General features: G+C 37.4%; 1 protein-coding gene across 2 annotated transcripts; it reads left to right on the plus strand.

Moving 5' to 3' along the window:
• Nucleotides 1–24568: 24568 nt before the first annotated feature.
• Nucleotides 24569–60041, plus strand: foxn2a (forkhead box N2a). 2 transcript variants are annotated; one of them, XM_079854964.1, is made up of 6 exons: nucleotides 24569–24675; nucleotides 44775–45322; nucleotides 52541–52665; nucleotides 55765–55814; nucleotides 56271–56339; nucleotides 58546–60041. In XM_079854964.1, exons 2-6 carry the CDS (start codon nucleotides 44789–44791, stop codon nucleotides 58971–58973), a joined length of 1206 nt encoding a protein of 401 aa, XP_079711090.1. In that variant the 5' UTR covers nucleotides 24569–24675; nucleotides 44775–44788; the 3' UTR covers nucleotides 58974–60041. The 2 variants fall into 2 exon arrangements, with proteins under 2 accessions (XP_079711090.1, XP_079711091.1); XM_079854965.1 differs by lacking the exon at nucleotides 24569–24675 and adding an exon at nucleotides 43018–43069.
• The last annotated feature ends 6373 nt before the right edge of the window (nucleotides 60042–66414 follow it).

Here is a 66414-nt window from a genome sequence, read left to right on the forward strand (position 1 = left end):
GGTCCTGATGAATATAATGAACATCATACCTGCATGCAAAGTGCAAATCCTTCCCAACTAACACACAAAGTAGAAGTTACGTAGTGTATAGGTAATTTCATGACAACGTAACTGCTCGTAATATATTTTGCTCTTTATATAAGGAAGTCACCGATTACGACAGGACAGGAAAAGTTCGTTTTTCTGAGGTGAGAGGCTTTTTATTTCGTAATATGTTAATTACACAGATAATAGCCTGACAACATCTCATCTGACCGCATGAATCATGACAACGCATATTTCTCAAGCACGCGTCTGACAGAAGAGTCAACGAACCGGTTTCACGCACGTCTTTCAAAATAAAAGTCTCGATTCAGAAAAAAAACACGACTCTGAAATCCCGTACTTACTTTCTGAGAAGATACTACATTTGATTGTTCCGGAGCCGCGTTCGAAGCCGTTGTAAATTACTCAACAAAATTACATTATATTAGTGTTACTGCGCTGCGCAACTGAGTTTGTGATGCTTTGTTGCTGCATGTGTTGCTTGGCAACCTCTTTGGAACTACATTGCTTGGCGGAGGAATAAATGTGTTATAATAACGTTATATTTTTTTGTTGCTAGTGTTTATATTTGATTAACAACGCCCCTTAGTTGTTCTAAATTCACTGTAAATCACGGCCTCAAGGGGCTTATTGCTTTAATTTACTTCGCACCATTAAAAGGTGTGCTCTATAGACACACCTTTTATGTAGCCCCGCCCCTTCCCAGCGCTGCGCTTGTTGTCTTTTGTCTTCCATTTTGTATTTCCACAGCGATCTTACATTATGAATGAACTGCTCATTTTAAAATCTTCCTGGTCCACTGACATTCGTTATGACATCCGCTTCAAACATTACAATGCTCATGATAACTTTCGTTAACTCTACAATAGGTAAATAAATCCACTTCAACAGCCAATTACTCTTGGACAGCGATGCCATAGAAATATGGAGCTACCGCAAAACCGGAAGTTCAAAGACAATATTATAAAGATGGCTGCGCACATGTTTCTCTTGCGCATAAGGTCTATATTGAAATTCGGACATAGGCCTACTACCTCCGCCATGTTGTTACCGTCACTTGACTTACCAGCATCAGTTGCATCCTTCACTTCCATTCATAAATCTCCTGTTGCTCCAGCACACTTAAGAATCTTGATGGAAGTAGTAAGTCATCAAGGGACCTATGCATATACATAGGGAAGTATTCAATTTTTGGGGGCAGCCATGTTGTTATTGCTTCTTTGACTACACAAAATGGTCTTGCGACCCGACTCACCAGTTGAGAAACTGTTCTAAACCATATCAGATTTATATGTTTTTCCCCCAGGAGATGATCAAATGGGTGAAAAAACCCAAGAATATCACTTGGCCTCTATTGACTTTGACGCTTACTGCCCGCCTAGCAACTGCATAGCAACGTACCAACAACTTATCAGAATGCCTAGCAACGTCCTGGCATTGTAACTTTCGCACAGGCACATCCCACTCAATTTTTAATCAGATGTTTTATCTGTTATACAATATGCTGTCAGTGGTCAGAATGTATTTTTTCTTGGTCTTAATCGTCTTTTTTCATCTAGCTCGCCACTCCGCTCTCTTAGTGTGATCTAGGCCGCTACCATGACAACCGTATCATGTAAAAATCACATGCCCTTGTGATGCTATCTGTCTGGCCATTGCTCTCAAACCAGCACTGACACAGTTATCGACTTCTTCCGGACAGCGTGTTTTTACTCGGCTTAATCTAATGTTTTTACCCCAAACATGACTTTATGTAACCATAAACAGCTCGTCTTTGTCCTTGCAGAACCTCCACCTTCACTGTCTTCCTCGGTGAACATCTGAGACTTCATTTTACACACATCTTGTATGTCGAGTCTGCGGTTATTGATCCGCCTGCTCTGAGAGGTCGTTCCCCTCTTAAAAACAACACAGTGAAGGCAAAAAAGTCTTTGGACTGTATTTTAAACATGTATAACAACATATCAAACCTTTTATTTTACAGAAATGTATGTTTCACAAAACAGAACATGTGGGTGGGCTCACCACGACTACATTTATTTGATAAAAAAAATGCAGTAAAAACAGTAATATTGTGAAATATTATTGCAATTTAAAAAATAGCTGTTTTCTATGTGAATATAGTAAAATGTAATTTATTCCTGTGATCAAAGCTGAATTTTCAGCATCATTACTCCAGTCTTCAGTGTCACATGATCCTTCAGAAATCACTCTAATATGATGATTTGATGCTCAAGAAACATTTATGATTATTATCATTGTTGAAAACAGTTGTGCTGCTTCATATTTTTGTGGAAGTTTATTTGATGGAAAGTTCAAAAGAACAGCATTTATTTGAAATAAAAATCTTTCTTAGCATTATAAATGAGTATTTTTGTAAGGAATAATTGACTCCAATCCATTTAATTATTAAAAAATAATGCACACCCGAGGCGGTAATCGCAGAGTGGCTGTTACACCTCGGGGGTGCATTATTTTCTAATAATTCAACGCACCTAAAAACATTGTTCAGATGATGTATTTCAAGACATTTGTCAGGTTCAGGTTTTGTCCTTAAAACGCTCTTGTAGGACTCATTTCTTACGCATCTCATCCCACTAATTCCAAAATGTTATTTTAGAGCAAGTAACAGATCCTTCAGCCACTGATAGTAAACTAATGCAGTTATTAATGCAGTTATGAGAGAGAGAGAGAGAGAGAGAGAGAGAGAGAGAGAGAGAGAGAGAGAGAGAGAGAGAGAGATTAAGCGTGTGTGAATGACCTCAGTCTGTGTGTCTCTCAACTGTTCGCCAGTAGCATCTAATAGTGAAACTGTAAGTTTATCTGCTTCAAGAACAGCGCCGTTATTGCATTGCTAGTGAGAAATGTCTTGTAGCTTTTAAGTTGCTAAACTATTTTACTGATAAAATCGTCAGAGCAGCGCTGACAACACCTTTCTGTGAGTGTGTGTCCGTGTGTGTTTGAGTGGGAGAAGGAGTATGTGCTTTCCGTACATAATAAAACTTTATTTTGTGGCAAAAAAAAAAAAAAAGGAAATAATTTGTTGTTTTTACCCTATTATTTACTATATTTATTTGTAAAAAGTGAACAGTTGGATCAACTTAAAAAAATTACTTCAATTGGTAACACCTAAAGAAATTAAGTTTTCTCAACTTAAATTATCACGTTTTTCATGATAAAACATGATAATTTAAGTTGAGAAAACTTAATTTCTTTAGGTGTTACCATTTGAAGTAATTGTTTTAAGTTGATCCAACTATTCACTTTTTACAGTGTTCAGTGTCACTGTGGGGTTTTGTTCTTCTGCTATTGTCGGCTGTAAGGACCTTTAAAAATAACTGAGATCATTTGGCGTAGTGATATGGAACTGTAATGCGGTCAAGATCTGCCTGGAACTACTTTACCCATGCGTTTCCCTGAAAATAATTGCAGATGTTTGTCAACTAATCAGATTCAAGCATTAATATCAGTTTAATGCATCCTTACTGAATAAAAGTATTAATTTCTTTCGAAAGAAACTTGCTCATTCTAAGCTAAAATGTATCTATTTATGACATTCAGAGTAGGTCAGTATAGTTTTGCATGTTGTGAAATAGCTTTTAAAACATAAGGAACAAGATGTTTTAGCAAACGGCATGCAGATGTCACTGGGATTGGGATATTTATAGCTGAAATTGTATTCGTAATGTTCATCCATTAGATGAGCATCGTTCACTTCGCTTAGTGGCGACACAGACACAATGGTGCTTTTCACTCACAGGGAAGCCATTTTGTTTAATGTGATTTAATGTGTGTTCTTAGTTTTACTATTATGATAGACGTCTCAGCTTAGGATGTTTTTTTTGCAGGACTGATGTTTGCTAATTTGATTGTATTTCAGAAAACAATCAGTAATGTGTGCGCAGCTGCTCACAGACGTGTTCGGTCTTGTCTGATTGTTGGATCCAAATGACGTAGTGACTGACAACTTGTGACAATAATGCAAAGCTGGGTGATATACTGAACGCAATGCCATTCGACACTTCTTTTTGAGTTTAAGACTGTCTGTCCGTGTAGTTGTTATTTTGCTAGTGATGTAATCTGATCCATTTTTTCACTATAGCCAACATCCCATGCATCTACATCAGTTGCCATAGTAATGAGTTCAGCGTCAGCACGACGCCAAGAGACTTTCTCAGACAACATCTGAGAGGAGCCGTTAGTGAGGAGAGAAATCAGGACATCTTGCCTCTGCTCACGTCTGAATTCATTAGACATCATTAGTTAAAGAATATATCATGTAATAAAATATGCAGATAATAAAAACAATAAATAAATAAATAAAATAATTATAATAATTTAAAATAGCCTAATAATAAATACATTTTCCCCTTCACAATCTTAGACTTCATTATTTGTCATTTACCCATAAACTGAACTGTTAATAATTTTGCTAATTGTTGGGCCTGTACAATTCATGGTATTTGTATATATTTATATAGTTTTTTATATTTATTTTAATTTATATTAGGGCTGTGAAATGATTAATCACGATTAATTGCATCCACAATAAAAGTTTGTGTTCACATAATATATGTGTTTGTACTGTGCATAATTATTTTGTATATATACACACACATACATGTATATATTTAAGAAATATTTGCTTAAATATACTATATATATATATAAATATATATATATAATTTGTATTATATATAAATATAAATATTTTATGTATAAATAACACATTTTTCTTAAATACATGCATGTGTGTGTATTTATATATACAAAATAATTATGCACAGTACACACACATATGTGAACACAAACTTTTATTTTGGATGCAATTAAACGTGATTAATCGTTTCACAGCCCTAATTTATATATTTTTTTGTTTTAATTAATTAATTAATTAATTAATTAATTTTGTTTATTTAAATTGATATTTAATCGATTATTCACGATCTAACATAAAAGTTTGTTTATATATATATATATATATATATATATATATATATATATATATATATATATATATATATATATATATATGAAGAGTTCAGATGCAAAAGCCTCTGTGCCATCTGAAATTTTCTTCTAGAATGATCATTTTCATCAAGCTTGTATATTTAAATTCAGTAATTTCACTTAAATGACAATGACAATTACCTATTAGTTGCCATTTAAGTGAAATTACTGAACTTAAATATACGAGCTTGATAAAAATGATCATTCAAGAAGAAAATTTCAGATGGCACTTTTGCATCTGAACTCTTCATACACACACACACACACACACACACACACACACACACACACACACACACATATACACACACACACACACATATAATTTTCTTGCCTTTTCATTTTGCATAGCTATTCTGTGCTCAACTCTAAAATATTTCATCAGCTAAAAAAAGCTTTTTGCAAGTATAATCTCTAAAAAATGACTTTACTTTTGTACTGGTTCTGCGTTGGGTCATTTGATGTCCAATGTAACAATCTGGTACTGAAGAATCCACTGTTCTAGATAACAGGTATACTTCATTGATAATGGGGTTCATACACACTTATTTACCACAAATAACCATCACAGCCACACACTGAGATTATACACTCGAGCACGTACAACAGTTCTCACAGTTTACCTTCACACCTCCCCGTCACACACTGCGAGTGTGTCATACTGCAGCCCACACACATGCCAACGCTCTAGCCAGGGTGCATGCTGGGAGTCAGAGGCTGTCGCTTCTGTATTTGAGGAAATTACAAATAAGGAAGTCTTAGATGATAACAAGGACAAAAGGTGTGTTCACGCCATATCATAATTACTGCAATTATGTGATTTCAACTTGTAAACGGGTTAACATCCTCGTAGTGCTCGTAATTACAGCTTGTAAAGTGGGAATTTTCTGAACCACCTGTCTGCTGCAGATTCATTTAGGAGTTGATAGAAACACATAATTCCCAGTCCGACAACTTGTCACATCTTGAGACTACGGTATAATTACGACATGGCGTGAATGCAGCATAACTTTACCTAAAATATCCAAAATTACTTTTATACAGATATTTAAAACATCCTTTATAAAAGAGGTGTTTTCAAGTAATATGGTTTTAAAGCATGACATCTTCGACCCTAAAATAAAAATGCTTAGTACTTTTTTTTTTTTTTTTAAGGAAAATAATCTTTGTCACGGTAAAAAAATTAGTTATGACTTTTAAAAACAAATAAAAAAATTTAGAGAAAAAATATTTATAATGATAAAAATGTCATATATATTATAATTGTTACTCATATACTGTAATAATAAACATTTATCATTAAATAATAATATACGCACATAATTATTACCACTATCAGATTTATAGAGTTCCGACTAAACGACACATAAAAACAAATTTGATTGTTAAAAAACACAGTAAATGCACTTTTAGCTGTGCTCAGCTGTATATTTCATCAGCTAAAAATAGCCTTTTGTAATTAAAATCCCTATAAAATGCTGGGTTACACTTTATTTTAAGGTGTCATTGTTACAGTGTAATTATATATTTAAGTAGTACTGTGTAATATTCAACAACATGTACTTACTATAAGGTTAGGGTATGATTAGGATTTAGTTGAGGGTTAGTTGCATGTAATTATGCATAATTTACTGTTATTACTATGATACAAACATGTAACAAGGACACTGTAAAATAAAGTGTTACCAAATGCTTTTTAAAACCCTTTATCTCATCCTCACAAAAAAAAAAAAGAAAAGAAACAAAACAATGGAAAATTCAGAGTGGGAAAATCCTTTAAGCCATTGTCTGTCTGAATTGCATTTTTAATGTTTCCAGTTAAATAAATGAATAGGTCTGGACACAACGAGCGCGGCGTCATGGCCCATTTACCTCCAATGAATCAACAAGTCCGTCCGCTAAGTGCTAAGAGACAGATATCAGCACTATCGAACCCCCCCACCCCTGGCCTGTCCCGTCACAGATACACCAGCCTCAGAGAAAGGGCAGATGGCTCATTACCATAAATAGGACAGTGAGAGCGAGTTAGGCCCCGCCATAAGGACACCGAACCCCCTCAAAAACATGTAAAAGAAGGGGCGGTTGCTAGGAGAAGAGAACGCGCCTCCCTCCGTCCAGCGCTCGTGTTCGCGGGCCGTCGCTGGAGCTCTCGGGGCCGGGGATCGGGGACAGATGGTGGATGGGTCGGCTTGATCCAGCGCTGTAGGATCTGGCAGCGGGTTCTCCTCGCACCTTCTCCTGCCCGGCCAGCGCCTCACCGTACACTAAGAATAGATCAGCACTGCGACATTTTGTCCTTTAACCGGGATCCGCAGTTGCATCGCGAGAAATGTTATTGCTCTTTCTGAAGCCTGTAAAGCTCGACATGCAAACAATTAAGCTTATTGAAACTTTAGACAAAAAAAAAACAAAAAAAATAGTGCTGGGCAACGATTAATCGCGCTTTTCCAAAATAAAAGTTTGGGTTTACATAATATATGTGTGTGTGCTGTGTATAATTATTTTGTATATACACACACATGCATGTATATATTTAAGAAAAATGTGTTATTTATGTATATACAGTATACATGCAAATATTAATCGCGCTTAATCGCATCCAAAATAAAGTTTGTTTAATATAAGTGTGTATATAATAATTGTATATATATATATATATATATATATATATATATATACTGTATATATATATATATATATATACTGTATATATATATATACATATATATATATATATATATATATATATATATATATATATATATTATACACAGTATACACACTTATATGTGAACTGAAAGTGAGCCAGTTGTGAATTTTGCACAGCCGTGGTCTGAAAAGATGTGAGACTAAAGAGATCTCATTTGGGATTTATGTTTCTAATATATATTTTTTTTTTTATTGTTTCATAATAAGGGCGTTTTTTAAGAGTGTCAACTGGAAAAATAAGTTTAAAATGTGCATATTACTATGTGTTGGTTCAAACTGTGCAAAATATTTCGCTCAATAGACCTTAATCAGGGTAGCGGCATTTAATTTTGACAGGAATGAAAACGAGGCTGTGAGGGATAGAAGTACAGTGTGTTCAATACTGAATTGTTCATTGTTCAGCTGAAGAAACATCTCTCTGAAAACAAGACAAAAACTGCATAAAACAGTTTTAAAAGTTGTGAGTTGTGAAAATGACATGATCTATTGGAGGAGCTATACAGTGCTTGCCATTGTAAAGACTGTAAGTCTATCCCTCACAGCCTCGTTTTCACTATGGTGTCTAAACTTAAGGCCGGATCGTGATGCAACAGACTGGCCATTAGGCACTTCTTGACCTTCTCAGACTCTAGCAGAGCGTTTGGAGAGAGACACACATATGCTGATCTAAAGCCCTTGAGACTCGAGCGTGAAGTCAAGGCACATGGGAGACTATCATTTGATAAGTCATTGAATACTGTTAAAAACACCAGCTGACTAATACTCCACATTTGTCCTTTTTTTTCAATGTGTTCTTTTTTCTATGAGGAAACTCAAACATTGTTATTCATAATCATTGGAGTGAATTTGAATTGGCCACAACATACAGGAAGATGCATTAAGAGTCCGGATACCTGAACTGTAGGCTATAAATCAACTTGTCATGATACTACTAGCAAATATTATTTATGATTGTTAAACTATTATTAAACAAAAGTAATATTGTTCTGAATGTGCTAATGTATTCACTTCCACACATCACTGCAACACATACCGATTAAACTTATTAATTGTTGGTCTTGTGCATCAGAAGGATGTTTAAGCTGTTGAATCAATTTTTGAGTTTTTAGCATCTCATTCTGTGCTTTGCTTTATTACATATTGTCAAATTAAAATAAGTATGAGCATCATGGTATTACCTTTTGGAAAATTTTGTGACATGCTGGTATTTTGAGGCTTGACAACATTGCATTTTGGGAGCAATTTTGCAAGTGTTTTCTTTCACGCCGGCAATGTCATTTTAGTTGCTAATATTTATATGCTAATATAGAATTCATTCATATTTAGAATTAGATTTTATTTTTATATTTTAACTTTTTATTTTAATTTTATTTTAAGTTTTAGTAACTTTTGTATATGTAGGCCTACTTGTGACCTTTTTTTGCCTTTGCATTTTTTTTATTTTAGTATATTAAATTTTTTAGGTTTAATTTAATTGGTTATAAGTTATATATTTATTAATTTATTAGTTAGTTACGTATTTAGTTAGTTATGTATTTAATTTATTAGTTAGTTATGTATTTAGTATATATATATATATATATATATATATATATAGGCCTATATATATATATATATGAAACACTATATTTTATATTTTTATTTATATATATACAAAATATTAAAATGATTTAATTAAATGAAATAATCTATTTATTAATGTCCTCTTAAACCATTAGGAGAGATGAAACACAATATTTTTATTTTATCTTTTATCTTTATTTCTATTAACAAAAGCAATAGTTTTAGTTATGCTTAACAATGTCAACACTGCACCCTGGTCAATAAACAGTAAATTATTAAATGTGATAGTTTTTGACAACAATTTTGTTTTGACAAGAAAATATGATTGATGTTCACCCCAAATAAACTCCCACCACAATGCCAGTAAGTTGTTAGTGGTTGCCAGGGCGTTGCTAACTGTTCACTAGGGTGTTCTGAGTGTGTTTTCAGGTCATTGCTGCAGTTATGTGTGTAATACAGTTGCTATAGGGCATTGTTAGGTGCTTGCAAGATATCATAACTTACAGTTAGAAGTTTGTTCAAATTAAGTGTCTGAGAAAATATGTAAATGACTGAGAGACATTAACAAGAAAAAGAGGGAAACTGGACTAATAAACACAAGAAATAAAGAATGCTAATAATGACAATAGAGGTCTGGCGTTAGCAGAAGTGTGTGTGTAATTATGTAAAGCGAGAAAGGAGAAGCTGCAGCCGTAGCCCCATTTCGCTGTCTCACCACCTCCCCATGACTCCTGGTTGCGTAGGAACACGAGGCCCATTCTGCCCTACGGACACACTCCTCGCTTCATTAGGCCCTGCTCACTGAGGCAGGGAGAGCGAGCCAGCACGCGTTCTTCACACACACACACACACACGGTTCCCCAAAATCCACCGAGCCTGCAGGCAAGGGTCACACACACACACACACACACACACACACACACACCCACTCATGAGGAAAACACACTCATCAACACATCTGCGGCCTCATTCGTTGTGTGTGTGTGTGTTTACTCTACTGTACATTTTCGCACTTACATTTGCACTTCACCTTAAAACACACACATAAATGCATAGTTCTGCTATGCGTTTGGATTGGTTCATTCAAATGTAATCTTCGTCGATTTCACGTATTCATTACTATGTCCCTCCGCCTCCCCAGCTCCACTTGCCTAGATCTGCTTCGAGGGGTTTCCCTCTCTCTAGCAGCAGCAACATGTTTCCTTTCAATTATGTTTCAAGGATTTAGCAGAACTGACTAACTGACTCGAGTCAGACCTTCAGACTGTTCCGACTTGCGATTTTCGTTAAATAGATGATCAAATCTACGGAAAGTCCCATTAACGTCCATTGATGGGGTCAAAACGTTTATACTATAACTCTAATAGAGTATTTAAGCTTCACCCACCAAGTATCTATCACTTGCAAAGCCTAGCAACTACCTTAGGACATGCTAGCAATGTGTTTAAACATGCTAGCAACATGTTAAAGCTAGAAAAGTGCTAATTCGTGTTAGCTGTGTGTTAAAACATCCTCTCAACATGCTAATTCATGTAAGCTGTGTGTTAAAACATGCTATTAATGCACTAATTCATGCTAGCAACATGCTAATTCTAGTTAGCAATGTGCTTAAACTGTCTGTCTGTCTGTCTGTCTGTCTGTTTTTCTTTTTTCACTGTTCCTTCAAAACCTTAAAGCTTCTTCAGACTTGCAAAGCTTTCTAAGCCATCGTCCAAGTTTGCCTTGACAAACTGTTTTTTTTTTTTTTATCTAGTTGAAGTGTTAACTTAAGTATAAACTGTCTCTGCCTTATTATTTTCTTTCTTCGGTTAAACTTCAAACTTTTTGGACAGTCTTAAAAATAAAGGTGTTTTTGCAGCGATGCAATTAAAAAAAAAAAAGTATGGTTCCCCAAAGAACCTTTCAGTGAACAGCAGTTCTTCAAATAACCATTTTTATTCTTGCACACTGAGTCCGAAATTCGCGTCCTAAATTTTTGCACGTTAAAAAAATAAATATAGGCTACGACCGCTACGACCTCATGTTAGGTCAATCACGCTTGCACACTGCCTCCGAAAATTTTAGTCCGTCATAAAAAAATTCGGTTCAGGTTCGATTTTCTGCGTTTTTCGCATAGCAAGCATTTTGAATGGTGTTTTGACAATTCAGAGCCACCGAATCACGAATACGAAAAAACGCATGCGAACTCGGTGTGCAAGGACCTGTGCCACACAACGCGAGGTCGTATTTATTTTTTTAACGTGCGACAATTTCGGACGCGAATTTCGGACTCAGTGTGCAATGACCTGTGAAATATCATAAATCTAAAGAAACTTTTTCCACTATAAACAACCTTTTGTGGAATGGAACGATTCCATGGATATTGAAGGTTCTTCATGGAACCATCAAAGCCAATAAAGTCTCTTTATTCTTAAGAGTGCAGAAAAACTCAAAGACTGAGTGTCTTTTTCAACTCTGCCATTTTTAATAAAACCAGGTTTCATAAAAGGTTTCCAAGTTTGGAGAAATAAAAAAGGAGACTCAGATTGGTCAGTTGCTGTCATACAAGAGTAGCCTAAGTGTTTTTAAAGTATTGTTTTATATGTTTTGCATAATCATTTGGTCTTTAAAGAACTGTTTCTTTATTGAATAAAAGTATTACAAACAACTTTAACATTGAATTAAAGTAAACAACTTTAGCATTGAATTAAAGAATTACTAACAACTTTAAATTTGATATAAAGTATTACAAATTAAATTACATTCAATAAGGAGAAACAATTGTGAAATCAAAGACTTCTCACTAGTGATTTTTCTTTGCACATTCCCATGTACAAGATACAAACACAGGCACATGTGATATGTAGACGTATCAGTCCCGCGTGATGATGTTGTCTGGGGTGTGAAGTTCTCCGTTAGAACAACGATGGCAGCTTTAGCATGTGCTTCGGCCCACGCTGGGGCTGATGGTGCCAGTGACAGCGGCAGACACAGCATCACAATTGTCCCACAAGACAAAAGTGCACTTGTGCCTGAGGCTGTGGGTGAGGGGCTCTTCCCTGCACTGCGTTCCTCTACCAAACACTACTATAGCTAGGGCTGGGTGAAAAATATTGATTTCTTGATTTTAATTCATTTTTAAGAACCGATATCATTTCCTAAATCCCAAGATTTAGGAATGTTTTAGGGTATGTTTACAACGATGTTATAAAAACAGAAAAGTGTTTACTTTGCATTTTTCCTGTGCAGATGAAACGATCCCCGTTCACAAAGTCTGTGTTCGAAATCCCTCATTCACTATTCCCCTCCACTAATATAGTGAATGAAAATGAGTGAGTGAATTCGGACACTGCACATACTTTTGCACACACACACACACACACATGCATGACGTCACCGTTTTCACAAATTCGTGTTTTTGTGAGGCGATAACAGTATCTTTTTCAAAAATGTGCACTTTGAAACCCGTTTTCAAAAGTTTGTGTTTTCAGGCCCTCAAAACACGTTGTCGTGTAAATGAACGGCTGAAACGCATTAAAAGTTTTCTGTTTTTAGTTGAAAATGGTGTCGTGTAAACGGCCCCTCTGTATTAGTAAAGTTCGGATCATACTGACCCTGATCTTTGAATCCCATTCAGCAAAATGAACATCAAAGTCATTTCGCTGATTTCAGCAGAATATTAAAATGTTGGTAACAATTTAGTTTAGGGTCCAGTTCTCATTATGAACTAGTTGCTTATTAGCATGCATATTACTAAGATATTGGCTGATAATTAGAACTTATTAAGCACATATTATTCTGCATGACCTTAATCCACCCAAACAACTACCTTACTAACTATTAATAAGCAGTAATTAGGAGTTTATTAAGGCAAAAGTGATAGTAAATAGTGAGAACTGGACCCTAATCTAAAGTGACCATCTGGTCTGAAGATCATAATACTTAAATGTAAGCTTATTTTCACCTGTTTTACCGCATTGAATAGAAATGATGGCTGTGAAACTATTACCCCTGAGATCATCAAGATGAGAAACGACTCGATGAAAAAGAAAGGATTCATATAATCACAATAATTTGTGTGTCTGTTTAAAAGCTTGAGTTGATCTTTTGTTTTGGTGTCTCACTTGAACAGCCGCCAGTTCATCTAACAAAAGCCTTTCTAAACAGGCTTGAAACACAATACACTAGTTTGAGGTGCAAATCAGATTATCCTATTGATCCTGTGTTGTTTTATTGCCTCTGTAAATTTTGTTTTTCTTCAGTAATAGTTGTTTTATACAGGCCAATGAACACCTTTGGCAGTTAATTAAGTGAAAAGTGAACAAGTCTGAGTCGTAAAGTCTTAAAGGAACGAATCAAGTCACAATGTGCAGGATGTATTTGTAATTTTCTTTTTTCACTGTTGGATTGTCGCAGGTTTACTTGCCCTCCATGCATATCTTTCATATGTGTGTTTACACTTCATCTTATTATATTGCTTTTCTGATATCTTTTTTAAAGCCAGTCGATATGGCACTAAACCCCATCAATATGACAAAAAAAGTGTTTATTTATTCTGTATATCTAGGCCAAATCAGACTGAGACTGTGGGTTAATTTCACTGCAGTTTCTGCGTCTTTGCACTGCATGTCGAGTGTTTTATTAGCATCATGTGTCTATCAGCACAGATAAGAGTCGAGCAGGAGCTGTTGACACATTTCATAAAGGCCTGACACACACAAAGGCCTGTCAAACACGGGGCTTCTGTAAGCAAACACACTCCACTGTCACAGTGTTTAATAAGGCTCTCTGTGTCAGCCAAACGCCACCCGTGGAGATCATCCACACTTCACATCTGGAGAAGCAGAGAGTCTGTCCAAACGCCGCCTGCTTGTGTTTAAAGTCCCCATGAAATCAAAATTGAAGTTCTTTGTCTTTTAGTATGAATTTGTCAGCCTTATAGTTATGCTAGTGTGCTCCAAAACAATTATAAAATTCACATTTAGAAGATATAAGCATTGAAAACAGTTTCTCACTACCGCCAAATATGGATCAATGATTTTGATGACATAACTCTGCACTTCAGCTTCTCATCAGATTTTCTGTCCAATCAAATGCTCTCTAGAATCTGAAGCTCCGCCCCCTACACTATAAAAAGACGCTGATGCTGCGGCTGAAATCATGTCACTTGTTCACACATTTACTATTTTCTACATGGTGAACGGCACATAGTGCACTATATAGGGGATAGGGAACGATTCAGACAGTGTAAATATGCTTTCCATTGCGAATGAAGTCTGATTTCACGTCAGAGTCACGTGAACCGCCACAGCTCCGGTCCAGAGACACGATACACAGAGCGGATCATATGATCGAGTCGCTCAGACCAGAAAACATATCGGACCCGTTTGATATTCTGCACAGAATGCTGTATTTTAAAGCGATATGGAGGAGATCAGGAGGAGAAACGGTTAGAGATTAGGAGGAAACTGAGGCTTTACCGAGTTCAACGGCTCTGGCGGAGCTGTGATATAAACCAAACGCTATTGGCTATTTTTAAAAAGGGGAGGAGCTGTTCGATATGCCCCACCCCGTTTTCCTGTTTCAGTGGAAATTACATCAACACATGAAATTATGCTTCGCATTTCAAGGCACTCCAGTGGGCCTTTAATAGTATTATCTTCTATGACTCATGTGCATCTTTGTTGTGTATGTGTGTGTGTGTGTGTGTGCGTGTATTTCTTGAAAAGATCATTTTTAGGAATTATATTTTTTGCACAAGTCATCCAACCAGAATCATTATTTTAATTGTTATATTACACACTATTTCAAGCCCTAATCATAGCACCGCAAAGGGACAAAATGGTGAAAACTGTCAATATGGTTTTTATTTTTTAGAAAGAAAAGAAACACAAGGCAGATGGCCAATGGGAGTGCCACAGTTAGTCGGCACTTGCCCTCAGGTGAATGCAAATAGTTCTTGTTAACCCGGTTTGGCGGCCCTTACGCCTTTATCTATGTAAATGCTAAACTGCCAGAAAGTGAAGGCGGTGACTTGTGTGTTCAGGATATGCCTTCAGGATTTTGTGAGACATTGTACATTGTATTTTGACATACAGTTGACAAACATTGAATCTGAATCCCAAATAGGGAGTTGAGAGATGTTTTAACACCATAGCAACTTCATAGTAAGACTCTGGCAACCACCTAAAACACCCAAGCAACTGCAGTAACACTTGGGTAACAACCCAAAACACCCAAGCAACTGCATAGTAACAACCCAAAACACCCTAGCAGCTGCATAGCAACACTCTGGCAACCACCCAAAACGCCCAAGCAGCTGCATAGTAACAACCCAAAACACCCTAGCAGCTGCATAGCAACACTCTAGTAACCACCCAGGAAACTGCATAGCAACACTCTAGCAACCACCCAAAACACCCAAGAAATTACATAGCAACACTCTGGCAACAACCCAAAATACCCAAGCAACTGCATTGCAACACTCTGGCAAAAACCCAAAACACCCTAGCAGCTGCATGGCAACACTCTAGCAACCACCCAATACACCCTAGCAGCTGCATGGCAACACTCTAGCAACCACCCAAAACATCCTAGCAGCTGCATAGCAACACTATTGCAACCACCCAAAACACCCAAGCAGCTGCATAGCAACATGCTAGTAACCACCCAAAACATCCTGGCAGCTGCATAGCAACACTCTGGCAACCACCCTAGCAGCTGCATAGCAACACTCTGGCAACCACCCAAAACACCCAAGCAGCTGCATAGCAACACTCTAGCAACCACCCAAAACACCCAAGCAGCTGCATAGCAACACGCTAGCAACCACCCAAAACATCCTGGCAGTTGCATAGCAACACTATTGCAACCACCCTAGCAGCTGCATAGCAACACTCTGGCAACCACCCAAAACACCCAAGCAGCTGCATAGCAACACTCTGGTAACCACCCAAAACACCCAAGCAGCTGCATAGCAACACTCTTGCAACCACCCAAGACATCCTGGCAGCTGCATAGCAACACTCTGGCAACCACCCAAAACACCCAAGCAGCTGCATAGCAACACGCTAGCAACCACCCAAAACATCCTGGCAGCTGCATAGCAACACTCTGGCAACCACCCAAAACACCCAAGCAGCTGCATAGCAACATGCTAGCAACCACACAAAACATCCTGGCAGCTGCATAGCAACACTCTGGCAACCAGAGATGAAGGTGATTGTATTCAGTATTGTGGATGCAGAAAGAGGAAAAGCCTAAATGTTGGCAATTTCTTCAGGATGGAGTGGAGGTCAAGCAAGTTTGCATGTGAGATGATAGAATAACAGAAATGAGTCTGGCTCTAATGCGATACTGAAGACTGCAGAGATGGGTTTGCAGACTAGAGTACATTAAAGAGCTGCTTTAATTCAATAACCCTCCACTTCCAGATACCATGTCACGGCTCGTTTTGATGAAGTACAGCAACAAGCGTATCCATGCTTGCATGAGAGCAAGAGGATAGCACAGCAAATTATCTGGTGAACAAACCGTCCTGGTCATTAATGGAGTGTTTTATTAGCTTAAAGCCACCTGGAATGGAGTGGAGGGCCTGTGAGTTGGCTGGGCAGAAATGCAGTGTGTGTGCGGCGTGAAGCGAGGCATTTGCGCCTACTTTCCAATGGTCTGATTCATTTTCTGCATGAAAGGCTTTCAGTGAGCTGACTACAGCAGCCGCTAGCCTGCTCAGATTTATGGGCTATTAAAACAGCAGGGTATCTGACCACTACACCAGCAGCACACACACATATGAACACCATCCACTCCCAGACAGCATGGACACACCCTTACACACCATCAACCCCGGCTCACTTCATCTCTCCATCCTTTCCTTTCACTTTCAGTTCCAAGATTTAACATTTTTATTCGTCATGAATAATGTTGGCTCCTTGATGAATTGCTTTTTTTTCGCTTCGGATAAAAGTATCTGCTAAATGCATAAATGTAAATAAGTAATAATAATATAATTAATACTAAACAAATATCAATAAGGCAATGAGTAGCCAAACATACAGAGAACATTTCCTTTGTTGTTTTTTTATTCTAATCCTTCTTACTTGTCCAACCGCTCAAACACACGACACCCTTTTCAACTAAAAACGTAAAACTTTTATGCATTTTGGCCGTTTATTTACACGGCAACAGCATTTTGGACGCCTGAAAAATTAAAACTTTTGAAAACGGGTTCAAAAACAGTGACGTCATGCACACTGGCCTGGCATGAATAATACAGTGTTTTTAGCCGTTTTTCGTGGATCCGTGTGAACTGGGATCATTTTGACAATGGTGTCTCTCGTACGCAATCGTCTCTGTACGCAAAAAATGCAGAGGAAAATTTTTCAGTTTTTACATCGTTGTCGTGTAAATATACCCTGAATTAACACACAACCTATTTTACTTAAATTATTTGGTGTATTTCTGGATGAAATTGGAAATTCAATGAAAAAATAGTAAAGGTGGGACTCTATTTTTGAAAAATTGGGAAAGACATGAAAAATCTGTGATGTCTGGCATAAAGGAAAGACATGAGATGCAGAGCAAGTTATTCAGTTTTCATAAATAATTATAAACTTTTTTTTTATTTGGAATAACTGATGAATTATGTACACTAAGATCAGTAATGAATATTTAGAAATTGTCAGTCTTTATTTCATGTTGACTTTAACGTATGATCCTTTCTTAGAACAACACACTTGTTGGTCTTGGAACAATATTCTAATCGACCATTAAAGTTTCAGGGTTAGTCTAAGGATGTGTTCATACTTGGCAGGTTTAGTTTGATTAAAACGAAACCTAATGCGATTGCTCTGTTAATGCGGTTCATAAGTGTGAACGCTGCCATCCGAACCCTGGTGTGCACCAAAAAAGCGAACCGAGAGCGCTGTCGACAAGTAGCGGACACTTTAGTAAAGTGCACAAGAAAAGGTGCAGTTCGACTGAAATATGAATGCAACACGGACCAAAGACATCTTAACGAACCAAAAACAGGAAGTGATGTCACAAGATGCAACCCTAATAAGGACAGATTGCTTTAGCATACCTGTTTTTTCTCGTCATATTTGCGATGTTGCCCATCACAGTTCTGTACCATAGACGGTAAAAGAAATGGACACAGCGATCCCATTGATTCAACGGAGAAAAGTGAAGTCAATTAGAAGCACTCACTTCCTGATGGCCGAGCGTACTGCGCAGACTCAAACTGAGCTTGACGGCGTAGATGTGACGTCTGTCTTCTAGTAGCTGTGCCAAGAGAAATCTGAATCATTCCCTTACGAAACTTGCAGAGACGGAGAGCGTGATTATTAGCTGTCCATGAGCGAGGAGCAGGAGCAACTTTTGCTAAGTATTCTGATTAATTATTGTGTCATTTTGCCTCCACGTCCCCACGATTGCGCGCGAGCTTCTCCTCCTGTCCATACGGTAATCTCTCTACTGTGCGACAGAGAGTCGCGTGGTTATGACGCAATCGTTAGCCTATTTTTACAAAAACTGCTTCTACGGGGCCATAACGTAAGATACAAGGTAATGGAGCCTTTTATACATTTTCGTGTTTCTTTAGAAATAAATAATGGACAAATGGAGTCTTTAAATGCCTCAGATGTAAAGTTATTTACACCAAAATGAATGGGAGTCAATGGAATGCTAACAGCAGGTGATGTCTGCTAATCAATGACGGCGCCCGGGGAAGCTTCAGTTTTTTCTGAAAGATTACCCCCTTGTTCGGTACAGGATCAGAACCGTGTCAGATCTTCATTTGTGTGTGTGACAGAGGGATTCCTGCCACTGTTTTGACTTCTTCGTACATTTTATAAGCTCTTCACGAGTTCATATACAGCGAGCGCATTTAGCCCAGAAAATATTCGTCATAAAAGCCATAAAAGTTTTGTGTCTTTAGGTTCAGTGTTTATAATGACGTGTAAGCGGACCAGGACTAAATGTATATTTTCTTTTTTGCTCCGGACCAAAAGAACCAAGAGTATTATACGAGCTTATCAACCAATGATTTGCTTCTGATTCTAAGTGTATAGGGTAAGTGAAAACGTTAAGGATGTTGCATAGAAATGTTATTCAAGATCCATGTCTATTTGTGGTGGAACATGTCCTGCTTGGCAAATGCTGCTCAAACACCAACCCCAATGGCAAACATGTGGCTCCTTAACACACTCTTTGTCCTCAGAAGCATCTATTTACATGATTGCTCAAAAGCTTCCTTCAAAATCAGGCCAAAACATGTCGTAACTCAATTGCTCCGAGCCGGTCTCTTTCAATTCTTTTAGTTCCTCAATCTGATTAGATTGGACCAGCACAGAGTAAGTCTTTTTAAAGGCTGATCTCCAATCAGCTCTATTGGCAAGTTGATTGTTATATCTTGTCTCCCAACCATACTGCAACTTCATTATCTCTGGGAATTATGGGAGGGCTTGTGGGAGAACGGGGAATCTGACAAAGTGCCCCTTAGCATGAATAGCTCTGATCAAGATCATAATGCTACAGTGGTCACTGTGATTTTGCCAAGTAAGACATGATCCTGGATCAACATATTTTGTTGATCCTGGAATAACATTCCTGTCCCAAAATGTTGTCCTTACCCTATCCTTACCCCTAAACCTAACCCTACCCATAACTTTTCCCTAAAATCAGAGGGAAATGATAGGTGAATAACACTGATGTTGAAGGCACCTCACCATGGTTCTAAGCCTAAACTTCATAAACTGTAAACTTGTCCCTCAAATCTGATTGGTTGATTGGAAAGTTGTTCCAGGATCAACAAAGATGTTGATCCAGGAACATGTGGTACTTGGTGAAATCACGTTCACCTGCTACGGTCAGGACTGAACGGACATGAACGTCCTCTGACACTTGATATCATGTTCACAATAATCCTTCTCAGTGACTTTGATTTTGCTTAGAAGAGCGAGTTCCTGGATCAATCCCTTTTTCCCTTGTTCAATATTGTATTATGTTATTTTTATTTTTTTTATTTCTACAGTCAATTCTGATCATCAAGGGCCTGTTTCACAGACATCTTATTTGGATTTGCATTGAAAAAAGGTGTGAAGCAGTAAAGGTAACTGATGCTAAAACCATTGGAAACCAATTGCATTACTTGAAATAAAATAAACAGTAACTGAAATATAATATAAAAAACTTCAAACTTATTTTATTTCAGCTAGTCGCCATAGCAACATTTATCATTTTCATTTCGTTTAACTTGATGTTCCATCTCTATGACTGATAGATCTGTGAAATCCCTAGAAATACAGGAAAAAAGAAGCTAAGATTTTTGTGAAAGCCCAATCCGGAACACTAAGCCTAAACCAAACACTACAATCTGATTGGCTGACAGGTATGTTGTTCCAGGACCAACAAGGATGTCCAGGAACGTGTCCTATAAAACAAAAGGTCTTTTATTTTCAGCATGTAAGCAAAGCTTTGAAAAACAATAACTCATCTGCAACACATCAAAGAATCGATGCTTGAATATGCACTTTCAATTTACCGCATTTAATTTACAAGTGACAATGTGTTGTTGACATTGTCTAGACACATACTGAATCACATGTGCAGTCCTATCACGCAAGACTGTGAGAGAAAATGGTCTTGTGTTTAGTCGATTAACAGGGAGAGTGGGGTAAGATGAGCCAGTTTTTACTTATGTGGATCTCAAGGCAAGGGAAATTGAGACAGAAGTACAATGAAGACATCCACTGTTAATTTGGGATGTTGCCTATAAACTGAAAATTAAAAAATGCACCTATGACAAAGAGCCTTGAAAATATGACCTCAGAAAAAAAAGTGTTCATGTGACTCAACTTACCCCAGGCTAGGGGTAAGTTGATCCCAGTCAGTGGGTAAATTGAGCCATATGGGGGTAAATTGACCATCCTATCTTTCACTTTTTTATGCAAGCATAATAATAAAAAAAAACTTGCCTCTTTAAAATAATAATTTAATAACACTCTTACCTTTCTAAACAATGTTAACCCTCTGGGGTCTGAGGTGTTTTTGGGGCCATCATATTGTCCGTCATATTTCGGCCGAATGTATCGTTTTTATGAAATATTAGGGCATATAAATGTTAATTGCAGTTTAATATGTTGCTTATACAAAGACATTTTATTTCAACACAATTTAGTCGATTTTCTCCATTTCAAAAAGGTTGAACCACTGGTTCAATTTACCCCACATCATCTGGCTCACTTTGCCCCATAGCCACCATTTTGGTAAAAACTTAGCAATTCAGGATAACCTTTAGCTTAATGATTCACATGGTTTTAAATGTTGACAAATCACCAACATGTACCATACACAACTTTAGACCTAGATCAATTTGCTTTGACAAAACGGCTAATATACCTGAAATGCAGAAAATTTACTTTAACAAGCAAAAAAGGTGTTTTTGTGGAAAAGACAACTTCCCTCTTGTCCCATGTGCTTCTCCTCTTCACAGCAATATATAAATGATGGAGTCCTTCAAAATGTATGGTCCCATGACACCAAATGTGCATAGTTGCCTAGAAACAGGGGGTGGGTCAACTTACCCACTGGCTCATTTTACCCCACTCTCCCCTAATGCAAATAATAAAACATTGTACAGAGTCAAAGACGGCGTGTTTGATATCCCTGTGGTTCAGGATACCAGCGGCAACAGAAAGGGGTTCGTTTCCATTGCAAAAGACTCAAGAAATCCTGTTCGTCCAGTTAAACGACTAGATAAGTGTCGTATTTCATAAGGACAGACTGTTACAATGACCTGAATTCCTCTTGGTATAAATCCCCCGGTATTATCACTAAACTATGGGTTTCACAGCACGTAAGTACTAGGCTAGTGGTGCTTGAAACCTCCTTATCGTCAATCATCCAATCAACAATACAGTGGTTTTCTTTGCCTGTAGCTCAAATAGAGGAAATCCAGGCGCCTTGCCTCCATTTCAGGCGATGCTAGTGTTCTCGCTGCATGCCGTAGGTGAGAAGTCTTGTGCGACTGCCTTTGCAACCATGTGTGAGAACAGCACTTTGGTGAGACGGAGCAGATGCACACAAGCAACGAGGTCATACAGTTGTGACTGTCTCCTCCAGCCCTGTTGCTTAATCCTCTTGTACTCGTTTACAGGTCACAGGCAGTCTGTGCAATCATTTCCCCTGTTTACCCTTGAAAACACTTGCCTGTTTTATAAAGTCATTTACTGTTGATTAAACAAGCACTTTAGGCGTTAACAGCGCTTTTAACCTTTCACACTGGGCTTTTTACACTGCATTTCACCCTGGGTTATTGTCCTGTTAAACCCGGGGCTAAGCTTGAGTAAAGCAACGTTTCACACTTGTAATGTGCGCCGGCGAATTGCGACTCTAAAGAAATGTTATTTTTAAGAACAGACAAACAATCATAAACTCAAAGTCACCATGCATTCAAAATGGACAATTCTTATTTTTTATGCAATATTGCAGTATTTATTATAAATGATTTATCTGTGCACGTCATTATTTTTTTTTTAATTCATGTGCCTCGTAATCTTGGATCAAAATAACTTCCCCTCCCTCTTGAGCGACATCTCTTCTCTGATGATGTGTTTACTGGCGTGAAGGCGGGGCAACCTGTCACTCACATGATCGACCAATAGCAAACCACAACCATCCAATCAATTCCCCAAGGACAAAATCGAGCCCTGGCCTACATTTGTTCTTGTTTGAGAAGCCATTTCATTTAAACGCCCACTGAAGTGCCTTGAAATGCGCAACATAATTTAATGTGTTGACGTAATTTCCACTGAAACAGGAAGACAGGGCGGGACATATCGAACAGCTCCTCCCCTTTTTTTAAATAACCAATAGCGTTTGGTTGATATTACAGCTCCGCCTCAGCCGTTGACCTCGGTAAAGCCTCAGTTTCCTCCTAATCTCTAACCGTTTCTCCTCCTGATCTCCTCCATATCGCTTTAAAATACAGCATTCTGTGCAGAATATCAAACGGGTCCGATATGTTTTCTGGTCTGAGCAACTCGATCATATGATCCGCTCTGTGTATCGTGTCTCTGGACCGGAGCTGTGGCGGTTCACGTGACTCTGATGTGAAATCAGACTTCATTTACCACAATGGAAAGTACCCTATCCCCTATATAGTGCACTATGTGCCATTCACCAATAGTAAATGTGTGAAGAGTGACCGAGTTTTAGCATCTATTATAGTGTAGGGGGCGGAGCCTCAGATTCTAGAGAGCATTTGATTGGACAGAAAATCTGACGAGAAACTGAAGTGCAGAGTGATGTCACCAAAATCATTGATCCATATTGGCGGAAGTGATAAACTGTAAGTTTTCAATGCTTATATCTTCTAAATGTGAATTTTGTCATGGTTTTGGAGCACACTAGCTTATAAATAACAGTAAGGCTAACATATTCATACAAAAATCCAAAGAAATTATATTTGGATTTCATCACAACACAAGAAAAGACTATCACAACTAGCGTTTCATGCCGACTTTAACAGTGCTTACCTCGTTAAAAATGCACATGCTCTGTATATGTCACAGACACTTTCACACGCTGTGATTAGTTTCACCATCTGAGTGAAAATTACTTACCCATAACTCAGTTTAAAACATGGAAGAAGATAATGCAGGGTTACTTTAACACATGTGTTTACAAAATGCACTCTTAAAAAAGTTTCCAAAAGGGTGTTTTTGCAGTGATGCCATAGAAGAACAATGTTTGGTTCCCCAAAGAATCTCTCAGTCAACAGCAGTTCATTTTTTCTTAGTATGAAGAACATTTGAACAATCTGAAGAACCTTTTTGCACTATAAAGAAGCTTTTGTGCAATGGAAATATTAAATGTGCGTCAATGAAAGGTTCTTCATGCAAACAGTGATGCCAAAAAATAACCTTTATTTTTATTTAAGAGTGTGTGAAAAGCCCAAATTATTTTATATCAAACTCAGTACTAAGTTTGTAAATATTTAGGTTTAACTGCAAATTAAATGGAAAAGATCAGAAAACAATCAGCAAACGTTGAGATTAAACAGAGAATTTGAGGAGAATTCGTATTAAAGAAGGGGGGGGTGAAAACACATTAAATAGAGTGGAATGGCGCGCGCCAAGAAGCTTCACCACTAGCGCTCGCGCGCGCTGCTGCAGTTGCCAGGGGATCGCGAAGGGGAGGGGTTATGATTGGCTGAAGTGGGTCTGTTGCCTTGGCAACGAGAAAGGGGTTTGGTAGCGTTGCTGTGCGGCGTGATCTGTGCGCAGCGCGGATGGAGGAAACAGTTTGAGGCTGAAACACTCCGACTACTGACGCGCTTCAGCGGAAAACGGGTCCGCGCGCTTGCATGTGAGTAACCAAACCCAGTTCGGAGCTTTCTGTGGTGTCGATGGAGTTTATATGTGTGTGACTAGCGCAGAAAGTTAACATTCTACCAGCAAGTTCACGTGAAAAAGCATGGGCGGTTATCAGGCTGAGCTTCGGTTCCTGTATTGTTTCTCAAGTGCTGTTGTTTGTTGTCGTTCACATGTCGAATTTCACGGCATTCTAAAACGGAATCATTTAAACGCGCGAACATTCCTTCGCTTCTGCCATGTGCTCGAATCCAGCAAACAACTTCTTTTGTGATCGAGGACACTTGCTCAAGTGTTCTCACGCACTTCTGAGTGGAATACCGATATGTGCAATTATTCTGAGCGTCAGTCTTTGTCTTTGCTTCTGAAATCGAATTCGCGCGAAACAAATCAATTTCAAAAATGTTTCAACGTTCCATTCGTTTGTGACGAGATTCTATTGTCTTTTCATATTTGTATATGTGAGTAGCTGATTAATAACCTGAATGTGAACTTTTTTAAACATGCTTTTTTTATTATTATTAATCAGTGTATGTCATACTAAAAGACCATAATATGTGATATATTTGGTTCTAAAATGATTCTAGTTCACATCATAATGTTACATTTTATATTTATTTGAATTAATAAGGGAAAGTGTATGTTTTAGATGCTGTAACCAGTCACCATTTAGTTTATTTTAACTAGTTTAATCAACTTATTGCAGTTCACTTAAATAGTGCTTTGGTGAGACACTTTTTAAAACCCCAATTAATAGTAAAAAAAATGCATAATACTTCCGGAAAATGTTTAAAAATAGTTTTGGATGGAGCATATCACATTACTTAATGTCAGTAACCCACATTTCTGACTGATTTGCCATCATGTAAATATTTTTTATTGGAATAAAGTGATTTTATTTATGTGGTTTTCATTGGTTTGTAGATGTTAGTAACACAACAGCAAGACTTCTAGGGTGCTTTATTAGTGATGGATGGATTAAGGTTATTATTTAGCTATTTTTTTTAGATTATCACCATTGGGCAATAATTGTGATTGAATAACACTGGTTTTGCTGCCTGTCTTGTTGATGAATTGTGCACATTTTCAAGTGTCAAATATTGTTTTGTGAATTAGATGAGTCAATAAGTGTTCATATAAATCAGCAGTGGCGTTCCTCCTTATTAGATATTGCTATTGGCATTAGTTATAAAACAAAAACGTATTGTTTGATGAGCACTGTTGTTTTAGTCTAAATGAAACTATAACATGTTACAAACGTTGTACTGGAAGTCACAGTCATGGGTTATCTGAGTCATAACACCTACACTCAGTGTCAGGGATGTTTTTAACAGGAAACATTTGAGTTAGGCCTAACTTTACTCAGTAAATAACTTAGTTCCTCTCAGGTCTCGGTAGAAACATCGAGCCAGTCTTGCAGGGTTTTGAAAAGAAGCCAGTGCGTTGCCATATGAGCTCCATTCACTGGAAGCTTGACCTCATTGACATGATGCAATCTGTTCACCGGATAATCGCTTTCAGATCAAGTCTGCTCATTGATTGAATATCCTTTGCTACTTTTCCCCAAGGCTCAAGTCACAACAACTTATTATGCCAATGATCACATCTCCAATTCATAGCCCGTTTTCCTCACATCATTCTAAAGTGATTTTGAATCCCTTAAATGCTGAAGGTCTTGGCATGGCATTACTTCACAAGAAAGTTAACAGCTGTGGGAATTCTCTTCTAATCTTATCAAGATGTTTTTATGACACTGTGGTCGCATGTATTGTGTTTAGGTTAATGTCTGAGACACCAGTAATTGCAGCTGGAAAAGTAAGAAACCGAAAAATATTGAGATTTACCACAAATTAAATTCCTTTAAATGGGACTTTGGTGAACAATAATGTGTAGATGGGATTGGTTGTGTATGTGTATTGGTTTCTCATTGAACGGTATTATTATAGCCTAATGCTCAGCCCCGATTAAGAAGTGGTACCTCATAAATGTCAAATAGGTTAATTGAGTTAAAGACATACTTTTTAATTGTGTGGTTGATGGGGTTGTGGGTTGGTAAGTTCTCCAATTTCAACAGATGTTGTTTATTAACCGCAAGACCCAAGATAAACAGCACACAAAGACGACAAGATAAAAGAATCAACTGCTCAACCTGTTGTTTAACTGCCAGCTGAACAGACTCCCAGTAGAAGTGAGTCTTTGGTGCGCTTTGGAAAGTTAAAAGGTTATAGTCTTCCAGAAAGAACTTTTTAATTGTGTAGTTCTTTAGGAAACGAGTATAGCGCTTTAAAGAGCCCAGAAACCCAATGCACTGATCTGAAGAGCCTTTAATGAAACATCAAGAAGTCATTTACTCTCCAAAGAGCCGTGAAGCTCAAAACGAGAACCGTATGAAAATGTATGGAGAAAGTGCAACAAAAAAAAAAACATCTTTATTTTTAAGAGTGTAAGTGTTTTTGGTCATATTAGCCGTCAGTTCAACATGAAATCAAAATGGACACTTTTTTTAACTTTCATAAAACATGTTTTTTTGGTCTTGTTGGAAAAAGATTCCAAGTGCACATCATAAAATGTGTTAAAATATCAATTTGCTTTATAAAGCCTCTGAAACGGCCTCTGACATCCTCAAGCCTTTTAATTTCTGACCCCCTCCCCTCCAACCACCTGTCATAGAGATTAAACACCATCCAATCAATTCTTTATGCATACATTTAAGATGCATATTTTTTTTTCTGCATTCAATAACATATTTCACTCAAAACGTCATATTATGGAAGTACATTTTTTTATGTTCATGAAAGGTGAATGTTTGTATCAAATGAAAGTGTGATAGTATTCATTCATTTCATTCAATACATTCTTCTATAACGATTGTTTTGATTGTAAATACCTCTGCAGAAATGTAGAGATAAGATTATATGTAAGATGACCTGGCGGTAGAAGTCTGCCCTCGGGTTGATCTGTGAATTCTGGGAAGTTACTGTCCCAGTGAGAGCCTCTTACTCAAGTGAATGGTGAATGAAACCCCTCACTGGTGTGTTTTAATGGACTACTCAAGTTAGTTCTGCTTTCATTTCTTTGTCGCCTACATGACTAAGGCAAAACACTTTTTGAGATGCATTGGAAGCATTCGGGAATGCCTGTAGAGAACGGAAGTGTTCACTGATGAGGATGTGAATTGGCTGAATGGATATTTCTCCGGATGGGTGTTGCAGACATTATGGGATGTCCTGTCTTAGAAGTGGAACTAAACACACAAGGGAAACTCTGGGTCTGTCATGTTCCACAACAAGCAAAATATGTCATGCATGTTGAGAACTAACTCTGAAACAATGGCGAATATGCCGGAAGATGATTGAAAACTAGAATTTGCGGTTGCATGTTTAGTCAGTGACGAAGAAAAGCTTACGTGTGGCTCACTTGCTCAGCTTTAGAAGTGATGGACGTTGAATCATTGATGTGCATTTATTGAGCTTATTCAATTTTCCTGGTTTAAATTAGATCTCGTTGACCTTGAGACCTTGCGTGCGCACGTGTCCCGACTAGGGTTGGGAATCTAATTAAGAACCAGTTCTTAAAGTGAACTGGAATTTTAAACTGAGCTTTTCTATGATTCACTCCATCAGAAGCATTAAAAGAAATCACAATCGGAGTCATTATATTGCGTGTGTAATTCTCATCACTAGTCACGCCTCATCCGCCCAGTTTCTGGAATCAGTCACCGGCCGCGTTGACGCTCATGTCTGTTGATAGTATCTGGCCTTTGTTTGCAGGTGACTGTGTAACGCCTGCAGCTGCTCGTCACTTATCAGCTAGACGTCTCCTCCTCCTCGTCCTCCGCCTCCCTATTATCCGTTTTCTTCTTTCCACCCGACCAGGAGGAGGGAAATACCCCAAGATCTCCAAAGGCCGCAGTTGTCTTGGTTACATGTGGCACTAATCCAATAGGTGGATGCTCCAAAACTGGGTTGCAAATGTAAAAATAGTGCTTTCCTCTTGAGCTCAACCTTCCTTGCGCTCCACCAGAAAGGCAGTTTCTTACTTTGAAGTTTGGAAATATTAATCACGATGTGTTTTTAGTCAGAATGCATTGGTCACTTTGGGTAGTTCCATATTTCTTTCACTCTTTTGTCACTTCCCGACAAAGACGGGAAGCTTTTTAACAGTACAGCAAATTATATGTGCTGACACCTCATATGTATCATGTTGGCTATTTCATACGGCTGGCTGTCAATCATTAAAAAAAAATTTGGAGTGAATTTCATATGCCGATTAGCCTATTTATTCAGATTTTTAAGAAAATTTTGTGATTACATTGTGGCGTTTGAGTAAATCGTTGAATAGACAAAAAGTCTGATTGTCCATAATCCACAGCAATCCATTTTACCATTGAGATTTAGTTAAGTCATTCACACCAAATGCGTTTTTGCATTCTGGCTGTACGGTGGCCGAGAGGTGCAAAACAAATCACAATTACAAAAACAAAATAACAATTCAGAAAACAAAATAACAATTCAGAAAACACAACGACAATTTAGAAAACAAAATAACAATTCAGAAAACACAACGACAATTTAGAAAACAAAATAACAATTCAGAAAACACAATAACAATTCAGAAAACACAACGACATTTCAGAAAACACAACGGCATTTCAGAAAACACAACGACATTTCAGAAAACACAACGACAATTCAGAACAAACGGAAAAGGTAGGTATATTTTGAGAATGACGTACTTATCGCTGAATGGACGAGATACCTGTCAATCAAGCCAGAACCGGAATCAAGCGATACTGTCTGGAAGTACCGTTTATATCATGATGTCTATGGTTTATATACTGTCTATGGGAAGTACCGGTAGAAACAAATCGTAGCCTACCCATCAACGTGCCAAAGATAGTTCGGTCCCATGGAGTGATAGGTACGCCTAACGAATCTACGACGTGTCCTTGTTCTGTCCCTGGTGGGTCGAGTTCTTGCAGCAGCCGCATATGTCATCACGTTTAACACGCAACTTCTGCAGAGAAGTAGGCTACTAACCACGTTGTCCGGTAGCCGAACAACTGTCCTGGTCGACGCAGCTTTTAATGTAGTGGTATGTCGAAAAATGAAATAAAAGAGAGCATTGCAGTGAAGGCTTCTTTGTTGGTGTATTTACTCAGAATGAAGCATAAGAGAATATGCATAACAAAAGCTCAAAACATACAATCTCAACATGTATATCACTTTTTTACAGTAATGACCGTTGTACACATTCCATTACACTAGAAGGAAAAATATGATCAACAAGCTATTTAACACTCTCTCTGTGCAGTTCTCATGCTCTAGCTAGCCCCAAAATGACGTGTGACAGCTGGTAGTAACACTCTAATCTCATGCTTTTTACAAACTAAATATGACTGAAACAACATCATGTACTCTCATACACTCATTATGACCAGTTATAATGAATAGCGGGCTATCGCGCTAATCGCGAAACACTCATGCTAACCATGTGCTCAGGCATACTAAACTCATGACACACTATTAATATAGTAAATATTATGTGGTATGTCGCCAGCATGTCCACAATCACGGCACATGAATGTCCTTCTTCAAAGTAAAAGTTTAATGTGTTCTATTTTCGCATAGCAAAACAAAGTTGATCACAAATTTGTTGATTGACAGGTATCTCGTCCAATCAGTGAAAAGTACGTCATTCTCAAAATATACCTACCTTTTCCGTTTTTTCTGAATTGTCGTTGTGTTTTCTGAAATGTCGTTGTGTTTTCTGAAATGTCGTTGTGTTTTCTGAATTGTTATTTTGTTTTCTAAATTGTCGTTGTGTTTTCTGAATTGTTATTTTGTTTTTGTAATTGTGATTTGTTTTGCACCTCTCGGCCACCGTATGGCTGCAATATTTGTTGCTTTTCTACATGCATAACATTTTTATTAATTATTTAGCACATTTTTAAGTCACTAATCGCACTAAATGAATGTTACATTTAAAGTCCTAGTATTTTATCATTTATTAGTGCAGCCACAAGAATGATGGGAAATGTAGTTTGGTCACACACACTTGAAGAATGGATTTTCAGGCAATAAAATGCATGCAAGTTTATACAGTAAATATTCACCTTAATTGACACACTTATTACTCAGAAAGTCTGGGCTTAATGAGTTTTTCCGCTGATAATTATGACATTGTGGTGGCGCTCAGTGAGCTCTCATCTCATAAATACAATAATTCTGACATGACTTGATGGCAGCATAAGTGCGTTTGATAGATTAACTAGCAGGTTTAGGACAAGTCATCCATGGCTCATTAAATTCCTAAGGCTGTTTATCTGGGATGAGAGATGCTTTGGTAGTCCCGCATCCGTCAGTTGGTTTGCAAACGGCGTTGTTTGCGAAGAATCCCACGTGGCGGGCCCTCGTCGTGCTTTTCCCTCCCCCTTCGATCTCCGCGTCTGTCGAGTCTCCGCGCAGGGGATTTGATACATGCTGCCATTAGTGGCCGTTCTCCCATTGAAAGCGATGCTAATGTGACCGTTGGCCTGATTGCGAGGGAGAAAGTGAGGATCTGGACGTGCCTTGTGTCACTGGTAACAATGGCCCTTTGTGTAGGTCACTACTTGCTGAATACATGGGGTTTGTTTAATTGAGATAGCAATAGGACAGGAACGTTAGTCTCGGACGAGACTAGATACTCACACCGGTGCAAAAACAAGAACTACCGGATTGGCAGATAACAGTTTTTTGTTTTATCTGTGCAACAGTTCAAGACTTGTGTGCATGATGAAAACGTATGGTGTTTGAGATTGGGATTCATACGGATTTGCACTTTAAATTGTAAATTAAATTACAATGTAAAAATGTCACAGTGAACCATTCATTAGATATGCTGATGTAAGTCTCAAATGCCTTAACTACATTCTCATACTACACCAGTCATGCTGAATATTTGCACAATATACATAGATATTGTGTTGTTTTTCTATTATTTTGCTATAAAATAATACATTTTATATGACTCTGGTTCTTGATTCCAAACCCTGTGTTTATTGGAAACCCTGTGTGTATCAAAAAGAAACCATATTGCAAGAATGAATTGCTGTGTGGTTGCAGCTGGTGACAGATATGAGGAAACTTAAATGCTGTTAACCACTGTAAAAACATTAAACAAAAACGTTTGTAAGGAGACCAAACTGGGTCATTTAAGTGAGCACTGAGGTGATTTTAAGGTCATCTTGTCTGCTAGGGTCAAGTAGTGGCATGGCAAGTCTATTGTCTTTTTGGGTTTTAGGGCACGGTGTAAAGTTCACGCTCTTTTAGCTGGCAAAGCAGAAATATTTTTGTGAAATGGTTCACATAGTCACTTCCTCTTGTGTTTGCACTGAAGCTTGTCTTGTCAGTCACATGTAGATTCATGTTTCCAAAACAATGAAGTCGACTGATAGATAGCACACAAAATACAGGAAGTTACTTGAACCATGTTAATTTACAAAAACACCGAACTACATCACTGTGTAAGAGCGTTCTTTGTAAAAAAATGTCAGGATACCTTTTAATATAAGCTTCTTTGCTGTGTTTGAACTTAAGTGGGCTTTGTAGGTTTAGCCTTACATACCCAGTGAGATCATATAATATTTCCTCTTGATTCATCTCTCTACTTAACACATTGAGATTGAGAAACAATCTGATAGAAGAAATGTCTCATTTCTTTGAACACTCATTGTAGGACTCAATGAATCTGTGCTTTTGTTAGGTTTCATTTCAGTATTGACAGCATTTACATTTATGCTATTATTCAAAGCGATTTGCATGGCATTTAATGTATGCAGTTTATGATTTCATGCTTTTCATGGAAATTCCCTGTTGAAATAGTTAGTTTCTGCATCGGTACACATCAAATGTTCATTGTTGACATTACATGTATTTGTATGTTCAACAAAATACTGATAAAAAAAAAATTTGTTTTGTTGCTAACTAGCTCAAAGTATGATTCACGTAGGAATAATATATGCATGCACAATAGGAAATGATATGCATGCACAAATAAATAAAATGTTGATTGAAGGATGTACAGCAGGTGTTTTTTTTTATTAATTAATGACTAATAATTTCAATCAATGCATAATAGTGGAAACAATACTTTAAGAAGAGAAGCAAGTTTTTGGATGAGACATAATGTTTCCGACACAAGGTGAGAGTCCGTTCATTTTAATGCGCAAACAAACTGTGTGTGTGGCGCTCTCGGCTCACTGATCGTTATTGGAAATTAGTAACAATTGGGGGTGGGGAGGTGACATTGTGTACGTACGTTGTGTACCTTTTTTACTGAAGGTAAAAGTCGCTGTAATCTTTACTGACATTAGCCCTATTCGGACGGGACTAGTTTAACATGGAGAGGAGGGGTAAAGTAATAATTACCAGAGCTTCTCTGTGATTTTAGTCCAGTCCGAATGTGCATCTCAGAGATCATTACAGACAAAGTCAGTGAAGATTACAGCAACTTTTACCTTCAGTAAAAAGGTCCGGAAAAATGACCTCAGGTGATGCTAATCCCGTGCGAATAGACCCGCTGTAAATATGTACGTAAATATTCCATCATTTCCTGTTTAAAAGTAGTTTTCCGCGTTTTTCCAAGTATGGAGACGCTTGAAAAGTGTTTTCCACACACATTCAGATCAGAGAGAAGATCGACAGCACTTGTTAGAGGCACAAACCATCTTTTAGCGTTAGGTAAGTGGCTATTACCAACACAATCCAATCTGAAATGAATTAATACATCGTTCGACCAGACATAACTGTTTTATAAATATGGGTTATATGTGTTTGCGCACGTAATATCAGGAAGCAGCGTAATACACACATGACGACAGGAGTGACGGCGGTGTGTAAATGTGTTACTCTCCCACTTCTGCTAGTTATACTGAGATATCTTATCTTGTGCGAATTGGCCATTACTATTACAGACGTCCTGTGGTAAAAGTACATTACTCCATCTACCCTTGTAAAGTTAATTTTAGTGGTTGTCCGTAATGATCACTGAGATGCACATTCGGACGGGACTAAAATCACAGAGTAGCTCTGGTAATAATTACGTTACCCCACATCTCCATGTTAAACTAGTCCCGACTGAATAGGGCTAAAATCAGCACAGTTGGTGTTGGATTAAAAAAAAGATGTTAATTGATTTCCTTTCTTTTTATTCCCAGATCTCAAAAGCGATCAGGCAGTTTTCCCAACACATCTTTGCTCTAGTCATGGAATTCCAGGAATTTGTCAACCTGATATCCGCGTGCTGCGATAATAAGACACAAGTAGGGCTGATATATATCGCCTGACCTCAAACAACAGCTCTCACACTGATGTTTCACAGCGAAGTTAAATGAGTGTCAAACTGTTTTCAATGCACGGCTGTATTTTTAGTCTCGCCTCTGTTGCTCTTTTCTCTCTCTGAACTTATTAGCCTACTTCTGTGAAAGACTCTTGCTTCCCAGCAGTGCGGCGTGGGAACGCTTGTCATAATACCTGGAGTATTACACCATGTTCTTAATGAAACGTCTTTGTGAAAGTCACCAGTGGTGTTTACACAGGGCTTTAAGACACACCTGTGTGTATTTGACATAGAGGTGGGACGGTCTTGTCTACAGTGAATGAGCCGGGAGGTTCGTGGCATTGATGGATGAACAGTTTAACACGTCAGAACGGCTGATAAAGGGTGTGGTGACGCCCTGTAGGGCACAACGGCACAACTCTTATCTTTTAAAATGCTGCTTTCTATATGTTGCTGTGTTTGTGCTTGCTTTTTCTTTTTTTTTGCTCTTTCTTTGCCCATGCAGTTTATTATAGGGCTCAGAACTGAAACCTTGTAATGCTGGCCTCAGCGTTTCCTGACGTATTGATCTCTGTCCATTAGAATCTCAGTCCTACTCGATGAAACATCACCCCACCTGATGCCGAGGGATAAAACGGTCCTCTTCTGATGGCTTTTTAGGTCATCGGCTTCATTTTCACATTCTTCACAGCGGTCACAGGTTGGTGACCTTGGTAAAAGCCAGCTGTATTTATGTGTCTTAGGCCCCATGTACACTTCATGGTTGAAGTAACCCGATTCTGATTTTTTCCTCTCATGTGACGCAGATCGGATATGACCGGCGAACGTGTAAGCAGGAAAAAAGCACATGGATTCCGATATTCTCAGATCGGTTTCAGGCCTCACTCATATGTGGGAATTAAGGGTGTCACGATTTCGATTTTAAATCGAAATCGATCGAAATTAATGCTCAATCTTGATTATCGAATCAAAAAATGGAATCGTCGATGCTGTCACGCCCCCATGTCACGTCAGCTCAGCTTGCCAAGCGAAAGAAAAAAAACCACACATGTTGAAGTGCTGCCAACTCTCACGCATTCACCGTGAGACACACGCAATTGACACTTTCCACACGCTCTCACGCACAGAAAAATCGCGAAGCAAAGAGGACACGGAGACCGACAGGCTAGAGCAGGTTACTTTATGATATAAAAAAATCTCAGCTCTCAGATTCTGTCAATTTTATTACGAAATTCAAACAATAAATACCGTTTTGGCGCTTGTAAATGTTACGTGACAGATCCCTAGCGGCACGTGAAGAAGCGATGATCGATCTCTAGCTAATAGTAAAGAAAAACACGAACAATGTTGAAAGATACAGTACAACTTACCGATATGTATATTCCTCATACATAATATCGATCAATAAGTGTTTTTCATCAGCGTGAAGAGGTCAATAAAACAGCTGGGGAACAATTATGTCACATTTACCTCAGGAAAGCCATTTAATGACCATAATATAGGCTATAGCACGTAGTTGGCAAGAAAAAAATAGCTATAGAGAGTATTTGGCTAAATATGTGTTCTATATTACATATTTTTTACTTATATCATTAAATAAAGTTATTATTATAATAAAAAAACGCATTATATTTAATTATTTTTAACCTTAAATAATAGCCTACTACCAGCTGATAGGGCTCTCTGTATGTTTACAGCATTAGGTGAGTTTTTTTTTTTTTTTTTTTTTTTTTAAGACAAATTAAGCCTATCTTGTGTAGCCTACCTAATATTTATCCAAATGAGTCAATATTAAATCAAATCACAATAAAAGTGTAGATTAATTGTACCATGTAATCATTGTAACATGCAATTGCGATGCAATTTTTTTGCAATCAAATAAATCGAGAATCGAATCGAACCGTGACTTTAGAATCGAAAATGTAATCGAATCGAGGATTTGGAGAATCGTGACACCCTTAGTGGGAATAAATCTGATATGAATTAGGGCTTTGACTTTTGGCCAAAAATCATATTCGAAGTTCGTTTGTTTATTAATATTAGTAGGCGTTGGCACGGCCATTTTTTTGGTATACAAAATAGGCGCTTACCACAACGCTAACGTTTGTAGTGTTGACCGCTGGGCTCTCATGTTGCTGGTCGTCATGGGGTATGTGAGTTTGGTCCTACATATTTTACACATCACTTTGTCCTTACTCGTGATTTTTCCCTGTTTCTTTGGGAACCCAAAGTAGTGCCACACGTTGCTTTTCAAATTGTCATGAGTGTAGATTTCGAACTCCTCGTCAGGCGTGGTTGTTGTAGGCGTTGGCGCGGCCATTGTTTTGGTATACAAAATAGGCGCTAACTAGGAAGCTAACGTCATCTACAGGAGCCCAGATGACCAATAATAGCCTTGCTAATGAGCTCGCGATTCACAAAAGCCTCGGAATCTGAATTGAAAACAACGTTTACAAGCAAACACATTTGCAAATAATAATGCCCATAACAGGTTCGAATATTAAAGGCTGCCTAATATTCGTTCGAATATCATTATTTTTTTAAATATTCAAATTATATTCGAATAACGAAGTTCGGAGTCAAAGCCCTAATATGAATCGGATGCGTGCATTTGCGTCTGCCATGTAAGCGGACAAATCGGATTGTCCCCAGTAAATGCGAGTCGTACGTCGTTAAAAAAGGGACGTCAACTCAGGTGGACACCAACTGCGATCACATGACTTATTAATGGCGCGATGGAGGACGAATAAGGCTCAATGCAGTGGAGTAATGCGGAGGTTGCTTGTCTTTTGAGCCGAAGAGACTAAAATAGAAAATATTGTGGAAAGCAAAACCAGTGGATAATCATTTTGTCTGCATCCATTGCATATCGCGCTGTTTTACTTCCTTTTCCGGGTCAGAACGTCTACATTGTGTTGTTTCGGCAGTGTATAGTGTAAATGCAAATATCGGATACGGGTCACTTTTTAAAAGATGATGTAAGCGGGTCGTCAAAAAAATCGGATATAGTCAGCAAATCGTAATTGGGCATCAAGACCTGCAGTGTAAATGCAGCCATAGACTGAAGAGCAGAACTGGTACAAACCTGCCAACCTTTGATTACTCAATCGCAAGTTATCAATAATTAACAATTACATAATGCAGTTTACACAGGATATATGAGCTATTATGAGGGTAGAAAGGACTTTAAAGGCTGGACTTCCATGAATTATAGAGCAGGCTATCAGTTTTCCTCCTGTGTAAAATCTCTTCTCATGCTCCCAGATTGTAGGGAAAAGCTGGTGTGGTTTGCCTTTAAATATTGCAAGAGATGCCTTCAATCATTAAGATGAAAGGGAATATCTGTTAAGTAGGAAACATTTTCATCAGAAGCACACTCTTAGGAAATAAAGGTTCAGTGAGGTTATATATGGATTGGAACTTTATGCCATAAGGTTATATGTGACCCTGGATCACAAAATCAGTCACATGTCGCACGGGTATATTTGTGCATTGTATGGGTCAAAATTATCGATTTTTCTTTTATGCCAAAAATCATTAGGATATTAAGTAAAGATCGTGTTCCATGTAGATATTTTGTAAATTTCCTACCGTAAATATATAAAACATTTATTTTTGTGAGTGAATGCAGCACAATCGCGAACATAAATTAACAACTTCAAAGTAGATTTTCTCAATGTTTAGATTTTTTTTGCACCCTTAGATTCCAGATTTTTAGATAGTTGTATCTCGTCCAAATATTGTCCGAACAAACCATACATCAATGGAAAGATTATTTATTCAGCTTTCATATGATATATAAATCATTATATAAATCTAAAAATGACCCATGTGACTGGTTTTGTGGTCCAGGGTCACATATATGAAGTGTCTGAAGAACCCTTAAAGGATCTTAAAGGTTATTGAACCTTTTCTTCTGAGAGTGAGGACTGTCAAAATATTAAAATTTAGTCCTATATTAATATGGTCATTAGGTTAAGAATATAAACCGCTTTTGAAAAAATGTCAATGTCTTTTGCCTCTACATTGAAAGGTAATAATAAGGTCCAATATTGGTGCAAAAATATTTCTTGTGGTCTGCAGAAGAAAGTCATACATGTTGGGAACGTATGGAGCCAATAATTAGACATAATGATAGAAAAAATATGGGGAAAATTTTTGTTTTTGCACAAGCTTTTGAGAGGGAATGCTAAAGCATTGAAATCCAACCATCTCATTTCCAGAACTTTTGCTCTGAAGCAAAAACTCTGCGTTCTCTTGGGGAGCTCCAAAGTTTTGCAAGCAAATTCCCACTTTCTGGGGGGAATGCAAAGATTTGCAAGCAATGCAAAATTACATGCAAACATTTTCTTTGAAAACCGAATGTTTTTGAATCTGTTTCCTTATAATGGAAAAAGGTTCTTTTAGATTTTAAACATGTTTTTCACACTTAGAAAAAAATGGTTCTTTTAATGACATCACCCTTTTGGAACCTTTATTTTTAAGAGTGTATAGTTAGAAAAAAAATGCATTTTTAAGATTTTGCTGGAAATAATCAATGCAGAAAACAAGCTGGCGCTTTAAGGCTGCACGAGATTGGAAGGAAGCCGTGTCTGGCACCTGCCTCTCTCTCTCTCTCTCTCTCTCTCTGAATGAAAGGCTTGGCATTGAATGGGAATTTTAACTTGCAGATAAGCCGGTGGCATCTCTGTGATCAGGGCCTGGTGTCGTCTTCCCCACTACAACCATCCCTCATTAGCGCTCGCTCTCCCTCCCTCACAAGTGTGCCATTACCGACCGCCGCTTTGATGCCGTTTGATAAGAGCACTGATAATTATGATAATCACAACGCCAATGATAATCGACTATGAGCTAATGACATAAAAACCACTTCCCCTGGTTGCTCGACGGCGGTGCTCAAATGTAGTGGCCATCTGAAATTGTAGAGTAAGTGTGTTGTGCTTTTATGGGCCATCGACTCCCATGCTACGTCCCAGCAGCACCTGGGAGTATTAGGGCTACGCTGCTCGGTTTAGGTCAGTTTGTGTTGCTAATAGGGGTTAATGAACTACCCAGAGGCTATAGAGCGGAGCGCGGTTGAAGTTAATGGGTTAACAGGAGCAGCCTTGTGTGTATGGTAATGACACCCGCGAGTTAAGGGTGCTTAGACAATTACAACACCGTAAAGGCAACGAGTCACATCAACATGTCTAGTAAACTGAACCGTTATGCATGCTTGCCTGTCCAGTGTCCAAAAGGTGAACGTGACATACACACACACACACAGTCTTGACAGTCTTATTTTATTTTATTTTTTTAATGTTTTTTTTTTGTTGTTCATTTTTTTTAAATATTTTTAATAATTTGTATATATATATATATATATATATATATATATATATATATATATATATATATATATATATATATATATATATATATATATATATATATATATATATATATAATATTTTTTAATTAATTATTTATAGTATTTGTTTCTTTTTTAATTATTTTGTTTTATTTTTGTTTAATCTAATTTTTTTTTTTTTTTTTAAGATATTATTTTAGTTTTTATTGCATTTTTTTAATTTATTTATTTTTTTATTTTAAGCTTTATTTTGAGAATTGGGATGTGCATCTCAGAACATATTTTTTAAAATATTTTTAATAATTTGTAATGATATAATTAATAATTATATATTTTTATTTTATTATTTATTAATTGTTTTATAGTATTTGTTTCTTTTTTAATTATTATTTTTTATTTTTTAGTTTAATTTAATTTTGTATTTTTGTTGTTTAGATTTTTTAAAACTTTTTTTATTTTATTTTAAAAGCTATTATTATTATTATTATTATTTTTTTTTATTTTTTTTAACCTTTATTTTGAGAATTGGGATGTGCATCCTCAGAACATACTTTTTTATTTTTTATTTTCTAGTTTTTGCAAGCATGCAAGGACTTCCTCAAACCTTCTGAAGGAAGATTTCTCTGTTTGAGTTTTGGGCTTTGGGGAGAAGCTTTGCTTTAACGCATTCGGGCAGTTCTGTTGCTGCCTGACATGTCTGATAACTCCACTTTCCTGAGAGTTATGATTCATCATGCACTGCTTATGACTTATTTATTAATTTTACTGTTTCCATGGCGCTCCTCTCAACCTTTCATTTGCTCACTCATTCTCCGCTAGCTCTTTTCCAGTTGCCTCTCCATGTTTGTCCTTCTGAGGGACGTTTTCTCCTGTGATCCGGGGTTGAAACGCTGGACCTGATGTTCCTCTGGCGGTCCAAGTTCTCTGAGTTTGTGGTGAAACAAGGAACTGTAATATTAATTATTATTTTTTATAATTCTTTTCAAAGACAGTTTTCCCACAAAACTTATTTTGCTCTCACATATAGGCTGGAATACTAGTGTGTTACTTACTGCAAATGCAGTGTTTCCTAAAGAATTGTAACGTTAATGTAATGTTTGCTTTTCATTTATTACTTAAAGCCCACTATACTTGGATTCAACAGCAAAAAATCTAGCTTTTAATAATGAAACATAGTGAACAGTCAGTAATAAAATAAGAACTAATACACAAATTACAAGCATAGATAAATACAATATAACAATGTGACAAATAAAGTGATGTCTAACAGCAGCATTCAGGTACAGAAATGTAATCATTAAAGGTAAAATAACACTATAATTTTCATTTTATGAAGTAAAAATAGAATAATATTTGTTAAAGCTGTGTTTTGTTGTTTAATTAGCAGGTATTTATAGGCTGCTGTCACTTTAAGACCTCATGCACGGACCCAATATAATGATACACATCTGATTTCTTTCTCAACTGTTTACATTCATTTAAGACACAACTGACTGTGTTTACGGGAATAATTATACTTACATATGATGTTTTTCGGCTACTATATAGTAGAGACGTATGATTTTCAGATGATTGCCTGCGAGAAACAAATCCTACGAGACATTTGGTCTTGAATTGGAATCGATCACACTGTTTTTGATTCACCAGCTCTGGGCCGTTATGTATATTTGTGTGTGTAGCTCGCAAGGAAAAATGCAATAGAAAGACGTATGCACTTTCTTGCCGTTTATTGGTCTTTTGATCAATTTTGGCAAATAACGAGTCACAAATATGTTCGATATTACGTTTTTTATTTTATTTATTTTATTTGTCACACTGAAAATATAAGCTCAAATTAGATGTGTTGCACTGTGGGATGCAACACGCTCTTTTGTATACTAGACTTATATATAGACAAAAGGTCATCCAGGCATTTCATGCATAAAGAAAATGTATTGTGCATAGTAAAGACGCTGCAAAATAGCACTAGTAGCTTGATCGTACACCATTGCAAATGAGTGAAACTCCGTTCAAAACTAACCTAACGCTGTTGCGTGTTTCTGGAAACACTTCTGAAGTTGTTGTTTTATGCATGAGCCGCACCAGACTGGTCCTGTCTGACCTAGTTCAGCATTAAAAACACTGGTAAAACCTCAGAGAGAGAGAGATCTACGCCCCCCACACACACCCCTGACCGTCTGGTGTCAGAGTACGAGTGGCGTGTGTATGATCCACGCGAGAGTGATGCCATTTGATGGCTTAACTGGATGGACTTTCCCTGCTCTTATTCAATCCACTGTCTAATCCGCCCTCCTAATTGAACTGACAGAGCGGTTGTCATGGTGACATCGGGACAGGATTTGAGCATGGTGTGACTAGACGGTAGGGATTTGCCAATTCGTCAACGCCATTGACCCGCTTTCCGCCGTAATGCCACGGCTGGGGCTCATCTGTCCCTTTTACATTAATATATTTGATTTGTGCAGTTCAACTTAATGGCGTGGCAACTGTTGGAGCACAATTACAGATGAGACTCTGATAGCGTGAAGCGTGAATCCATATGATGGCTTTACAGTGACATGATGGCTTTAGAGCATCCACACGAATGTGATCCAGATCAGAGGAATTTTATTTATTTATTTTTGCTTTTATGCACTTATTTTATTTTTATTATTTATTTGTACATTTTATTTTATTGTTATTTTAGGTTATATTTTATTATTATTTTGTTTTTCAAAATTTTAAATGTTGTATTTTTTAAATATATTTATTAATTATTTTGTTACATTTTATTATTATTTATGTATTTTTATTCAAATTTATTTTAGGGTTTGGCGCACAATTAAGAATCATACTCTGAAACAATAGCATGAAATGTAGATCCATATGATGGCATTTTTTAAGTTATTTATTGTTTTTAATATTTGTATTTTTTGGTATATTTTATAATTTTATTTCTTATTTTTAAAAAATTATTTTATTATATTTAAATTTAGTTCTTTTAGTTTATTTTATTATTTTGTTTTTTTATGTACATATTTTCTAGTTATATTATTTTATATTTAAATAATTTGTTTTTGTTTTTTATATATATATATACACACACATACACATACACATATACATACACACATATATATATATATATATATATATATATATATATATATACATGTATATATGTATGTATATATGTATGTGTGTGTAATGTGTGTGTATATATATATATATATATATATATATATATATATATATATATATATATATATATATATATATATATATACACATACATATATACATACATACACGCGTGTGTGTGTGTGTGTGTGTGTGTGTGTGTGTGTATGTATGTGTGTATGTATGTATGTATGTATGTATGTATGTATAATTATTTTTTTGTGTGTGTATATATTAATAATAATAATTAAGAATGATACTCTGAAACATCCACACCATTGCAACCCAAACCAGATGGATAGCGATTACAACAAAATTCCCACTGAACTGTTTCATACAAATGCAAATATCCGGCAGCGATGCTCTTCTGCTTTTATAGGCAATAGGTTGCCAAAGCAACACTGTCACCTCTCTTTCCTCGCTAATGGATGAGCGGAGACGCACTGCTTTCTGGATGTGTTTTTCCCTTCTCCGCTGGTTGTGAGCAGCCGATTCTCTCCTCAGCCAGTGGCTTCGATGGTTTCTCTGCTGGATGGCTAACTAGCGGCTGCGTAAAGAGGTGGGCGGCGATGAGAACGAGACCGGGTCATCTCAGACACACTCAAGAAAACTCAAAAACCCTCAAACACAAGAGCCGCTCCTTCACTGCGATCGCTGAACGACTGCGAGAATACCAGCAGATCAGAGGCTTTCTCAGAGCGAGTGATGTCTCTAAAAGAGGGATTATTGGATGGGAACGAGGGAGATTAGAGAAGAGCATGTAGAGAGAACTTTGGCTCAGAGCTTGAAAAATGGTTGTAAAAAAGGGAAAAAGCTTGAATTAACCAATCATCAATGTCTGCCATGAGTTTGATCAGCTCTCTTCACCAGTAATGTTATTTGGTTTGGATAGTGTTCAGATAATTGTGAATAGAGTTTTCTTCCCAATCCTGTTTTTTATTCGTACTTGAATTGATTTTTCACTGTTTGCATGAGTTTGATCTAGGGATGCACTGATCTGAAAATTTGATCCTAAATCTGATACTGATAATAAGCTAATAATTATTTTCATGTAATGGCAAGTACTATTTTGTGTAAAAAAATATTTTTTAATAATATTATAATTATAATTAAATAATTATAATATTATTATGCACAAAAAAAATTATTTTTTAATAATATTATAATTATAATTAAATAATTATAATATTATTATGCACAAAAAAAAATATTTTTCTTAATAAATGCTGAAGTGAATTTAGGCATAACATATTTGATATATATAAAATATGGATATTTATTGCTAAATATATTGCATTTAAGTATTTGTTAATTTAAATTGGCATTTAACAGTTAATAATTTATTAGTGTTAAAGTTTAAGCAACTTCATGCACGTTCTTGATGATGGCGAAGGTCATCTAAAAATAGACGGAAATCAAGCATGCACAATTAAATATTAAGTTACACTAATAAATCAAATAAAACAAACACTGGTATTGGCAGATAATTGATGTAGTGGAGATATATTGTGCATAACTAGTTTGATCGTCGCATTATTCGGGATTGCACTCAAAATGATTGTCAACAGATTAATAGTTTTCTTCACGATCACTATTTTGTGTTTGCACTGCAATAGTGGCTTTATTGAGTTTGATTAATTCACTTAATCCGTTCTCAATTGATCCTTTGCAGGGAGTTTGATTGACAGGCGATCTGACCAATCATAATCCACCATCCGCCGAATCCGCCATTTTGTCCGACAAAGCAGGAGAGTTAGTAGATTAACGGCATGTCCTGATGTCTTTCCGCTGTTAAAACAACATTCCTTCTGATGTTCATTCATGTTTAGTTGATGCTATAAAATGAACTAGAAGGAAGAGATGATCGGTTCACAAGCAGCTTTAACTACAGCGATCTGTCAGACACATTAAAGAGCCACAAAACCGTATTTATTGTTTAAATTTCTTTAAAAAATTACCATATTTGAAAGTTGAGACTTTGTTTCATATCAAAAGTACCCTGTTTTGTCCTGTGTGTCAGTGTGTTGTCAGTGTCCTCTCGTCTCCGCGATGTGTGTTTCACTGCGTGAGAACATGTGTGGCGTGAGAGAGGCGTGGCTTGTCGGACATAGCAACAGTAACTAAAGGGGGCGGGTCTTTGCGAGCGGTCAATTGGGCTGCATTTTCTAATAGGATTAAATGATTTTTCTATCAGATTAGCTTTTATGTGCAGCCATAATTCAGCCACATCCCTTTATCTCACAGTTTATTTCTCTTCTCCGCAGACGTCCTTGATTTAATGGGTCCGATCATCGGGATGTCGCCGGATAAGAAAGCAGAATCCCCGGGTGTTTTGGGGGAGCGGACGGGCCTGCGCGGGGTTTGTGGGACGTTGCCCGAAGCCGAGAGTGCCGCCAGTCCTCTCGCCACCAGCTTGGACCGCAGCTCCAGCTCGGGAGACGAGGAGCTCACCAACCTCAACTGGCTCCACGAGAACCTGCTCCAGAACTTCACGCTGGGAGGCCCCGAGGCCCAGTCGAGCCCGGGTCCGCTGTTCGACATCGAGGGGAGCCGCGGCAGACCCGTCAGCTCCTCGACGGCTTCGCACGGGGGAGAGTCCATGAAGTCCAAGCCGCCGTTCTCCTTCTCCCTGCTCATATACATGGCCATCGAACAGTCTCCCAGCAAGTCTCTGCCGGTGAAGGACATCTACGGCTGGATCCTGGAGCACTTCCCTTATTTCTCCAGCGCCCCCACTGGCTGGAAGAACTCGGTGCGACACAACCTCTCCCTCAACAAGTGCTTCCGCAAGGTGGAGAGGAGCCTTGGGAAGGTGAGCATTTTTTTAAAATATATATATACAATATACATACAAAATAAACAGGGCAAACAAACAAACAAACAGCCGACAAAAGTCAATTCTGGTAACTCCTGTGTGTGTGTTTGTGTGTGTGTGTGTGTTTGTTATGGGTAGGTTTAGAGGTCGGGTTAGTATGTGTGTGTGTTATGGGTAGGTTTAGGGGTTGGCTGAGTGTGTGTGTATGTGTGTTATGGGTAGGTTTATAGGTCGGGTTAGTGTGGGTGTGTGTGTGTTATGGGTTGGTTTAGGGGTTGGCTTAGTGTGTGTGTGTGTGTGATGGGTAGGTTTAGAGGTCAGGTTTAGAGGTCAGGTTAGTGCGTGTGTTTGTGTGTGTGAAATGGGTAGGTTTAGGGGTCAGGTTAGTGTGTGTGTGTGAAATGGGTAGGTTTAGGGGTCAGGTTAGTGTGTGTGTGTGATGGGTAGGTTTAGTGTGTGTGTGTGTGTGTGTGTGATGGGTAGGTTTAGGGGTCGGGTTAGTGTGTGTGTGTGTGTGAAATGGGTAGGTTTAGGGGTCAGGTTAGTGTGTGTGTGTGTGTGTGTGATGGGTAGGTTTAGGGGTCAGGTTAGTGTGTGTGTGTGATGGGTAGGTTTAGGGGTCGGGTTTGGTGTGTGTGTGTGAAATGGGTAGGTTTAGGGGTCAGGTTAGTGTGTGTGTGTGTGTGTGTGTGTGTGTGTGTGTGTGTGTGTGTGTGTGTGTGATGGGTAGGTTTAGGGGTCGGGTTAGTGTGTGTGTGTGAAATGGGTAGGTTTAGGGGTCAGGTTAGTGTGTGTGTGTGTGTGTGTGTGTGTGTGTGATGGGTAGGTTTAGGGGTCGGGTTAGTGTGTGTGTGTGTGTGTGTGTGTGTGTGTGTGTGTGTGTGTGTGTGTGTGTGTGTGTGTGTGTGTGTGTGTGAAATGGGTAGGTTTAGGGGTCAGGTTAGTGTGTGTGTGTGATGGGTAGGTTTAGGGGTCGGGTTAGTGTGTGTGTGTGTGTGTGTGTGTGTGTGAAATGGGTAGGTTTAGGGGTCAGGTTAGTGTGTGTGTGTGTGATGGGTAGGTTTAGGGTGTGTGTGTGTGGGTGTGTGGGTGTGTGTGTGTGTGATGGGTAGGTTTAGGGTGTTTGTGTTCTTATTACTCCCGGGTCTGTTTAACATTGTGTGTAATATACCCGAGTCGATCGGACTCGGAGAACACCCGGGCGTGATCAGAGTCAGTCAGCACTGCTTTTGTGGTTTTTGTAACTTGCAACTTGTAAAATTAGGATAAGAAAAGTGTGAGCCAGGAAATAAGGTTTAAAAAAACACAAATTGCGCTAAAAAGCTCTTCAGTCTCAGGCGTGTCATGTTTCTATGACAACCAGAGCGGGACTTATCCCGCCACGCCGCGCTTTACAATGCTCCAAACGCTTCCTTACTACTCTCTCCCATTTTTATAATGATATGAATGAACCGTCTTGTTTAATCTTAAAGGTGCCCTAGAATGTGAAATTGAATTTATCTTGGCATAGTTAAATAACAAGAGTTCAGTAAATGGACATGACATACAGTGAGTCTCAAACACCATAGTTTTCTCTTTCTTATTTAAATCTCGTTTTTGAAAAACACCCCTGAAAAACAGGCGAATCTCCACATAACACCGACTGTGACGCAACAGTTGGGATCATTAATATGTACGCCTCCAAAAATTTGCATATGCCAGCCCATGTTCAATCCCAGGTGGAACTGCGCAGCCGAATCATCAGAAGTTCTGCAGGTGAAGAAACAAGCAGGAGGAGGATCATAGGGAAAATGGCAGATCTATCTATAATCTATCTATAATCTATCTATAATCGGATACCGCTACAGTTTAATTCGAAGTTGTTAGTTGCTCTGCCCGTTTCACCACGGACTGTTTTTCTAACCTGGAACAATATCAAGCAGCCAGGCATCTCTCGGCGTCTCAAACGGACGAAGGGGGCGATTTCAACTAACGTTATATTCCCGCAAGCGGTAAGTAGTGATTTTATTAATGATAATTTACACTGTGTTATCTAGATCCAGCGCGATATTGTTTTTTCCTCGAGAGACATCGTGGCTTGCAAACGAGCGAACGATGGCAGTTGCTCAGTGTTTGGATGTACAAATGAACACAAAAATATTTTTTTAGCTCCTTCATCCGAGCCTCTGGAGAACCAGTGGGTTATGTGAATTTCTGATGTGTAATTGTTCAAGTTCAGACAGATAATCTTTCTCTCAAAGTCGTTCAACACTGTTTATGCATCAGTAAATCGCGTTGCAGTGATAAGATCTTCATTCACGCGATCAACAGGCTGTCATCTGCTCAATGCTCATCACTGCAACCTTTTATGTGATGGGAATAGATCTAAATACTTAAAAACTTCTCATGATTCGTTAATCCCGATAGCTGTAATAGTAAAAACGTATAAAAGCTGTAATAGTAAAATTTTTCCAGATAGCTCTACATGTAATGCCAGATATTTCATATGCAAGCATGTCAGCCAATCACAGCAGAGGGCGTTTACACTGAAGTCTCACAGCAGACACGCCCCCTCAAACAGAGTGTTCAAACCAGGGAATGAAATCAGGCTAGGAAATATGCCTTTTATTTCTAAATTATAACAAATTTTGATCTAAAAAACATACTAACATTATAAGGGCACCCCAGGAAACATTATAAAATAATAAAATAATCCATTCTACGGCACCTTTAAAGTTTTGGTGATCAGAGATGATAGAGATGATAGCAAATAAAGTATGCTAGCGTCAGCGGCCATGGCACTGAACGAGCAATCGTTATTATAGTTCAAAAGGGCAAACAGTCAAAGTTATTATGCGAGTTAACTCGAGTGTGTGTGTGTAAATGTAAGTGCTTTTAAGTGTGGGAATGGAAGCATATAAACCAGAGAGTACAATGTTTAAATATGTAATTTTGGTGATCAAATGTGAGTTTTAAGGGATAAAATGATTGACTACAGGGGGAGTTTAAATATTTTGAGAGTGTAGGGAGATTCGCAGTGCTTCATGGGAGTGGGCGGAGCTAAAGAGATATTTTGCTTGTTTCGACTCTCTGATTGGTAGAATTTTCTGTACAGCATCATGGGTAATGTAGTTTTTCACCACAAATTCCACTGTTAAATACGATTATTTGAAAAATAAGCTGAAATAATGTGGACTGACTGCTTCAGCTGAAGCAAACACCATCGATTAACAACTTTGAACAACCTCCACGTGGTGCAGTGGTTGTAGCAAGCGTACGTGTGACGTGGAGTTCTGGCGATGGTTTCTTCTCTCCGGTGAGAAAAAGAGGTGGAGAATGCAGTCAAGGTCACGGCTCCTCCCTGAGAGCAAACACACTCCGATAGCGGCTTATCCACCACACACACTCTGCTGGAGGAGGCCCAGAGCGAGTGTTACAGCGGCTCCAAAAACTCGTTAGGAAGCAGAGAAACATCTGAATGCCACTATATTAGATGACAATTAAGTGTTTGTATCTGTGTGTCTCAAATGCTGCTGGGTATCTTCACTTTGCTGTAGATTTGGTGATTTTTAGTGGATGTGTTTTACTAGCACAGGCGTTTTCAAACCTTTTAATACCAAGGACCCCAAAATATATGACGTCATGCGAAAGAACCCCTTTTCTAAAATGTAAGGGAATGATAGACATATTTTAAGACGATATAATGTGTATATATAATGATATAAGATGAAGTGTGATATAATTAAAACATCATGTTGTGTGAAAATGAAATATTTGGCGATGTCATTGTGTTAAAGTTAAAGCAAGTGAATACTAATATTATCTAGAACATTTTATTATGAGTTCAAATGATTATTTTTAGCACTTTTTTACTTTACTGCAAAACAAAATATTAATTAATTAATTTACCCCACATTTAATTACCTTTATTTTAACTGAATTTATTGTTGCAGTATTTTCTTGCACAGAAAATTGTAAATAAATGTTAACCTCTTGCTAATGAGATTTGATAATGAATAAAATATTATGTAGATTTTTTTTAATGAATTCAAAATCAAATATTTGTCTTGCACTTTCAGTAAAAATATTGGTTCAAAGCATCATCAACACTGGATCTATAGTTTTATTTCAAACCAACAAACCTTTTGTTTTAAAATTTTTAATGAATTTTTGATATCTGATGTTTTTATTAGTGCTGTCTAATTGCAATTATTCGCATCGAACATAAAAGTTTATATGTTTGTATATTATACATTTACAAACTATTATGTTAGATGTGATTTAATCAGTTTGACAGTACTCATTTTTATATGTGACTTGCCCCAGAGATCTGTTATGAAGTAATCGCTCTTGCTAGGAATAAACATTTTAATTTATTTTTGATATTTCTTATTTAGGGAAGTGTAGAGAGAGTTGCGAGCTGAGTTTAAACTCATGTCGACCACATTAGCGTGTGTGTACTGACCATTACACCACAGCTTTTGTCTTTCTTTGCCCGAACGGTGTCAGACCCTCTTCCTCTGACTGTACGGTCAGTGTAATTTCCCGTGTTCGGACCGGACGGCGTAACGCTGGGATGTATTTGCTAATGGCAGCGAGAGAGATTGTGTGTAAGTGGCTGGCTGTGAGATGATCATTCTCGACCCGGGAGAGGTCAGCGGCGAGAGACTCCCAGTGAGAGGCCATCCGTCAGACACACACGCAACGAGAGACACTGAGGTTTCGGGTGACACCATTGGTTTCGGTTGCCATGACAACGTTTCCTCCTTCCTGTTTATGAGCCGGCTGGTAATCTGAGTCAAGGTTATAGCCCTCCTCCTACCTATTCCTGAAATAAAACTAAAACTATAGATCCAGTGTTGATGATGCTTTGAACCAATATTTTTACTGAAAGTGCAAGGCAAATGTTTTATTTTGAATTTATTAAAAAAATCAACATATTTTATTCATTATCAACTCTCATTAGCAAGAGGTTCTCTCATTACGGTACAAATGTATTTAAAATTTTCTGTACAACAAAATACTGCAACAATAAATTCACTTAAAATAAATGTCATTTAATGTGGGGTTAATTAATTAATATTTTGTTTTGCAGTAAAGTAAAAAAGTGCTAAAAATAATCATTTGAACTCATAATAAAATTTTCTAGATAATATTAGTATTCACTTGCTTTTAGCTTTAACACAATGACATCGCCAAATATTTCATTTTCACACAACATGATGTTTTAATTATATCACACTTCATCTTATATCATTATATATACACATCATATCTTAAAATATGGCTATCGTTCCCTTACATTTCAGAAAAGGGGTTATTTCGCATTATGACGTCATATTTTGGTTTGTGTGTGTGTGTGTGTGTGTATATATATATAGCTGTCAAAATTAAAGCGTTAATGCATGCGATTATTTTTTACAATTTAGCGCAATTAATGCAGCATCCTTTCTTTCCCATAATCCTTTGGCTAGTGTAACATTCAGAGCTTGACATTAACACCCGCCGACTCCTCCAAATGCGTGTGTATTTCAGAAGGGGTGTGTAACGCTGTCTCCCCTACTAGACACTTTGCTGGGTTGAATTTTATATATATAAATATTATTATTATAATTTTTTTTTTTCAATTGTAGTCTTTTAAAAAGGCATCTGAAATAATAAACTAAGTGTTGTCAAAAATATAGATTTTTCAATACATATCGATATTAATAACTCTTCCAATACTCATTTTCTGCAGAATAGATTATATAAGATACCAGCTTCTCTCTCTCTCTCAAGATACCAGCTTCTCTCTCTCTCTCTCTCTCTCTCTCTCTCTCTCTCTCTCTCTCTCTCTCTCTCTCTCTCTCTCTCTCTCTCTCTCTCTCTCTCTCTCTCTCTCTCTCTCTCTCTCTCCTCTCCCTCTCCCTCTCCCTCTCCCTCTCTCAGCGAGTGACACACAAACCCACCTCTCCTCACTCACTCGATTAATTTGCTCCGGATGAATATTGTTGGTGTTACTTGGCTTGAATTTCGCTGTGGGATTGCACGTATTGCGCATGATTTTTCTCATTCCCGCAGACTCAGAGCCCAAAGTGCGTTCACACAAAATGATGTCAAACAAAATAATGTCAAAATGCTGAATCACTCTCTTCTCTTGACTGAATAACTTTTGTAGCTTTAATAAGGCATTTTAATTATTATTTTTTTTTTTATATCCTACCTGTTAGACCTACCTGAAAGTCAAAGGTCACATGGGTCAAAACCAACGAAAACAATAACTTTGTGCGTTTTAAAGTAAAAAAAACTGGTCTGCCAATAGAAAAAAAAACTGAGCACTGATATATTGAAGGGCAGGTAATGTATATATATATTTATTAATCTCGGAGATGTAAAATCTGAGACTGAGGGTTTTCTACCTTTTAACACCCTCGACTCCCGACAAAATCCATCCATTAAGTGCACTAATAATTGAACTGATGCAGTAATTATGAGAGCTCATGGATCAGATCCTGTCATAAACATCCTTTATGCCGCTTACAACCACATTCTGATGTTTATCGGGCGCTTTTAACCTCTGCTCGTAAACTCCCAGCAGGGCCTGTATTGCCAATCTCATGCTCAGATGATCACATTAAGACACTGTTCACCAGCGAGGACTTCTCATCCGCCTGCTGGAAAAGTGTCGGCCTGTTTTCTCATTTTCTTTCTGTGTGTTCGGAGTGAAATGTGCCGCTACATAATGCTGTTTCTTGCACACCTGCCATTTTCTGACGCCTTCAAACTGCAGGATAGACCTTATTCAGAGCGGCGCCATGACGGGTGTGACAGCGAGGCTGTGAGGGATAGACTAGCCATGTTTCCAATGGCATCCGCTGTAAAAAAATCTGTATAAAGCTCCTAGATTACTTACCATTTTCCACAGCTTATATTGTCGGGAGTTTTTTGTCAACTGAAATTTCTTGGAAAGATTTTTTTCCAATGTTTCATGAGCAGAACAATCCAGCTCACTCATTCTAACAGTCTATCTATAGCCTAGTTTTATCTATCATTTTAATATTCTATCTGTTTATCTATCGTTCTATTGGTCTATCTATCATTCAGATTTAGAGTTTGTGGTTCCAGTCGGAGTGACCTAATGGTTGTAATAAGGCAACTATATTTTTAACAATTTACTTCAGATGTGCTAAAGTCTCATTCTGTCTCTGAGTATTTGCTCTAACTGTGTGTGTGTGTGTGTGTGTGTGTTTCTGGTAGGTTAATGGGAAGGGTTCTCTGTGGTGTGTGGACCCTGAATACAGACCCAATCTGATCCAGGCCCTGAAGAAACAGCACTTCCCCACAGCGCACTCTTTCTGCACACCCCCTGCTTCCCCACCCAGGTAACGCACACATTTACTATAGTCCAGTCACCTTTATTTATACAGCGCTTTTTACAAAGCAGCTTTACAGAGATCACAGGAAAATAATGCAACAAAGTTTGTTTCCAGAAGAAAATAAGTAAGCTCAGTGATGTTCATTTTTGTTGTAAAAAACTGAATTAATTTAGCTCATTTATGTATATATATGTGACCCTGGATCACAAAACCAGTCACAAGTCGCACTAGCCAACAAAATATTGTATGGGTCAAAATTATCGATTTTTCTTTTATGCCAAAAATCATTAGGATATTAAGTAAAGATCATGATCCGTGAAGATATTTAGTAAATTTCCTACCGTAAATATATAAAACATTTATTTTTGTGAGTGAATGCAGCACAATCGCCAACATAAATGTACAACTTTAAAAGAGATTTTCTCAATGTTTTGATTTTTTTTGCACCCTCAGATTCCAGATTTTCAATAGTTGTATCTCAGCCAAATATTGTCCTATCCTAACACACCATACATCAATGGAAAGCTTATTTATGCAGCTTTCATTGGATGTATAAATCTCAATTTAAAAAAATGTACCCATGTGACTGGTTTTGTGGTCCAGGGTCACATACAGGATATATAGGCTATAGTACAAACTAATGTAGGTTCAAGATGCACACTATTGTTCGTTGGAAATGTGTGGGACGAGGCCGATCCCGTTCTGTACATTTCCATTAAAGAAAAGGTGGTTCTGTGATGGAAAGATTCACCAACAACTCGCTCAGGCTAGAAAGATGCCAAACAAAACTGCATAAACCACAATCTCTATAAGCACCTGAGGGTTCAGTTGATATTCAGTCTGATATAAAATCATTTTAATTGCAAATATGGTGTGTGAATTGACCGCTACGTGTGTTGATATTCTTTTAAATTACGTCTGATTATTATGTCAAAGAATGGCATTAAATTACTTTAGATGTTAAAATCTAAGAAACTAAGTCTGTTCACACCATGAACAATAACTATAACGATAATGAAAAAGAGATAGTTATAAAAATGACTTTAATTGTAAAAGAATAGCAGAATCCACAACCATGACGACAACTGCACAGAGAACAATATCGTTGAAATCACTTTCAGAATTAATTTTTTCCAGCAGATGAATGATCAAAACATTTAAATCAGAATCAGAAGGGGCTTCATTCAGACTGTCAGTCCAAATCAGATTTTCGTGCATATCCAATTGGAATACGATTATATTTAGCAAATGCGAACGGCATAAAATCACATGAAATGCGATTTTATTAATTTTTTTATTTTTTTATTATAAATGCATTTTGAGCTACATTCATATGTGGTTTGAAATCGCATTTATGGAAATCCATTTCAGTTCCGCTCTAATCAGATTTTGCATCGTTTGTCACTTTCTCACGCCACGTAAAAAGTAAACATGTAAGACGTTGTTGTAGGAAACAGCTGAAAGCTGTCAATATATATGCTGCCACTTGGAAATATTATAAGGAAACATGGAATTAGTTTCCATTGTTATGCTGATGACACTCAAATCTATATTTCATCACGGCCAGATGAAAACGCTAAATTATCCAAATTGACAGAGTGTGTTAAAGATATAAAAGATTGGATGACGCGCAATTTTCTTTTATTAAATCCAGACAAGACAGAGGTACTAATCATCGGTTAAAAAAAACGCCAACAAAACCTCTCACAATACAACTTTAACATAGTAGGATGTCCTGTTACTTTATCCTCTACAGTAAAAGACCTGGGTGTTATACTAGATTGCAACCTGTCTTTTGAAAATCATATTTCATATGTTACAAGAACCGCCTTTTTCCACCTTAGAAACATTGCTAAGCTACGTAATATGCTATCAGTTTCTGATGCAGAAAAGTTAGTTCATGCGTTCATGACCTCGAGACTAGATTACTGTAATGCTTTATTAGCTGGTTGTCCTGCATCCTCAATAAACAAGCTACAGTTAGTCCAAAATGCCGCCGCTAGAGTTCTTACTAGATCAAGAAAATATGATCATATAACACCGATTTTATCATCACTACATTGGTTACCTATAAAGTCCCGTATTAATTACAAGGTATTGCTACTGACTTATAAAGCCCTAAACGGCTTAGCTCCAGTCTATTTAACGGATCTTCTATCGCCCTATAATCCATCGCGCTCTTTAAGGTCACTAAATTCGAGGCTTTTGGTCATACCTAGGATATCCAGATCCACCAAAGGAGGGAGAGCATTTTCACATTTCGCTCCAAAACTCTGGAATAGTCTTCCTGATACTGTTCGTTGCTCAGACTCGCTCTCCCAGTTTAAAACTAGATTAAAGACGCATCTCTTCAGCCAGGCATTCATATAATACTTTTAATCTTACAGTTAAATCCGACCTCTAGTTCATAAACGCCAGAGGAGAACTGGCCCCCGACTGAGCCCGGGTTCTCCCAAGGTTTTTTTTTCTCCATTAGGTCACTTGATGGAGTTTCAGGTCACCATTAGGTCACTTGATGGAGTTTCAGGTCACCATTAGGTCACTTGATGGAGTTTCAGGTCACCATTAGGTCACTTGATGGAGTTTTTTTCGGTTCCTTGCCACTGTTGCCTTTGGCTTGCTCAGTTGGGGATATTTGGGGATATTTAATTTAATTAATCAATCAACAATACTATTGATCAGCATTACCAAACGTGGACGTTTTCCACTAGAAACAAACATTGATGTATTATTTTAATTTCATTTTAATTTAATACTGTGAAGCTGCTTTGATACAATCTGTATTGTGAAAAGCGCTATATAAATAAACTTGACTTGACTTGAAAGTCGCTGCAGAAACGAGACGGGCTTTCGCACCGGATAGTTCTAGGAATTAGCCACCTTCATCTGTTTGGTGCGGGCCGTGGTCCGGGGGAGCTTTCACACCTGTGATTTTGATTCGGATCAAACTGAAAAGTCAGAAAATGAAAGGGTGAAAGGGCCCTTAAAACCAAAGGGAATTATAGGTCTCCTTCAAGTTGTCACGCGCTCATGTTGGTGGAACTGATTTGTGATCCTGCTTTGTATCTTACGGTGTGTGTCTGTGTGTTTCCGTCTGTGTGACAGTGCCTTCTCACCCGCACGCCACCTCTTCCTCCAGGACTGCTCTCTGAAAGGTGAGACATGTCTGTTTTTGTCAGGTAAATGAGTAAAAATAATAAGCGCCGGTTTGAAATCTTGAACTTGAATTTATTTATTAGAATATTCTCATCTCTCTCTTTAAAAATCAAGGAAACTCGTTGTTTAGAAAGTATTAGAAACCTGTGAATTATTATTATTATTATTTTATTTTTTTATTTTTTTTCGGTTTCAAATATTTTCATTATTTATCTTTTATAGAGCGTTCTCTTTCTCTGTCACCTTGAGTTTGGTGGCAGTTGTTCACTCTCTCCTCTGTCTGGTTGGTAATGAATAATTTAAACTTCCTGAAGGGTTGCATGGAAACAGAGAAACTCCAGCCCCTTGAATTCCTCCACACACACACACACACACACACACACACACACACACACACACACACACACACACACACACACACACACACACACACTGACCACTGTGTTCTTTTACAGAGTCTGACATTGATGCAGCGACTGCTATGATGCTCTTGAACTCGGCCCCCGGACACCACGCTGACACATGTAAGACCTCAATCTGACACTCTATAATCCTCTCTAACGTTATATAGATTATTTCTGTTATTCTATCTAAACCTTTCTGTCTGTAGTTCATTCTATTTATCATTCTGTTGTTCTATTTATCGTTCTGTTGTTCTATCTATCATTCTATCTATCAATCGTTCTATCATTCTATCTATAGTTTGTTCTATCATTAATTCTATCTATCTATCGTTCTATCGTTCTATAGTTTGTTCTATCATTAATTCTATCATTATATCTATCTATCTTTCATTCTATCTATTGTTCTATCTATCGTTCCATCTATCGTTCTATAGTTTGTTCTATCATTAATTCTATCATTATATCTATCTATCTATCTTTCTATCTATCTTTCTATCTATCTATCTATCTATCTATCTATCTATCTATCTATCTATCTATCTATCTATCTATCTATCGTTCTATCTATCGTTCTATCTATCGTTCCATCTATCGTTCTATAGTTTGTTCTATCTATCTATCTATCTATCTATCTATCTATCTATCTATCTATCTATCTATCTATCTATCTATCTATCTATCTATCTATCTATCTATCTATCTATCCATCCATCTATCCATCCATCTATCGTTCCATCTATCGTTCCATCTATCGTTCTATAGTTTGTTCTATCATTAATTCTATCTATCTATCTATCTATCTATCTATCTATCTATCTATCTATCTATCTATCTATCTATCTATCTATCTATCTATCTATCTATCGTTCCATCTATCGTTCCATCTATCGTTCCATCTTTCATTCTATAGTTTGTTCTATCATTAATTCTATCTATCTATCTATCGTTCTATCTATCGTTCGCTCTATCCATCTATCGTTCTATAGTTTGTTCTATCATTAATTCTATCTATCATTCTATCTATCATTCTCTCTATTGTTCAATCGTTCTATAGTTTGTTCTATCATTAATTCTATCATTCTATCTATCGGTCTGTCTGTCTATCTATCTTTCTATTATCTACAGTTCGTTCTATCTATCGCTCTATCAGCCTGTATCTGTCTCTCTCAAACAAATCTTGCTGTTGGCAGTCAGTGTCTGCATCTGAGAGTCTGATGTTCTGCAGCGGATGAGTGTGTTTAGTTCAGGTTCATGCAGAAAGACACGTTTGCATCTTTATTTATGGGGATGGTTTCGCAAATATGTCTGTGTAATGACTAAAAGCTCTTGCTGGTAATTAGTGCAGCATTGCACTTCGTTCACACGTCTTTATCCTTGTTAAGCGTGTCACTGTAGTGTTCTCTACCTCTAATGAGCCTTAATCACCCATAGCTGAATAAACCATCACAAGAGTGCTTCATTAAGACAGGCGGATGAAAGTACTTGATGACGCGTTTCATAACGCCGGTTTACAGATTGACACTTAATATATCAACTAAATGAAACAAGAATTTTGAATCTGGCTTGATCCAATGTTCAGATTTCTGTTCTGGATCTTTATGCAAATTATTGCATATTTAAAGGGGACCTGTTATGCTTTTTTATATTTTACACTTTCTTTAGTGTGTGATGTTGCTGTTTGAGCATGAAAAAGCTCTGCAAAGAAAGTTCTTCTCTATATCAGTGTCAGTGTTTCTGAACTCCTGAAACGCCTCCATTGTAGTCTTGAGTTTCTTCCGGGAATGAACATATCACAATATTCCTCATTTAAATAATTCATACGCAGAATAAAGGGGCGGGGCCTGGTTGAGTTAGTTAGTGTGTGTTAAACTGGCGGTTATGGCAAGGGGCGGGACATTTCCCAAACACCAATCACAATCACACTCACACTGATCCAGCCGACCAATCAGAGCACAGTGTGCCTTTCAGAAGGAGGGGCTTCATAGAGACAGGAACTAAACAGAGTGTTACTGACAGACTGGGAAGAGAGGAGCCGCAACAATGGAGAATATGGGGAAAATAATGTGTTTTTTGCATTCAAGCATGAAAACTTATTCTAGTAGAGCCTAAAAACAAAATCAAGACTTTGAAAAAGGACATAATAGATCCTCTTTAAACATAACATTTTAGAAATCTTTTTTTTTTTTGCTTTTCCTATTGTAATCAATCAACTGGGGAAGTATGTTGATATCTGTTACTTAACCTGGGGTGACACAAATGATGACGTCAGAAACATTGCATTATGTGAGTGCCGTCCTTGTGATAACTGTTGTGGTTTGGTCCTCAGGTGACCCGGACAGCCCTATAGACCTCTCACGCCGGGACTCGGTCCTAGTGAGCAGCGACCCAAAGCAGGACCACAACTACAGCAGCTCGTCCTTCCAGCGCTGCTCGTCTCGCTCTTCCTCGTCCTCCTCGTCCTCGCTCTCATCCCTGGACGAGGCCGGCTGTGAGTCCGGCCAGGCCCGTCGCGCCGGGAGCGAGGGTTTCCACAGCGATGAAGACTCGGATGAGGAGAGGAGCTCACGACTGCCCTCGCTCACCGTCAAGTGTCCTCTTCCGGGAAAACGGGCCCGGCACGAGTCCAAACCGGAACTGGACGAGGAGTTGAAGGAGGCGGCCGGGTCTCTCTTGCACCTCGCCGGGATCCGATCCGGCCTGGATCTCTCCAAGCAAACAGCCAAGAGTAAAAAACTGGAAAAGCACCGGAAATAAAGCCGGAAAAATCCCTTAGTGACAATTTTAACCCCTGGACTGTGTATCAGTGACTGTGCCTCCTCATTTTCCACATCATGGAAACCTTCTCTCTTGTTTTTTTCCTTCTTTTTCTACATTTTTCGTTTTGTACGAGAGAATTTCCCTCCCGGACTCAAACTACGGCAATAGCAACTTTCACGCGGAGGTGAACGAAGCCATACTGAGCGCGAATGGAGGAACGTTCCTGTACGTGCTTCAAGATGAAGGAGAAACGGAGGAGTTGGATAGGGAGAAATTGATGTTTTTTCTCTTAAACGTTTGCATGCTTCCTCTTAAAGTGAGTGTCCTACTCTTCCAAGTGAATCTGTGGTGTTTCTGCAGAGAACGAGTGCATGTCCGTGTTGTTCCAAGCACTAACCTCTCCCGTCGTCCACTCCAGAAAATGGAAAACGAGAATTACATCAAGAGTTCCCAGTTTTTTTTTCTCTCTCTCTCTCTTTTATTTTTGTAATTTTTTTGAAGTACAAAACAAAGAAATGCAATAATGATCATCAGGCGGCCGAGGACGAGGCACTGGAGATCCCTGCGGATGGCGTGCAGAAAGGATTTATGGATAACGGATACATTTTTCTTTTTTCTTTTTTAAAGGCTCCATCAGTGGTGATGTTTATGGGGTGAATCTCATGAAAATATGTCAGGGTCACACTTCACTCCAGAATAAAAAAAGAAAAGAAATTGTTTAGCATTAAAATGAAGCAGCATTTAGATTCATTATTCCCATTTTTCTCAATAATTCTCATTACTGTTTTATATATTTAAACATATATTTATGTTTATATGGATTTTTTTTTTGGTAGCACATCTAATATTACCATGCTTTAGAAATACTTCAAAAAAAATGTGTTAATACAAATCTGAGGTGGAAGTGGAACGTACAAAAAAAAAAAATCTGTATGCCACAAAAATTGGCATACAAATAATAGACTAATTTCTATCTTAATTAATTTTAAAAAAATTTGGTTTTGTTTGTATTTTGTTTTTGCTTTGCTTTGCTTACAGTAATGAGAGTTTATAGGAAAGATGTGCTTAGTTGTCATGAAAATGTTAAATGCAAACCAAACAAAGAAAATAGGCTACATTTACAAATAAACAGTATTATTTCTTATTTGATCTTCTTGTTTTGGGGTGCACTATGACCTGCACATGTTCTTGACAGGTTTCATGAGATTTACCTTGCGAGTCTTTATCAAATTATAAAGTTAAAAAATGCTTGACTGACTGGAATTAAAGCCTAATCTCGAATATCAACACAGGATCAACCATCACCGGAAGGATTAATAAACACAAAACGGCCCCAAATGGCTCTGAATCGTCACTAGAGGACTGGAACACATTTTCCCGTCATCCTCGTTTCTTTTGTCCGTGATCTGTTCAGATGCTCCATCAGTTTTGTGTGTGTGTGACCTGAAACAGGCCTTTCATGGCAGAGCTTGCCGTTTGATTCCCTCTGTCCAGACCCTATGCAAAAACACACAAGCCGTGTAGCTCTATATTTCCTCTTGGTATATATATATATATATATATATACATATATGTATATGTGTATATATATGTTTGTGTGTGTGTGATTATGTATGCATGTGGTTCTGTGCCCATTCGTTGCGTGTTTTAACGCAGTCAGCAGACTTGGAGAGGTCAACACTGGAGTTGAGGAACTCGAGACTGTGGGTGTAGATGTACAGATGCATGTTCATATCGCATGAAACCTGGCATATTTCACCTCAAAATCCAAGGAAAAATAGGAAATTATATTTTGCATGAAGAGAATTGAAGGTTGAGATTTTTGTTTTCTTGACGTGACGTTATTCGCTTGATAATTTAAGCACGTTCCCCCCCTCCAAATGACTGATGTCGTTACAGAGAATTCTGGGGGGAAAAGGCACACAGTGAAATGCCTTTTAAAATCTCATTTATTTTCATTACTGTAATGTGAAAACAAAAATGTATATATATATAATGTAAATTGTAAAATATTTATACTTCATGGTAGTATTTGTTGTATTGCCTCTAATTTATACTGATTTTAATTTAAAAAAAAATAGTATTACAGTATTTGTTTAGCATAATACAGTTAAAAATGTTTTACAGTAATGAGAAACGACACATAATTAGTTTTACAAACAAACTCAAAGAATTCATTGCAGTATTGGGATCTGCTTCATTTTCTTTTTGTGCAATATTGTGCTTTTTCTTTATTGAATTTTTTGGGGTGAAATATGATCCACACGTTTTCATGTGAAACTACTGCCACATTTACAAAAACAAAAAACATGTTATCACAGGTACATGAAACCGGATGTTTTAAATATGAATATTTATTGCCGCTGTATGTTTGTATGTTTGCCGAATGCCGAATCCACGTTTGCTGTTGTTTTGCCTCATTTGACCCTCCGTTGGCTCTCAGAAACCCCCAGAATCCCAGCAGCAGCTCATCTGAAATGCATGACCTGTGCCAAAACATGTAAATCACTGCCTCAAAGACACCTCGACGAGTTCATTGAGACGCCACATTTGAAAATGAAGAACAAAAGGGTCGCGTTTAATGAGCTGTTGAACTGTTCCTTTCATTTGGACCCTCATTTTGTTGTCTAACAGCATCAGTGTCACTGTCTACAAAACCTGGTTTTGTTCCTCGTGTGCCAAAATATCAAAGATTATTTAATCACTGCCAAGGCTGGTTTACTAATCCTGTCTTTTTTTTTTTTTTTTTTGGTTCTTTTTTGTACATCAGGTTAAGAAGTATTGACTATTAACTAATAAAACTGCCAAGTACCTGTGAGGGCGAATCTCACCACGCATGTCAAGAAAATTATTCTTGATTTCGCCTTAAAATCTAAATAAAATAATTTAAGAAATGATATTTTACTTACAGAAAATAAAAACTATTCTAGGATGAATAAGATTTTTTTTGTGCATTTTGACAATATTTTCATTTCATTATCATTATTGTAAAAATAAATCAAATTAAAATACATTAATGTGTGTATATAATAGCCTCAAAATTGCCAATAGGCTATTTAAATGGATATATGCATGCATATATATCCTGATCATATAAATGCATAAAAATGTTAGCTTAAATTTGAATTAAAATGGCATGCTATAATTTACATATATACATATATATATATATACACATACATGCATGCATGCATATATATATATATATATATATATATATAATTTAAGATAACATTTTTATGCATTTTAAACTTGCATAATGCATTTATTTATATATCTATATATATTTACACACTCATTTTCTTTTGTTTCTTTTTTTTTTTTGTGAAATATGATCAGGACATGTATTCGTGAGATTCACCCATGAAGCATTAATTGTGTAAACTGCCATGTTTCTGTACACTGCCACGTGACCCGCTGCTCGCTCGATATTCCTCAGAGGTTGAGTCTCATCTGTGAATGAGTGTGAAGATCCTCCGTGTGTTTGTGTGTGTGTGTGCGACTACACGAGCGATATCTCTTTAGTGTTTGTCTCATCATATTTTCTTCTGCGTAATATCGAGCGTGTGGAGACTGCATTGAATGATGTAAATAAATCACTGACAGCACCTCAGTATCAGTCTGTTACTGTCTGTCAGACGGACAAAACCCTCGTTTTTCTACGCTAACCTGTTAATAAAATGTTTCTAAAATTTATTTTCGCCAAAGATATGCAATTGCATTATATATATGGTATTACTGAATAAAAGAAGCTGTTTTACTTAAGATGGTTTTGTCTAGATATGTGAAACCTATATAAACCTATTATATATATATATATATATATATGTTTGTATATATGTATACAGTATACATAGTGTACATATATTTTTGTGTATATATAAGCTACAAAATTTGACTTTATATTTATTTTTGTATGTATGGATATATATTATATATTATATGTATATGTGTATATATATATATGAAGAGTTCAGATGCAAAAGCCTCTTAAGTGCCATCTGAAATTTTCTTCTAGAATGATCATTTTTATCAAGCTTGTATATTTAAGTTCAATAATTTCACTTAAATGGCAATGCAAATTACCTATTAATTGTCATTTAAGTGAAATATACTTAAATATACAAGCTTTATAAAAATGATCATTCTAGAAGAATTTCAGGTGGCACTCTTCATATGTACATATATTTATTTTTATATGTATGTATGTATGTGTGTATATATATATATATATATATATATATATATATATATATATTATGTGTGTGTGTGTGTGTGTGTGTGTGTGTGTGTGTGTGTGTGAGTGTGTTTCTGTGAGTGACTGTGTGGTGTGTATAAGCTACAAAATTTGACTATACTGTATGTGTGTGTGTGTGTGTATACATATATAAATATACACTATACAGGTGTGTGTGTGTTATATCCAGAAAGTTTTTGTAGTTTTGTTTTACCTTTATTACATTGACAAATTAAAGACAGTAGGCTAATTTAATTTGATAAACATCATGTCTTCATAATATCACATTTATAGTTATGAAAATATATAGCAGCTTGAATATTTTGGGATGGAGGTTCTTGTCTGTCCAAATACTGGGAAGTTTCATATTAATATTCTGGACAAACGGCTCCACCTGCTGGTTATAAAGTGAACTGGTTATGTTTTCTCTGATAAACTCGTGTAAAGAGTGTCAATCTAATGAAGCTTGTGTTAATAACCGGCTCACACAAGGCTTATCTAACAGACACTCGTGAATCCGTGTGTTCTGGCACATCTTTATACTGTGAAGTCTCAGAATAGACTCCATTGATAATTACAGCGTCTCATTTACTTTAACTCGAGCAGAAATTACTGCTCATATCCATGGCAACCGCACCACGCCAACCGTCGCCTAGCAACCAGACCGAGTTTGAGATGATGATGATGGTGTGGGATGAAGTCAGTGCCAGAGCTGGTTTAGTTCAACACGTTTATGTGTTATCATCATCATCTTTAAAATGGGAAATATTTGTGTAACGTTCACGTCAAATTAAAAATAAACACAAACATATGATTAACTTGCACAGCCCAAACCATAAACTGATTCTGATTTTAAATGATTTGAATTTAATTATCCAAATAATGTATTACTTTGTTCAATGGAAATCCTTGAAAATAAAAAAGTGAAGGGAAGAATATTACAAAAAAGTAAATATAATGATAAATCTATCAATATATAATGGATTATCCTATTTTTCTTATATCCATATGCTTGCTTTCACCATTTTTCAGAAATATATTGACTAGTGAAAAGAACAAAATAGCCGATCAGCATTTTGTTACATTTCTATAGTGAAATTTGTTTGATGTTCATTTGTTTTTGAACATAAAAAAAAGGTACTTGTAAAAAGGAAAAATTTGCTGATTATTGGTTCATTTCTACAGTGAGATTTATTGAAAAAATATAGTGAAAGAAAAATGTAAAAGAATATTATTAAATATACCAAAACATTACCCTGGTGTTTTATACCCTGTATAATATTCTATTTTTATTTGGATTTCTATTCTTTTCTCTTGTTTTGTATCACTAAGAATGTTTGATTTCTATGGTGAACAAACTTTCAGAGAGAAAAACCAAGAAAAAACTGAAGCGTGAACAGACATTAATTCTCATAATATTCTCAATAACCCGTCTATCATGTATGGATCTTGGCTGCTTCAAACTGCCATCATTCATCTATACATCATAACCGGCTCAGTCATCATCACTCTGTTCTTCTCAGACACTTTTGTCTGTCTTTTTTTCATCCTCCATGAATTCCAGCATCAGTTTCTTCTCGCTCGTGTCATGTCACGTGACATGTTCCTCATTCCCCTGTTCCTCAACACAACCACTAGATGGAGTTGCTCACTCGATTCTTCAATGATCTTTTCCATCATGATTTTCAAGTTTTTCTGTTTGAAATTAAAGTCCTCCTGTAGTCAATCATTTTATCACTTAAAACTCATCTTTGATCACCAAAATGACATATTTACAAACATTTTCCTTGAAAAAAACCCGATTCATGCCTTAAAATATCTTGAATGTATACTCTACACCCTTGCCTCATTTAGTATACGCGGTTCTATGAATATGCAAATGAGCCCCGCCTCCACTCACTCACTCAGCTCAGAGATCCACTGGTTGACGATCACACGTTGATCTGATTGGTTACAAGGTAGTTTGTGACGTCAGAAACACCAGCGATTTCAAAGCGTGTTTTTGAGACTGTCTTTGGTTCACTGCAGTTTTAAGGAGGAAATACTCAGCAATGCTGTCGACTTATGAATTTACACATGGTTTGTCTTAAAGCGTATTAAAAACAACACATATAAACAACATTAAAAGCTGGATTTACACCACAGGGAGACTTTAAACGTAAAGGGTTAGTTCATGTTAGTGATGTGTGTGTGTGTTTGTGTGTGTGTGTGTGTGTGTGTGATGTGTGAAGCCATCCCAGGTGTAAATGACTTTCTTCTTTCAGCCGAACACAATTAGAGTAATATTCAGAAATGTCATGGCTCTTCCTAACTTTATAATGGGAGTGAATGGCACTTTAGATTTTGAAGCCCATAAAAGCACATCCATCCATCATAAAGGTAATCCACACGACTCCAGGGGGTTAATAAAGGCCTTCTGAAGCTAAGCGTGTTTAGCTAAGTGTTTTCATAAGAAAATGATCCATATTTAATATTATCCACATAATCATGCAGTGGTATTACATCTGATACCATCATTGTATGTTTTTAAAGGGGCAACAGCCTGATTAATGTCAGACGTTCAGTTGGATAAGCGTCTCTCTCTCCTCTTCCCTGTTTGTGTTCAGGAGTCAGTGGGATTGAGTGAGAAACAGCTGATGGTTTGATTGACAGCAGTAGCGGGTGAGGCTTTGAGTTGCTATCCAATAAGCTTCAGCGTCAGGTCTGAGCAGGGCTGTGATTGGCTCAGATTGATGATTGACAGCAGTAGCAGGTGAAGGTCTGGGCTGTGATTGGATCATAATGATGATTGACAGCAGTAGCAGGTGAAGGTCTGGGCTGTGATTGGCTCAGATTGATGATTGACAGCAGTAGCAGGCGAAGGTCTGGGCTGTGATTGGCTCAGATTGATGATTGACAGCAGTAGCAGGTGAAGGTCTGAGCTGGGCTGTGATTGGCTCACATTGATGATTGACAGCAGTAGCAGGTGAAGGTCTGAGCTGGGCTGTGATTGGCTCACATTGATGATTGACAGCAGTAGCAGGCGAAGGTCTGGGCTGTGATTGGCTCAGATTGATGATTGACAGCAGTAGCAGGCGAAGGTATGGGCTGTGATTGGCTCAGATTGATGATTGACAGCAGTAGCAGGTGAAGGTCTGGGCTGTGATTGGCTCAGATTGATGATTGACAGCAGTAGCAGGTGAAGGTCTGGGCTGTGATTGG

This window comes from Squalius cephalus (assembly GCF_949319135.1).
Source record: "Squalius cephalus genome assembly, chromosome: 21".
In the NCBI taxonomy this organism is placed as follows: domain Eukaryota; kingdom Metazoa; phylum Chordata; class Actinopteri; order Cypriniformes; family Leuciscidae; genus Squalius; species Squalius cephalus.

Coding starts and splice junctions, on each gene's coding strand:
- foxn2a (XM_079854964.1), top strand. CDS start 44,789: ATGGGTCCGATCATCGGGATGTCGCCGGATAAGAAAGCAGAATCCCCG. Junction 45,323..52,540: donor TGGAGAGGAGCCTTGGGAAG/GTGAGCATTTTT, acceptor TGTTTCTGGTAG/GTTAATGGGAAGGGTTCTCT. Junction 56,340..58,545: donor CGGACACCACGCTGACACAT/GTAAGACCTCAA, acceptor TTTGGTCCTCAG/GTGACCCGGACAGCCCTATA.